This window comes from Theobroma cacao, chromosome 10, assembly GCF_053813885.1.
Source record: "Theobroma cacao isolate CCN51 chromosome 10, ASM5381388v1, whole genome shotgun sequence".
Taxonomy (NCBI): domain Eukaryota; kingdom Viridiplantae; phylum Streptophyta; class Magnoliopsida; order Malvales; family Malvaceae; genus Theobroma; species Theobroma cacao.
The window spans coordinates 5,944,032-6,016,120 of NC_142648.1; the positions used below are offsets into that span (position 1 = coordinate 5,944,032).

The 72,089-nt window shown below is 33.4% G+C and overlaps 4 protein-coding genes across 9 annotated transcripts; all 4 read right to left on the bottom strand.

The window, feature by feature from the left end:
• Positions 1-7,805: 7,805 nt before the first annotated feature.
• SIM (cyclin-dependent protein kinase inhibitor) lies at positions 7,806-8,718 on the bottom strand. The gene has a single exon (XM_088810642.1). It carries the CDS (start codon positions 8,313-8,315, stop codon positions 7,980-7,982), a length of 336 nt encoding a protein of 111 aa, XP_088666768.1. The 5' UTR covers positions 8,316-8,718; the 3' UTR covers positions 7,806-7,979.
• A 19,098-nt stretch (positions 8,719-27,816) lies between these two features.
• Positions 27,817-34,588, bottom strand: LOC18586558 (DNA binding protein). Its single transcript, XM_007010023.3, has 5 exons — positions 34,430-34,588; positions 31,950-32,120; positions 29,832-30,735; positions 28,394-28,560; positions 27,817-28,283 (listed from the first exon to the last, which is right to left on the bottom strand). Exons 2-5 carry the CDS (start codon positions 32,081-32,083, stop codon positions 28,175-28,177), a joined length of 1,314 nt encoding a protein of 437 aa, XP_007010085.3. The 5' UTR covers positions 32,084-32,120; positions 34,430-34,588; the 3' UTR covers positions 27,817-28,174.
• Positions 34,589-37,406: 2,818 nt separating this feature from the next.
• LOC18586559 (DAR GTPase 2, mitochondrial-like) lies at positions 37,407-41,788 on the bottom strand. Of its 4 annotated transcripts, none has more exons than XM_007010026.3 (9): positions 41,595-41,782; positions 40,290-40,501; positions 40,097-40,207; positions 39,918-39,995; positions 39,655-39,808; positions 39,420-39,490; positions 39,196-39,292; positions 38,852-39,057; positions 37,407-37,757 (listed from the first exon to the last, which is right to left on the bottom strand). In XM_007010026.3, exons 2-9 carry the CDS (start codon positions 40,458-40,460, stop codon positions 37,497-37,499), a joined length of 1,149 nt encoding a protein of 382 aa, XP_007010088.3. In that variant the 5' UTR covers positions 40,461-40,501; positions 41,595-41,782; the 3' UTR covers positions 37,407-37,496. The 4 variants fall into 4 exon arrangements, with proteins under 4 accessions (XP_007010088.3, XP_017984029.2, XP_088666717.1 ...); XM_018128540.2 differs by having other exon boundaries at positions 40,290-40,505; XM_018128541.2 differs by lacking the exon at positions 37,407-37,757 and adding an exon at positions 37,847-38,030 and having other exon boundaries at positions 40,290-40,505; positions 41,595-41,788.
• Positions 41,789-42,948: 1,160 nt separating this feature from the next.
• On the bottom strand, positions 42,949-52,385 carry LOC18586561 (UDP-Glycosyltransferase superfamily protein). Of its 3 annotated transcripts, XR_016023189.1 has the most exons (15): positions 51,677-52,385; positions 49,926-50,012; positions 49,594-49,697; positions 49,337-49,387; positions 49,037-49,208; positions 48,615-48,935; positions 47,814-48,017; positions 47,183-47,668; positions 46,813-47,022; positions 46,084-46,272; positions 45,351-45,520; positions 44,314-44,466; positions 44,120-44,201; positions 43,325-44,030; positions 42,949-43,184 (listed from the first exon to the last, which is right to left on the bottom strand). XR_016023189.1 is itself a non-coding variant. In XM_088802697.1 (14 exons), the coding sequence occupies exons 1-14, from the start codon at positions 52,184-52,186 to the stop codon at positions 43,644-43,646; spliced, it is 3,105 nt and encodes a 1,034-aa protein (XP_088658823.1). In that variant the 5' UTR covers positions 52,187-52,385; the 3' UTR covers positions 42,949-43,643. The 3 variants fall into 3 exon arrangements, 2 of the variants coding, with proteins under 2 accessions (XP_088658823.1, XP_017985065.1); XM_088802697.1 differs by having other exon boundaries at positions 42,949-44,009; XM_018129576.2 differs by having other exon boundaries at positions 42,949-44,030.
• Between the last annotated feature and the right edge of the window lie 19,704 nt (positions 52,386-72,089).

Here is a 72,089-nt window from a genome sequence, read left to right on the forward strand (position 1 = left end):
AAAGATTGGAATACGTAATGGCGACGCTGCCGGCATACCTGACTAAAGGAAACAAGCGTATAAGTTTATTTATTTGCTTATTATAATACAATTTTAATATAATATTTTCTCTCAAATTTTAAATTTTTTTAAGTGAATTTGATGTTATCTATGATTTCATTTTTCTCATATGAATATCAATTATCACGTAAATATAATATTTTTATGATAAGATCTAACACATTATTTGTTTCTTCACTTGATTAATATGCATGAATTCAATCCGAATAACTCATATAACATTTTTTTCTTTGAAGTTAAAACAAAATTACTGCCCGTCCACACAATTTCAGCTCAAAATTTTTTAGGCTGTATGGCATAGTACTATCCCTTTAATAAATGTGCAAACAAATGAGGGAATACCTAACATGATATCTGTCTTAAAAAACATGTTCGATGTGGTACTTAAGCTTTCAATCCGTCTGTTAGTATGTCACAACATTTCATATTATGAAAACGATATGATATAACAGATCATTCAGAATGTGTCATGTAATTAAATAAATGTCACGTCATTTCTTGGATTGATGGTTAGGGTAGACAGGAGAAATAATATCATTAGTTAAAAATTTTAAATTTTTTATTTTTTAAAATAAAAAATTAGAATTTGTTTTTGAAAATTTAAAAAAAATCTAAAAATTTTATAGCAAATATTTTTAGTTTTTGGAAATAATAGATAGAAAAATTAAAAAAATTTCCTCTTCTTTTTGTCAAAATTTTAAAATTCATTTTTTGAAAAGTATAAAAAATAAAAAAAATTAGAAAATACTTTTTATTTTTGAAAAAGTAAAACACAATTTATTTATTTTTTTGTTTGAGAAACAAAAACCAAAATTTTTTAAAAGAAAAAATAATTTTTCTTTTGTCTTCTCCTGCCTCTTCTTTCACACTCCTCTCCACGTCGCACCAACTGCTTTGAAGCTAGATCTGAGCAGCTGAGGCCCAAGCCGTCGCCGATTTGGCCGAATGCAACTTGTTAAGCTCAAAAAACGATATGAAAACAGTCGTTTTTGACTTGAAACAAACAAGCCTTATCGATGTTGGATTGGATCTCGACTAGCCACATGCACACAAATATTGGTCCAATTCAGGACTAAATTAAACTATTAAAGCATGAAGGAGAAAAGGGAGGGAAGGGAAGAAAGAAAATGGTTTTAATTTTTTGTTTTCAATTTTTTAAAATTTAAATTTCAAGTTTTTTAACAAATAAGACAATACCACAAGTTCATCCAAATCCTGGATATGGAGAGTGATGTGATTTTGATTTAATCACATGACATGTTTTTTTTGAAATTGAGAGAAAGGGATTTAAATTTTACTTTTTGAATAAAAAAATTATATACCAATCAATAAATTAAATACTCAAATATTATATGACATGTTTTAATTGATCCATGACATGTTTTAATTGATCCATGACATGTTATAAGATTTTCTTAACAATGTTAGATATTTGAAACATACTTAAAATTTGAGAATCACATTGCATATCATTTTAGTACAAATATCACATTAAATTAATGTCGTAAGCTTAAAATGTGAATTATATATTTATGTGGTTTATAATTTATATAAGTGACACCTCAATAATAATTTGTAATGTTTAATCATGAGGTAAAAAACCAAAAAAGAAATTACTTTCTCTCGAGAGAGAGACTCTCTTCCACGCGTGTCTACCAAAACCCATCTCTCCTAGCAGCGTTGTGGCCTAAAATTTGTGTTGGCAGCCTGAGGTTCCGTTAAATTAAATATTATAAAGGTGGTGCTGACATTAATCTTTCCACTTGCGGGCATTGTGTTGTTGCTCCCTGCTTCTTCATTCCCTTGCAGTCCCCTTATCTTCGGCACTCTCATTGTTTCTGCATATGCGTATTATCAATCACATGAGAATACCTACTAGCCAGTAACCCTAACCATATAATCTATTTTGCAACATGGGTACCGCAAGAGTCTTGACTTGCCTAGTAGAGAGACTCAAGATGGGATGGGATACGAACGTCGTTTAAATAAAGAATTATCATCAAGGTTTTATAAGAAATTTTAAAAAAATTTTGAAATACGCACTTGAGCTGAAAATTAATTTTATCAATGTATTTATTATACAATGATCAACGTATAAAATTTTTTATATTTACTTTTATTTATTCAAAAAATAATATTTTATAATAAATTTAATATTGTTAATATATCAAATATATTATAATAAAATATTTTAATTTTTTTAAGTTTTGATCGAAATTATACGAAAGTTTATTAGTTTTCAAGATGGACACTCCATCTCAAGATTACAAACACCTTTAACATAAATAATAAAAAAACTAAAATACTCTTTTTATTAATTTAAAAAATTATTATTATATTTTTTATAAACAAAAACCCAACTCTCTAAGAAAGGGGAGCATCGGTGCTCCCCTTGCGAGCCCAATCGATGCTTCCAATGGGGAGTTTTTTAAAAAAAATTAATAAAAAAATAATATAATTGTATAATTATAATTATAAAAATTAATAAAAAAAATAAAATTATCTTTTTATTTTTATTACGTCAATAAGTTGATAAAAATATTAATAAGTGACTAACGAAACTTACGTATCTAATAAAAATTATTTTTTAAATAAAATATTTATTTTAAAAATTAATATAATTTCATATAATTTCAATCAAAATTTAAAAATTAAAACATTTTACCTAATATATTATAGTACCTTTAGAAGTATTGGGTCTAACATGTGACTTTAGCTCCCTCTTCCACCTCGCATATATAATTACAAGAAAAACCTATATAATGATTGGCTATAAAATGATATTGATGGAAACCCAAAATTACTGTTGTATCACTTATGTCATATCTGACAATTTCAGATCTCGAAAAAGGATATTTCCTTCCGGGGAAGTGGACCCTTAGAATGCTTAAGACTTTGTGTTCATTTTATTCGGCCCTAATCTTGGACTTCCAGCAAAATGGACCTCAATCTTATCATAAACTTTATTTTATTATTATTCTCCAACCTCAACTATATATTTGAAAAATATTATTAAAAATCAAATTGAACATATCATTGCAAATCTAAGCATATATAGATGTATTTATTCTTGTGCTTTAAATAGCCGCATATGTAAAAGTAACAATTCTCTTTCCATCAAATGTTTACCACCTTTATAACTCAAGTAACACTGGGTCTCATCTCTTCTTTATTCAGTCAAAATTAGGATGCTAAGAATCGCTTATGTTATAAGCTCTCTTCCCAACCCACCTTTTCCCTTGTTATTAATTCTTAATTTAAACTTGATTCATGAGATTGATAGACTAATTTTCTTCATTATAGTCTAATTTTACTATGACTTCCCTATTAAGTTATGAAAATTTAAGCTAAGATAGACTAATAAAAAGGAACTAATGAGATCACGTTGACTCCATTAGTGACTGACAATTTATTCATCTTAACAATATGGTATTTAATTTTCAAAGATCTATAATGTTTTTACTCGGAATTTAATGTGAAAAAGAAAGAAGAGGATACCAAAATTATGCACGTAGAGAAGTCATTTTCGTAATTATCAGATCTTCAGATAGTATAATATTATTTCATTATTTTCATACACTGCAAAGGGGCCAGTACATGTACATTCCATGTATTTACTATTATATATACTTTTTATAATAATTATTTCTGCTGCCATTATTACACAGATTGTGTATCTCTTACTCCACCATGGACCCCAGGCTTCATCAATTCAATACCACTGCTTTTTGTCTTCCCTACCTGCACAAAAATTAATTATTTAATGAAAAAAAGAAAAATGAAGTACAAGAAAAGAATATTTCTCATCTTCCATATATATATATATTTGAAAAGTTCTATATATATTGTTTAAATATCAAAATAATTATTTTTAAAAAAGTTAATTAACAATTTTTTTATTTGATTCAAATACTAGGATTCAAATTAAAAACTTCATTTAGAGTATTAATTTTAAAAGATTGAGTGTTTTCTTTTTTTTGCCACGAAAGGAAAACACAATATAGTGGTAGTGGCAATGGTATGAATTCGCTTTGATTAAATCAATATGGGACTAAGAGATGAGCTTGAGAATCTAAGTTGAGGGGAAAAAGGCAACTGAGGACCACATTTTAGTTTCACGTACAATTGCAGAAAAATATATGGTTAATAATATATGTGAAACATTAATTTCACCTTGTTGAAGCTGGTGGTCTTTTCATGGCGGCTTTCAAACTTGCTGATTTCATGGATAACATCTTTTTCTTTTAGTTTGAAATTAAATTTTCAAATTATTTTTTACTTTCAAAGCCATAGTTTTTGTTGCTAACATATCAGTATTTGTTGCTAACATATCACTATTTACAATGTTTAGAGGATTTTCTCTTACAATACTTGAAACAACTCTTAAATTATTTAAGAAAATTTAAATAATTTTTTATTTTTTTATTACATTCAATCAAGTTTATGTATTTTTTTATTTTAAATCAAATAAGTTCTTATAATTAACAGTTGATTAAGTTATTAGACAAAATATCACTTGTCATTTGTTGCCTATATGATGATGACGTGAATGGTGAAAATACCATATGGTTAGTCTTCATGTCACATTATTATCATTATGACATGTCAGTACCATTTGATATAAAATGACAAATGATATTTTGATTAATAACAATTAATCAACCATTAATTATAAGAGCTTATTTGACTTAAAATAAAAGTGTAAAAATTTGATTATACGTAATAAAAGAATAAAAATTTATTTAAATTTTTAAAATAATTTAGAGATTTTTTTAAGTATTATGTTTTTTTTTTTTGAGAAATTAGATATTGTAACCTCATTTAATTAGCATTTTCCACATTGAATCAGCAAAGAGACCAACTATTCATTGATTTCCTTCAATTATATAAAATTTAAAGCATCGATCTTACTCATGCTTGTTTTATCTACATTGAATCATCATATTTATATTTGCATTATTTACATAATGACAAAGTTTACAACCAAGAAGCTAGTATATAATTAAATTGTGGCAATTATTTTAGTAAAAATAAGAAAATAAAGTGTTGGACATAATTTTCTAATTGTACTAGTTGGTCCCATAAATTGCTTGATTGATTTTTCTTTGGACAAAAAAAATATAATTGATTTATTTTTTAATGCAAAATGATTTAAGTGTATTTTTGAGTGAGTTATTTATTCAAAAAATACATAAAATACAAGACCATTTTCTTCTTAAATAGTTTTGGCTCCCTAATTTAAAACTTTTATTTAGAAGTTGATCACAATCCATGTTAATGACTTTTAAATCCAAATTAATATAATAAAACATGGCAATTGATTTATGGTTTATCTTTGTATTTTTATGTTTACATGGAGTCAGATGATGAGGTATAAAGATGCTGATGAAGACCCCTTGTGGGCATGGGCGGACCCATGTTGGAAGGAATGGTGTCACATGACACCACTCACTTCTTAAAATATTTTAATTTTTATACAATTTATTTAAGATTCAAAGTAGTTAATATACTAATGAACTCATTTTTTTTTACAATTTTATAGGAAGTGGGGTCAGAGACTCCCAATAAAGTGATTTATCAAAACATAATTTATGTATTAATATTTAAATATTATAAGGAAAGACAAAATTTTTCTTCTATAATTTAAGATTTTGTTGAAAAAGTTAAAACCTAAACTATTCTCTCTATCTAAAAATTCAATTCCTCCCCCTTCTTGATCCTTGGATTGTGTTTTTCATTCTTTCAAAGCAACTCATCTAGGCTTTCAATTGTAAGTAATTTTCAACCTAACTTAAGTTTTTAAATACTTCATGTCTAAATATTTTTTTGATTAGTTTGATAATTTGGGTTCATAATTATAATCTAGCTAATAGAAAATAATATTACATATCAAATAATATCTTAAAATTGTGAATCTTTCTTTTTTGATTTGTTTTGTAAATATACTATTTGATTATTTGATTTTTGTATTTAACTTTATATGGTTTGTGAATGCTTATATTTAGTTTTGATCAATAAATAGAAAATTATCATATTGCTAGTTACTAAACCTGATAAATATTTTATTTAATTTTAATATTTTAATTTATACTAATAAATAGTAATTTTTAACCAGTTTTATAATTTTAGATAAATAAGTCATGGAAAGATATTTCAAAAGAAAAGAAATTGTACAAAAGACTTAAATCCCAGATAATAACAATAAAATTCTACTAATGATGATACTCAACAATATTTTTCGTGTTAAAATTGATCTGAGTACTCTCCCAACAAATTCTAAATCGAGGAAAACGATTTTTAAATCTGACACCACTTATAAAAATTCCTGAGTCTGCCCCTACTTGTGGGGATATCCAAGTTATTAGAATTTTAGATTTTAGTTTAAATTTTTAAACTTGAATTGATAATGAATTTTTATATACAACAAAGAAAAGATATTAGTAAAGATTTTATTTTTTAAAAAAAAATGTAAAAACTCATTAGATTTATATATATCACATAACATGATATGATCATTTTATCAAAAGTTGAACATTACATCTTCAAATTAAAATTTTCACACTTAACTATTGGAGTATGCTAGACTTACAGCTCATCAAGCTCAACTCAAGTTGGATCAGGATAGGGTTTTTTTTACTCGGACCAACTTAGTTCGAGATATCATTTTACCAATAAAAATTTTTATTTAATTTTAATTTAATATAAGAAATATCTTTTTTTAATATTTTAATAATAAATTTAATTTAAATTGAGCTGAGTTTAAACTCATACTTAATTTTTAGAGACATCAATCAAGCTTGACCTCAACCCTGCCTGATCCGATCTATAGATACCTCTAGAGTATCCTTTTGTAAAATATCATAAAAAATCATTTTAAAGGTCTTTCCCAGAAAAATATGATCTGAATGATGATGCTTTCCCTCCTTGTCTTTGAACAAAAAATGAATTAAAAATTGTGTATATATTAGAAAAATCAAGATTTGAATTTATCTTGGCTAAACAAAATAAACTACTTATAATTAATGAGAAAGGAGAAAAAAACAGATCCATGGTAATTAGAAAATTAATTTGTTGATGTTTAAAAAGATTTGGGAATTGATGGTTGACAAGTGGTGACTCAGCAGTACTTTGTGTATTTGTCAGTAAAATCCTACGAAGGCAGAAATTTTGGTGGTAACAAGAAATCAATGCTTTTTTTTTTTATCACAAGAGACAAAACAATTGCATATGACATTAGCACATTGGACCATTCCACTTTCTCTCTCTTTCTTCTTCACTTTCTCTCACTTTCTCGAGGAAAATCATCTCCGAGAAGTTAAAATCTTACGTCTTAGCAGATCCCAAAGCCGTATCAATCACTCAAAGTTTGTCACATGTCAAACAAACAACACCCAAAACACGAATCAACCATTTTTAACCAACAAGTAATATAATAAGAATAATAGCAATAATTTATTAGAAGCTTAATTTAAATCTTGCTGGGTTGTTTTTCAAACTTGAACAACCAACCCACCTCATCTAACCTACTCAAAAACGTCATACTTTTCAAGAACAAGTTTTGGATCCTATTCCTTTCTCTTTTCAATCTTGAAACCCATGGCGGAAATGTTTCTGGAATTCACAGGTATATATGTTAGCAGAGAATAGAAACAAACCTTGAGAAGTTGGATTCAAATTCAAAAGAAAGGAAAAGAAAAAGACGATGTCGAAAACAATTCATTCAAATAAAAGAAAAGGAATAGACATTTAAGGATCGAGATCCAAAAATATTGTCTGCAAGTTACAGACTTATATAAGCTTTTGAATCATAGTGGCAGATTGGCGTGTAATTTCAATTCAATATACAAAAGAAAAAAATAATAATAATAGTAATGAAACACCGGCACAAATGATAAAAGTTAGAAAAAGCTGGTGTATTTTCATGTACATGGGCACCTTCTCTTTGAGCTATCAAAACCAGCTTTGAGATACGCCTCAACTTCTTCCCTGTTAACGATCTCGAAGAATTGAAGCTGATCAGACAGCTTTCTTTTGCATGAAAAAGTTCTCCTCTTAGGTTTCTTTGGTGCTGGTGGACATTTCAGAGCAGCTGGGATCTTGCTTTCTTCCGAGGTTGGCGTCGTACACTCGTTGCTGCTGTCTTGATTGTTGTTTTCTTGTTGAATTACGGCACCACTCCCATTGGAAGATTGAATCTTGAGTTGGGGTAGTTTTATTTTGGTCAAATCCTGGAACAATTCGAGATCTGTAGACATTGCTAAAGAAGGAAAAAAGAAACCACCCCAGAACCAGAAATGAAGCTAGGAAAAATGGGATTTTCTTGTTCTGTTTGAATAATAATGGGTGGCCAAGGCCAAGGCCAAGGGAAGGAAAAAGAAGACGTGTAAGGGAAGGTAAGAGAAAGGTTGGGGAAGAGGAAGGAGGGGTGTTGGATTCTTTTATATTCTCCTATGAAGAGTTACTGTTTGTTATCTTTGATAGGAAAAATGAGTTGGAAGGCTTTTATTTTTTTTTTGGCAACATCACATGGAATAGTACTATTGCATTTGCATATCTTTTTGTGTGAAAAACTGTCTGTTTAAGCTGGCCTTGTTGATGAGTTGGGTTTGGGGACTTTGGGTGAGACTTGCTTTTTAGGCTTTTACCTTATTTCTTAGAGCTGTGGGGAGGAAGATTTTGCTTTGGCTTTTTATAGAAACATGTTATTAAGACTTTGCTTTATGCAGTGTACTCTTTTCGGATCTGTCTATGGGTTAAGAATCTTACTTTCTCTATTTTATTTATCTATTTATTATTTACTTTTTCTTATCAACACCACTTATTGTAACACCTACTTATTATTAAGATGAACAATTTTATCAATTTGTTGTTGATTAAATGTTGAATTTTGATCTTCCAATAATTTCTTTAGAATATATAAATTAATAAAATAGGTGTACGAATTGAATATGAAAAATATATATATATATATATATATATATATATTTCCATTCCTTTTAACTAGTTTTGGGAGATCAATACACGACCTATTTCAACAACCGTACAAAATTGTCCTTGAATTGCCGCGTGGCAGAGTTTATGAAACCAACATTTTGAGATCAGAGACTCGGAATAAGACCCAACTTGTGTTTTGTTTTTTTTTTTTTTTCCACTTAAGCGGATTTCAACTTGTGGAACGTAAAACTTAAGTTGGAGACAAAAGGTGGAAACTATCTATTGTGTCTTCCGTACTCACCCACGCTCTTTCAAGGAACGTGTAAAACACACTCCTTAACATTCTAGATATCTTATGTTTCTTTTTATTATTTCCCCTTCACGTAATACTAGTCTGACTCTCCTTAAGCCTTTTTTTTTTACATTATTTTATTTTTAAAATTCACAAACCTAATATTTAATTAATAATGTCAAATTTTTATTTAAGACCTACATGCATGTATATATACATATATATTTATATATACACAGAGAGAGAACATGTATATATAAATTTTTTTATATTTATTAATGTTTAAATTACAAAACAATTATTTAAATATTTTAACACAATGATAGATGCATGTATGTGATGCTTATAACAAGACATGTCCATATCTCCTTTCCTTAATAAAAACAAAAGATTCATAATTAACAAAAATTGTTATCAAGAAAATTGGAAGTTTTCATTTGGACAAAAGAAAAAGTAAAAAAAAAATGGATAATGTCCTCAACATTTTTTTTACCTTGTAAACTTTACTACATGGATGAATCTTTCTTGACTATACATATTTTCAACTTATTATTGTATTGATTCCCAAAATTAAATAAAAAAAAAAAGATATCATTACATAGAGGAAGAAAGAAGCATTGGAGTAGCATGCCATTAAAACATACTCCTAGGGGTTAGGAATTCTATATCCCATCATTGGGATCCTACCAATAGTAAAAAATAGACAAAAGGATATCTTGTTATTAACCTTATGCATATATGGTAGAGATTAGACAAATTACAGTATAAAATAATATTGTTATTAATTTAGTACTTTTCTTGAAAAGTCAATGCAAAATTTGCATGCACTATATTCTAAAATAGCATAGACAGTTTTACCTTAGGTCCAAACAAATTTATTTCATGTATATAGTGATTTTCTGCTTTATTTCCTTGCCAAATTGATAATGATGATTAATTTTTTATTAGTAAAAAATTAATATTGTCAAGCACCTCTATTCAAAAAGTTCTATACTTATTTTTTTCTAGTAAATGTGATAAGGAAAGATAAAAACTGTTTTACCATTTTTTTTTATTTCAGATTTAATATTTTGTGTCATTTTAAATATATGTTATGCCAGGTAATTTTTTAGTTATAACAAGTTTATATATGACATGAATATTGGATATCATTAATTTGAGTTTGTAATTACTATTCATCTACCTATTTAATTTTCATAGTAATTGTCTTCCCTGGCATTTTGCAAGGAGTGACATCCAAATGGTACGTTTCAATCTCATTATTGATTAATCCACCCTACTTCTTTAAAAGCCTTAATCATCATGTTAAATATTAGTTAAATCCAATCTTTCACACAAATAGAAAAAAATATAGAAAAAAAGAGCAGATAAACACTCATTTCTCAATATTCACTTGAACTCTATTATTTTCTTTTTTCTTTCTTACCAAAAAATAAAAATAAAAAATATATAAATATTTGATTCAATGATAAGCGTATACATCTTAATTTGAATTATTTTTCATACAGATACTTAATAAAAAAAATGAAGAAAAGAAAACGACTTGTCTTTTAGCTATCTCTCTCTCCCCTATTTATTTGGCATAGGATACCATGTTAGAGCCTTGAATACTCTTATCTAACCAGATCCCTTCCTTCAGTATTTTAATGGAAATTTGTTGGATTTGGTTTCACCAAATACCAACTCATCTTCACAAAAAAAAAAAAAAAATGAATCTTTCCACGTGAAAACTGTCTGTTTCTGCTTACTCAAGTTAGCCTCTCACTTGCATGGTTTTCACTACTTAATCCCCTTTGCTTTTCGTCTCTTTTCCAAAAGGTAAACCATTGGATTATATTCCTTAAAACAAAACATTACTGATATAATGCCTTTGTTAATCCAATCTAAAGCTGCTAAACTACTATCTTTTTTTTTCTTTTGTTGTGATGGGATTGGGGTTTTGCTTGTCATTTTCCCTTACTTTTTTTGAGTCATTTTCGTAAGCTGTGATGAACAATCATTTTTACCCATAGTTCAGTGAAAAAAATAAAATAAAACCTTGATGATATCAAAGTCAATGGATCAAAAACCCTTTTGCAGGTTCTTCATGAGCTAATAAAACCAGACAACAACATTCCAAACCTTACCCTGTTAACCTTCCACTTTATTCTTTGTGTCAAGCTTGTTTAAGAATTTTTAACCTTTTCCCTTCTTTTTTATATTCTTTTCTTCTATGATACTATGATCAGATATCAGATATCAGATATCAGATAAGAAGAGTTCACAACAAGCCTTGTTTTAAGGGTCTTCTTTTATTATTGTTGTTGTTTAGTAAAAGAAATAACAAAACCCAATCAGCTAAGAAAGAGTAGAAAGGAAGGAAGAAAATCATATGGATTTCCAGGACTTGGAAAGGTGTTTTGACTGGAATTTATAGAAGCAACTTAAGTACTGTACGAGCTGTTTTTTTCTTACTCCAACCTAAGAAACTTAAAAGATATTAAAACATAGGAGAAATTTTTTTTTAGCCCTTAAAAATAACGTATTTTTATAAACAAGCCTCTAGATAATTTTAATTGTTTTTAGACACGAGAATAGATTTTGAAACAAAAATGCCCTTAATGAGCCATCTCAATTGACGCGCACTCTCAAACAGATAAAAAATGAGAAAATAAATATACAAAAAATTTACGAACATCTAATTTTGTGCAAAACATCTATTTTTTTTTCGCGAAGCTTGTGCAAAACAAAATAATGTTGCATGAGATGATTTTTCAGAGATTTGGGACATGACATTCAGATAATAAGAAAAGAGTGATATTAAACCGAACGAGGAACCAGTCGTGATGAATCGAAAGCTTGGTGAATGATGTGAAACTAGAAATCCCTGATACAGTGGTGAATCGAAAGGAGAAAGATGTGAATCCAAAGCACAAAATGGTCATGCTACAGCAAGCCATATGTGAGACAGTTGTGGCAGGGCAAGGTTTAGAGTTTGTGAAAAGGTATGTTGGGAATGTGTGACACGACATGGTGGGAATGTGTGACACGGTAGGGTTTAGAGTTTGTGACATGACATGGTTGGAATGTGTGACACGACTGTGACATGGCAAGGTTTAGAGTTTGTAACATGCCATGGTGGGAATGTGTGACATGACTGTGACACGTTAACGTTTAGAGTTTGTGACATGTCATGGAGGGAATCTGTAACACTCCATTTCCCAATAATTTGTGAACGGTTGTGACAAGTAGTGGGTAAACTGCTTTTTGGATTTTTAGTGTGTCACGACATTGGTTATTTTAGGGTAGTTCGTGTAACGAGTTAGTAATTACACTAATTGGCGTGTCACACGCCACAGGTATTTTAGGCCAGTTTGTGTAAGGACACAATAATTATAGTAATTGGCGTGTCAGCGTTGGCGTGATACAACATTTTAAGTTATATGCATGGCGTGTTACCACATTTTACGTTATATGCATGGCGTGTTACCACATTTTACGTTATATGCATGGCGTGTTATAATATTTTACATTATATGCATGGCATGTTCCCACATTTTACGTTATATGCATGGCGTGTTACAACATTTTACGTTACAACATTTTATGGTATATGCATGGTGTGTTACAACATTTTATGTTATATGCATGACGTGGTACCACATATTACGTTATATGCATGGCGTGTTACAACATTTTACGTTATATGCATGGCGTGTTACCACATTTTACGTTATATGCATGGCGTGTTACCACATTATGGGTTAACTCACTCCTGCATGTGTGCCATGTTTTGCAGATGCAATCCAGACAGTATGAAGATCTTGACAGTTTGCTTATTGTGCAAAGAGAGAAGTGGTCGTTCAATGTCACTATTAACACCCACTGTAAGTGGTCGCAATTGCATTACATCAACAAGACCCTTCAAGAGAAAGAGAAGTATGATGCAGTGAAGCGTACCTGCTTCGGAATGCTACTGGATGTATATCCGCAAGGGTACTTCTTCGCTGGTCTTCTGCAGAACATCATGATCCATTAAATCACTGTGATAGATTCAGTGGAGCATGAGCTATGGTTTGTCATTGGGAAAAGCAAGGTGCGCATATCAAAGCAGGAGTTTTGCCTTATCACTGGACTGAAGTTTCATCGAATGCCAGATGTGTTCACACGACTGTACGAGGTTGTTACAGAAAAAATTTATGCGCAATATTGGAACAGGCAGTAGAGCGTTAAGCTATAAGCCTTGCTTGATATGTTCCGTGGAGGCAACTTTGAGCCACAGGGAGATGCGACCAAGATGGCACTCATCTGATCGCGAATAAAATTTTATTTGGTCAAGACTACTGTAGACGGGTGATGCCTTGGCTTTTGTCTTTGGTGGAGGACATCGACGCTTAGAATGTCTTCCCATAGGTCACTACGTTTGGAAGCTGACCTTGGACTACCTTTTGAAGGGGTTCGAAGTGCCTTCCTCGAACGTGCAGAAGGATCATTTACAGTAGAACATTTATGGATTCGCGTGGGTGATACAGGTACTGTCACGTAACATTTTTCATTTTCTTTTTGACATAATAATTTATGGTTGCAATCGTTTATCATTTACGGTCTGATAATAGTTACATTTGACTTGCAGTTCTGGGCAATGGAGGCAATTCTGGCCTTACGAAAGATAGTTGCCCCCTCTGCTCCGAAGGACGTCTACTTATGCATGTGCAGATGGCAATGCAACCAAAAGCTAAAAGACTTTTACAAGGCAGTTGAGATGTTAAAGTCATCTTAGCAGGTGAGTGAACAACTACTAATTTCTACTGTGAATTTGTATAATAATTTTCCTTAAAATATAATCGCAGTCCCTATTTTGCAGTTGTGGGCAGTGGAGACCTTGGAGCCCACCCCAGATGAGGCCAGCCGAGATTATTTTGTGGACATTGATGTCCCGTTATCTGAGGGCCACCAATATGTGCCAATAAGGCACATGGAGGATCTGGTGGACTAGGGCTTAGGTGCGAGGGAAAAAAGGAGAAACTTGAAGCACAAAAGAGCCACTAGTTCCATGAAACGGAGGCACATCGCGACAACTGTCATCGATGAGCTGTCGGTCCCCAAGTTGATAAAGGAAGGCGATGACCGTGGCAATGGCAGTGAAGAGCCGATAAGGACGATTCTAAAGGTTTGTGTTCAACAATTCTATATGTGATTATCGAATAACATATCTGTGTTTGCAATTAGACCATTCAACGACAATTCCACAACCATCAATAGGTTCTCCTTAGACTCACAATGCTAACGAGGAGTCAATAAGGACGGTTATAACGGTTTGTGTTCAACAATTTCATATGTGATTATTGAATAACATATCTGTGTTTACAGTTGGACCATGCAACGACAGCTCCTCAACCACTGAGAGGTCCTCCTTAGACGCATAGTGCTAACGACCCGTTGGTAAGATCGGTTCTAACAGTTTATGTTCAACATTTCCACATTTGTTTATCGAGTAACACATTAATTTTTGTTATTGTAGTTGAGGGAGGCAACCATAGCTCCTTAACCACCAATTGGTCCTGCTCAACCGCAAAGTGGTAACGAGCCACCGGTAGGGATATGAAAGTTCTAACGGGTAATGTTTAACAATTCTATATATGATTATTGAATAATACAGTAATATATGTTATTGTAGTTGACCCATTCGACAAGAGTAAATGACGAAGTAGTCACGAAGCATTAGCTGCGACGGATCATGCATCGGTATAAAAAAAACATGTTGGAGCTGAAGGCTTCAATTCAATCATTGAATTTAGCGATGCAAACATTTGAGGACTGTGTCATTGCTCAGATTTTAAATGGTCTGAAATCACAGGTATGTTATTCTAGCTTCACTCATATATTGGTCATTTACATTTAGTAGGTGTAGTTCTATTTTTTGTTCTCGATTTATGGTTTGTGGTATTATACGAGCTAACGGATTTTCCCATTTGTCTCATTCTGTAGGGCGATCCTTCATCTCACGGTGCTGGTGAGGACCACTTTGATGCTGATGATGGGCACCATGATGAACCTGGTGTGCACATTCACAATTACGTTGCTAGTCCTGACAGAGACCCTATTCTTGAGGTCGATCCGGTTATCGTTGCATCTGCGGGAGGGGAAAGGGACCTTCACTCAGTCGTGGGTGAAGGAGAGTATCTTCCTCAAGCCGATGCATTAGTGGAGGCAGTAGCAGGAAGGGACCATATTCCTCAGAGCACTCTTGAAGCCAGCGGCTCATGGTTGTCGTCACTAGAGTCATCTGATGTCCATCATCGTGCAGCATAAATTTAAGACCCAACTGAGCGGGCATAGGTGAAAATGGCGAGCAAATACAGGGCAAACCCATATGTCGACCCCTTAGTGAGCCGTCAGGATGTAAAGAGCACAACGATTGAAGCGTACAAAGCTTTCAAGAAAGACGAGTGCGCGAGGTAAGCTCATAAATAACATTGCAAATATTGTTTTTTAATGAAACATTAATCCACCATGGCTTTTCAAACTCATTTTGTTACATATGCAGGCGTAACATCGAGATCTTAGGGGATCAAGGGGCTGACTTTTTCATAACATTAGAGGATCCCAACGAAGAAATGACTAGTGAACATATAGATGCATGCCTCAAGGTACTTTGTAAGTGGATGACAGGGCTGAAGCCGAAGCTGTACACTACCCGTGCATGCGTGGTTGACACGATATTCTTCGTAAGTATATTTGAAAATTTTTCAATTTTGAAAATACTAAGTTTTTGATTGCATTAAATGTAAGCTAATGTATACATGCTTCACAGGACACCATCCATATGCTACACACCTTATATCCAATTGAAGATGCTGGGTCGACTATGGAAATTCCAAATGAGTTATGGGCGTACGTGAAGGGTGAGAAGCCGACATACAGCAAAAAATGGGAAGACGTCAATTTCATCTTCACGCCTTGTAATGTGGGTGGGCATTTGGTGGTAGCGAAGATCGACTTGGTGAGGTGGACGATCAAGGTGGTGGAGTCCGCAAGAACTTTGGATGTTAAGGATAACGGAGTGCGAGCGGCTCAGATGACATCCCTTACAATAATTATGCTAATCATCTGCCACTGGCTATTTCAACAAAACATGCCGGAAGACATGAGATTTGATGCCGATGCCATTAGAAATTCATTTTCCAAAAGCTAAAGTGCATCGGCAGAATGATAGTGTCAGCTACGGTATGTTCATGATAGGGTACATTGATGCTATTTTACAATCGAAATCGATCAGAGTTTAACAGAATACGATTGCAAATATGTGTCTCCAATACGCTTTAGAAATTTTTTCCAACAGTTGTGAGAGCGAACCCTGAACATATTGGCCCTTTTCTATACATTTTTTGTATATACAATTAATTTTATTAATTTTAATATTCATACATTTTATACATTACTTTTTCTTTCTTAATTCAAACATAGTGCCCTTAAATTATTTAATACTATAATCACGTGGTGTGTCACCTAATTGGGGCATGGCGTGTCGCCCTTGAAAATTGGAACAAGTCAGCGTGTCACACCAAGTATCTGGTTCCACTTAGGATGTCACCACAAGTGGGGCGTGTCGTGTCACCTCACAATACAGCAAGAAGTCAACGTGTCACCACAGAAATCTGCATGCACTCAGCGTGTCACGCCAACTATCTGCTTCCACTCAGCGTGTCACCATAAGATAGGACGTGCCGTGTCACCCCATAATACTGCAAGAAGTCAGCGTGTCACCACAAAAATCTGCATGCACTCAGCGTGTCACGCCAAGTATCTGCTTCCACTCAACGTGTCACCACAAGATGGGGCGTGCCGTGTCACCCCACAATACTGCAAGAAGTCAGCGTGTAACCACAAAAATCTGCATGCAGTCAGCGTGTCAAGCCAAGTATCTACTTCCACTCAAAGTGTCACCATAAGATGGGGCGTGCCGTGTCACCCCATGATAATGCAAAAAGTCAGCGTATCACCACAGAAATCTGCATGCACTCAGCATGTTAGCTTAGCATAATATATTTTTCAAGAATTTTTGTCCTTATATTTCAATTTTATTTTTAAAATATTTTAATTTAATAAACTTTAATTATGATGATTTGTAGATGAAATTTGATTGGATAATCCATAAATTTTTTAAATTTGTTTGGTCAAGTCATGTGTTTTAATCTTAAATTTCATATCATATGTTTTTTATTAGTCCAAAATTTTCTCTTTCTAGACTTGCATCCTTTGAAGTAAACTCCTTGGAACAATATTATTATTATTATTATTTTGTTAAGTGATTGGCTTAAAATTTTATATAGAGGTATTAATAAGATAAAATAAACGTTGTAATTAAAAAAATTATAAAAACAAATTGAATATGAAGATTTAGAAAGCTACTAAAGTTAGATGAATTAATTTTATATCTCTTAAGAGATTTGATTGTAAGAACATAAAAGGTTAAATCAAATGAAATAGAAAGGAATTAAATTAAATCATTAATTATTTAATACAAGTCATAATAAAATGTGAGAAAGGCGGTAACAGTATAAGGACTTTGTAAGTTTATTCAGTGCTCAAAACGACGGACAAAATGAAATGAATAATCAAATAATATATCTACAAAATTAATAAAAAAAAGAAAGACTCATCTACAAGAGGAAACTAACAAACACAAAATTCAAATATGAATGAATGTAAGATACTGCAAGAGCAAATTGTGACAAAGGTATTGCATATGGGTTACACATTTAGTTAGGCCGACAAGCTGTCTTCATCCACAAGACACCCTACATTTTCAGACATTGTCCTTTGTATTGGACAGTTGTTTCATGTGTGACCGATTTGTCTATAACTTGAACATGCTTTTAGTCGACACACTCGTGGAGGCATCGACTAACTTGGAGATGGTGCCGAATTTGTGGATGGAACTGAAATGGTGATGGGCAATTATGTCTGTTATGGCCGTACCTCTTACATTATGAACATCTCTGTGCTCGACTGCCTTCACTGATCGATGGAATCCTTCTCCTCCTAAGTCTTCCCTCTTGGCCTCGCCAAGGTGGTGGCAAGATGACAATTTGTATCACATGATGGGGATGTCCCACTCACTAGGATGCCCTATCAGGCGAATAGACCCTGTGTAACCCCCCACCAAAACGGTTGTCTTATAGTAGTCAGCGTAGAATTCAATGGCTTCACGTTTGCATTTACTAAAATATACAATGAACTCAATGTTCAAGCACAATGTAAATACTATGTCAATTAGGGTTCAAATAAGAAATAAAGATATTCTGACCTTATTGCTGCAATGGCATGGCTACATGGCAGTAAATCTGTTTAAAACTCACAGCATGAACACGTCTTCGTGGACAGGTTTACAAGTCCGTCCATCTTCCAGTCTTTAACTTCGAACTCCACTTGATTGATGGGTTTAACCACTAAGAGATGTGCATCATTGAACCGTTTGCTCAACTGCTTGGAGACCCAAGGGCTGAGGGGCATGGTCACCTTGACGGCCTCTTCGTACCGATCATGGAACCAACACTGGAACATGTCTTTTATGAACTAGATTAAAATAATGATTGGCATTTGTCTTGCATGCTTCAAGCATAAGTTAACACATTTCGCAATGTTGAATGTCATCATTTGGTATCACCTTGCTGGTGAACAGGCACGTGCCCATCTCTCAAGACCTATTCTCATAAAGTTAGTGTGGGTTCCCGCGTGAATCTGCTTGAGCTGGTTCATATGTCTGTTGAAATCGAAAACCTTCTAGCAATCTCGAGCAAGGGTGAAAATCATAGAAACGTCGTTACGCTTGAACTTGTTTTTAAAGTTTTTCTTCAAGTGGTACCCGCATAAACCGTGGTGCTTCTGGGTATGCATTTTGGATTGCTTTCTTAATGCCGAGATGCTGATCAGAAATGAACATAGTGTTTTCAGAATAACCAACCGTATCACGCAGCTTGCTAAGAAGCCACGTCCACGAGTCTTTGTCCTCAACATGGCCGATGCCAAACGCAGCTGGATATACGCACTCGTTCGCATCTTTGCATACAGTGACAAACAGAACACCCTTGAACCTGCCTTTCAGATGTGTCGCATCAATTACAATCATAGAACGCATTACATCCCTAAACCCTCGAATACAAGCCTCGTATGCCCAGAAACAATATTTGAATCTTTTTGCATCATCAGTAGCTAGTGCGGTGACTGTACCAAGATTTTCTTATTCCAACATATAAAAATACGAGGGTAGTAGCTGAAATGACTCCTCTAGGGGATTGAAAACAAGCCTCTTCGCATACTCTTTCGCTTGCCAAGCCTTACCATATAGGCATTTCTGTCAAACCCTATTATATAAAATAATTACGACGTCATTTACATGCTCAATAGAATATTTGCATATTTAGGAAGTTTGAGAAATCGTTAAAAGACGATATTGCCCCTAATGGTACCATTAAGTCGATTAAGTCTTGAACTAGTTCAAATAGGGATTTTAAGGTGAAATTCAAAATTTTACAATCAAGGAATGACTTAAAATGGTGATTCGGAGTTTGAGGATTAATTTAGAGTCAAATCGGAACTTTCATTATTTATGGGCAAAATGGTAATTTTGCCTCCTGAGGATAAAATTAAAATAATGGAAGAAGTTTTTGATCAAGATTGATCACATTTGACTCATTGGAGTATAATTTGAGGTTGATAAGTGAAAAAGTTATAATTTAGATATTTTTGGAGTATACGGGCAAAACAGTAATTTTACTGCCCCAGGGTCAAATCGGTAAATTTTCACCCCCGACAGTTGTCAAGACCAAGGGATTTTATTCATCATGAAAATGGATAAATATGAGAAATGTGTGGTGGAGAATTAAAGAATTAAAAGTCAAATATTTAAAATTTGAACCAATAAGGAAATGTCATGTGTCATGCTTTTATTATTTTATTATTTCTTTATAAAAAGGTATAAAAATCAGTCCATTTCTCCCATAGTGGTCGGCCAAACCAGAAGAGAAGAGAAACCAAGGAAGAACAAACCTTAGGTGGGAAAAATCAAAGAGAAAGTGTTGGAATTCAAGGATTTGATCAAGCAAAGGTAAAATTTCTTTGATTTTGCTAGTGATTTACCTTACCCATGCATTTTTCCTTAATTTCCATGGTTTAAAAGCATGCTTTCATGGTGAATTCATGGCTGGTCAAAATGGGTATGGAGAGAGAATGATCTTGGATTTGTTTGATTTTTAGGTATGTTAGTGTTTTTAGGTGATTAATGATGTGTAGCATGAAAACAAGTGAAGAAAACCACCAAAGGTTTGGTGTCCATCAATAGCCGAATTCTCTAAGTGAATAATGAGGAAGAATTGGATGTTATTCTAGGTGATTTGATTAAGAAATAATAGTTTTTGGTGTAGGAATTAATGAATTATAGAGAGAAAATTAAGTATGAAAAATCACGGAGTTAGTGTGCCATTGTTGGCCGAAAGTTTCAATAAGAAAAGTGAAGATAAATTTTGCCTAATTGTGTGTTAATTAGTTTGTGTTTGGTGAATTGAGGGATTGGAAAAGAAATGAAGCAAGTTGGAGTGAAATTGGACGCATTGGCCAATTTATCGGATGAAAAATCGACTTAGACCAATACCGGGTCTAGATGGCTACCCGTGCATTTTTCATTTCATATCACACATATATATCGAGCTTGAAATAGCTTATGACTATTAGATACAATTTAATTGGAATATGTGTCATGGATTATGGCTAAGTGGTGAGCCATTGGATACGGGTAAAGGACTGTACTCGCAGACTAAAAATAGGAGTATTTCTACTCCTAATACTGTAAGTGGACAATCTATCATCTTAAATATCTAGAGTAATTATACTTGTTTGATGCTTTTATTGAATGGTGAGTTTAAATTATAAAATATTATATTTTCTAATTAAAATATTTTTTTTTATAAAAATGATATTTATACTGGTTTTGAAATCAAATATTGTTTTGAGAAAATTGAGTATATGGAGACTATGTTGAATTTATGATTTTATATGTTATTGAAATTATGGCTTATGACACTATGGTAGCATGATGGCTAAATTTTTAGGGTTGACATGAAATATATGAACAGTTTTGGATTGGTCCCGGTAGACTAGATTAAATTTTATTCGCCATATTATGCTACTGAAAATTTTATGGGTTTGGTGGTATATTAAACGGTCACTGCAGTGGTGGGGGTTTCCATGGATTGCCTATGAGAGGGGCACGGTAACCCAATTATATATTTACCTCCGGGGGGATGTTGGATGAAGTATCTCCTGAGGTAAGATTTGAGTGCACCTCACGTTCGGGCTACCACGTGAGAGTGAGACTCAGCTAACGCCAAGGAACGGCTGTGTGTCAGATGCAAAAACATGTTTATGTGTATGAGACATTTAACAGCCTTGGCGGTCTCAGTGGGATACCTTGACGAAGGTACCCGCGATAATGATTCTGGCAGTGGCCAAGTTTAAGAAATTCATAAGCCGGGAAATTTTGATGAAAAGAAATTGTTTAGTATAGATTGAAACGAATTTTGCGTTATGAACATTATTGAGATATAACGTTTTTATTTTGTCTCCATCTACTCGGCTTTAGATGCTTTTGATGGTAATTATTTACTCACTGAGATTATGTAATCTCACCCCTCTTCCTATTCATTTTTCAGGCTCAGGACAGTTTGTTGATAAGTGATTAAGACGAGAATTAATCTCGAAGTTGCATCTTAGAAAGTAAGAGTTCGTAGCCCTACACCTTCTTGGACAATTAGGGGCCCACGTATCACTGTAAATGAAATTTCATACTTTAATTATCTTTATTACTATATGAATAAATTTATTTTACTCTTACGCTACAAAAGTTATTTTAGGAAGACTTTGAAAATTTTGTATTTTAAGAAAATAGAATATTTTATTTAATGTTTTTATTATATTCAAATAGCTATAATTTTACTTTAAACGAATGTTTTAGACTTCAAAATTTAATTTAAATCATGAAATATGTGTTTCCACTTACATATTACATTTTTTACGGATTTCAAAATTTTCGAAAAAGAAAAGAAAAAAAAAATAATGACTAAAATACCCTTGTGAGACAGAAATAAATTTTCATTGTTTTTGGATGGGAAAATGGTCCATATCGTTTCAAAACATGATTTTAGTTACTGTCGATCACAAGGGAGGTAAGAAAACTGATACGAAAGCCTTGTGAGGTTTCGATTAGGATTCGGGGTAAAGAATCTTTGACGAGACTTCACGGCGGTTGTCACGAGCTCGATGGGAGTTTCGGGTTGTGACAATTTCAATCCCCACTGAACCCTCATCTCACCAATTATGTTCTTAGGTCTCAATGCTACTCCATTAGCATAAAGCTTGTGTGACATAAGTTCACCAATTATCTTTGCACTCGCGGTTGCAAATCGCCCTTGCAAACCATCGACAGTACACGTGTGTACTTTGTGGAATGTCCGAAATTGCCAATATTCTCCTCTTTCAAGTAACTTTGTTGCACGCACACTGAACTTGCATGCCTTGTCCTTGCAACCAATCTCATAACGAGCTTTACATGACCTTTTTACTCTTATCCCAAACTACTCTTTTAGAGCCAACATATTCAAAGCTCGTTTCAACTCGGCTTTCGACGAAAATATTCTTCCTTTGTATAAGCGATCATCAGCACATGTTGACTCCTCAATTGTAATTGTTTGGAAGGAGAACCTTTCTGCACTTGGAATTACACATGTACGAGATATCTCTGCATTTCCCCTTTCTTGATAACTGTCATAGAGCAATGTACTAGGGGAATGAATCCCGTTCTCATTAACGATAGGGTTATTGTATATGGGATCATCACACTGAATATCTCGTACATCAACACCTCCAACAGGTTCCATTTCGCCTTCAACATTATTGCAAATTGGAATGTCACTGTCGTAAAGCCGGTCCTTGTCTGAACTCTCATCACGCCATTCATCAAGCCCATCATCCAAATTGTCATCAAATCTATCTTCACCAATAGGGAACAAATTCTCATTTCCCTCATCAGATGCAGTATTATCCTCGAGTGTCGCATTGTCACCCTCCAATGTCGCAGTGCTGTCCTCAAGTGTCACATTCTCATTTGAAAATGCCATTACACCTTGTACAGTTTCACCCAATCGTTGCATTTGTTGGACACAAGTAATTAATTGGTTCGATGCACATCTTGATCGAAATTGTGCAGCCAACTGTTTTTTAAATGTCATGCGTCTACCGGACTGTACAAACTCTTGTGCATATCTCAATTGCCATTGTTGTGGGTTACGGACCGAATGCTGTGGTATATGTGAAGCATTGTATATCTCATTTTGATTGAGCTAATTACCATGTTGTTCAGCTTCTTCATGTGACATAACATTTATTTGGCGTCTCTTAATGCTGACATACACAGCCGGAACATTCCTCTGTTCTAGCAGAATTAATGCAACATCCTCATCGTCCTTGATAATTGGCCGTGATAGCTCTCCAAGTGTACTGATCAATACATGTAACTCAATCTCGTCAATTTCTGAGTTTACCCCAACAACATCTTCAACCAGCTTCATCAATCCCACAAACAATAAATCACTCCTAACCCTCGCATTCGTGACTCACCACCCTTGTAAATGCCATCCACCCACCGACCATCGTGTCTTATCACAAGTCGAACAATTGAAACCCCACTAAAATTTTGAAAACAATAATAATTTGTCAATCATCTAATACATTACATGACATGCCGTGTTCTAGAATTTGTCAGTCATGTTGTAACACGCCATGCATATAACATAAAATGTTGTAACACGCCATGCATTTAACGTAAAATATTGTAACACGACATGCATATAACGTTAAATGTTGTAACACATCATGCATATAACGTTAAATGTTGTAACACACCATGCAGATAACGTAAAATGTTGTAACACGCCATGGGTATAACGTAAAATTTTGTAACACGCCATGCATATAACATAAAATGTTACAATACGCCAACGCTAACACGCCAATCACTATTATTACTGTTCTTTACACAAACTGGCCTAAAATACCCATGGCGTGTGACACACCAATCAGTGTAATTATTGACTCATTACACGAACTGCCTTAAAATAACCAATGACGTGACACATTAAAATAACGCTAACACATGTTATAGATGCATGGCGGGTAACAACTTTGGGCAATGTTTCTAATCCATGTTCTAATTTACACCAAATGTTTCAGAAATTTAAGTGTTGCAACAATAAACCCAATAACATACTTTGATGTCATCTCTGTTATAGGGTCTATTAATCTACGACAATATGGCCAAATGCTGAGAGATAGACCACAGCCCGATGACGATGGTGCTCAACATAGAGTTGACAGAGTTGAGACAGTTCAGAGAGTTGAGAGAGAAAGATGAGCGAGCTCAAACAGTTGAGCATTTATTATTTATTTTTATTTTCTCTCTGGTGGGAGGGAGATATCGGGACCCTAATTTAAAATGATGTTTTTAAAGGCATTTTGGTCTACTCATGCTTCTTTTTTGCTAGAAACAGATAACTTTATATTGGTAATTATTTCTGAAATCAACTTATCAAGAGGTCCATTTCTTACAGTTTTCTCTAAAACATATATGGTTTTAATTTCCTTTAAATGAGCCACAAGTCATCATATAAAATGAAATAATGCTTCAAATGAAGGGGAAAAGGGGGGAGACCCACAAAACCAAGTTGATTATCATGGGGTTCTTTCCTTTGCTTAGCTAGTTGGAAAACTAAAGATGGGCTGTTCCCTTTAGCTGTATGATTGAGGTTATATTTGGATTTGCATGTGCTTTTGCCCTTTTTCTCTTTTTTCTCTTAATTGAGCATGGCCATATTTGGTGATAAGTCTATTCAGAATGGGGTTTTCTTCAAGGTGCAATAAGAAGAATAAAACTCAAGGAACAAATGAAATATTAATGTAGCTAAATTATAAGGATAAAAGAAAAATAAGACCAGTGTGGTCCCTATATAGTTATTTATGATGTTTCATTTTGTCTACAGAAATATAATTATATAGATTATAGTTTTCTCTTAGTACCACATCAAATTTAATGCTTTTTTTTTTTTACATATTTGTACTTATTTATCACCAAATATGTGATACATAATAATAATAACATCATGATTAACAGTAAAAATTAAGGAACAAAAAAAACACCCAGTTAAAAAAAGAGAGAAAAAGACAGTGCTATGCCAACGGTTTTCATTGATTGCATAGATAGGATTTTTGTTATGGAAGTTTTAAATAGCTTTGATTATGATTATAAATTCAGCTGTCATCCTCCAATAAGGGTATAGATGGGGTTTGGTATGATTATAAAGTCCAATGCAGTTTATAGCAATGCAAGAATTGCTATTTTTTGTGCTATTCTTTTACCATATATATAAGTTTTATACAATATCACGTATTCAAAAAGTACCACCTCATAAATGTAGGAAGATAAAAATTTAAAAGTATTTAAAAATAAATATTTTTAAAATTATAAATATTTATTTGTAAAGGTTCTTTACTTTTAAAATTTATTTATTAATGAGGTGATGACATTTATTAATGAGTATAGAATATCTATACATTGTCAATGTATTAAATATAAATATAAATATATATATATATATGTGTGTGTGTGTGTGTATGTGAACAAAAATTTACTAAATCTTTAATATATTTCTTCATCTTTAAAATTTGAACATATATATATCATATAAACTAATAAAACCTTAAAATAATATAAACCATAAAAAAGGAATTTGAACAGATATGTTGAACTCAAATTCTATTTATTACAATGTGCTATGTTGAATTTTTATTATGCATAGTTTATGAATATTTTTGGTACAATATTTGTATATAGTTCATTATATTTAATTCACCTACAAATAATGAATAAAAAAACTTAGCATATACTCATATATATATATCACAAACAATTACACATATTCTTTGTTTTGAATTGAAAACCTTTATAGAAGTGAGGTTTATGTTATTATTTGAAGCATGATTAGAAATTCAATCAATTTTGGTGAACATGCTTATAATTTATATAAATTACGGATATGAAATTCAATAGTTGATGTAAATAAAAAAGTTATGAAGTATGTTTTGATCATCACGTTCTGTACCGCCCTTATCGTTTTGTTTCTTAGTTATTTATAAATAGTAAAAGAGAGTTAGTGTGATTCATCAATGGACGTGTTTGTTTCAAGTACGAAATTAAGGCTGCTCTTATATAATCTTTGAAGTTATCCTGACGGATGCTTAATTTATATTTTCCTATCAAAATAGTTCCTTTGGTTAATATAAACTTTTAAGTTTAATGTACAGAAAAAGGAATAGTATTAAAATATTTATTCATTTAGGCACCCCTCTTAGTCTTGCATGCATGCAGTTTTTCTCTTGTAAATTAAATTAATGATGAACGAAGCAACATGTAATCACTCATGAAATCTTTATTTTTTAACATAAAGAGTCATTCGATTATACTATATATATAGCTATAGCTATACAGTAGTATAGGAAGTAGTAATCATTTGCAAAATCCGTAAATCTGATGATTTAAAATTATTCTGAAAATTTTCGTATAAAAATATCATAGAAATACAATGACATGACACGACAAAGTTGGTGAAAGGCATCTAAAAACCTAATCAAAAGATTTAAATGAAATAACGTAAAATGGTTGATCTGATATAACAGCAGCTTTTATGAAGGGTCAGGGTGAGTTGGAACGCTGTAACAATTTATGGAATTGCTTCCTCTCTTGTTATCTGATCTGATTACCTTTATTAGCTCGGTTGGCATAACATATCATGTGCCACAATTTGCCTTAATCACAAGGGATCCACCTTAGCTGAATTGACTTGATGTTTACCTACTCAACTTGAACATTTAAGCAGTGGTTTCAATGCCCATGGCCATGCCCAAACAACGCTTAATAAATTTGAGCTAGAGATTAATCCCTTCCTTTTTGGTACGATTGAAAGGCTGTTATTCAAATGCCAAGCTCTGGCTTATGGCAGAAAGGCCAGAGTACTGCAGCTTGGAGGCTTTGTCAGTAACTTCATTTTGTTCAAACAAACTCCCAACTTGTATCCCCTTAATTGAATGAGCCCACTTCTGCTAAAGGGTAATGAAAAATTACAGTATTGCTTTTGGGCGTCGCCTCCTAACTTCCTAACGTGAACGTCAATAGGCAGTTCAATTCTAAGGCACTTCCAACCAGGCAACAACCAGTTAAGGGAACCATAAAAATGTTGGTTCGACTGGTACAGAACATAGCTGGGGTGCCACATCTGTGAAATATTAAAGAGCCTTGGTACAAAGCAGTATAATGTTTGTTTTATCACCAACAGCATCCTACGATTCCGGATGCATAAATAAGCAGGGATTCAGTTAATCATTTTGCCCTGCATGTCATGCTTGCCATCCTACAGCTCCAGCACATCAAAGAAAACAGATAAACATACCAGACAATGGCATTCCAAGTGCAATCTAATTATGTTCACCAAATAAAATGTATGTCTCCATCCTAACATTCAACTCGACACAATATACCCATGGACCATTGTACCAACTATAACCTTGCAACTAAACCTGTCCATGGCATAATAAAATATCCCATCATATCCTTCACATTGTGCCGTCGATTTACAAACCGGAACTCCTGTAATACCATGATCACTACTTACTACTGCATAAACATTGAGCATGGTAAATTGGGTGAAATTGGAAATATAAGTTAAAACACCCACACACTTCAATGTGAATAAAACCCTAGTAAATTTTGCATTACTCTCAAAATTCAAAGACCAACAAAAACTGTTACTCAGACCAGAATTTCAAAAAGGCTGATATAAAGGATTTGAAAATTGCCCACAGGGGGTTAGTTTCGGACTTGGCAGCACTTTTTGATGTCCCTTCCCATGATTCACTGTCCACAAAAACCAGCTATAATCCTAAGAAACTGTATAACGTTCAAACCTGTGACTAAAAGTGATTTAACTTAAAAGTATCATGAGTGATGACAAAAGAAAAACTTACAGATTAATTCTGTCTAATGTTTTATTGCTTCCTTTCTGGGAGTTGACATGTTGCAAATCAACTTGACCTTCAACCACAACCGCCTCTTGGGTTGTTGACTCCCCAATGCAGCTGCCAGTGTCAGTGCCATCAATTTTTGGGTGCATGCCATTTGAAGCATTTACTGCCTGCAAAACAAATAAACAATGAATCAAGTACAAAAGTTGTTGTGAAATGTTTCCCAGGATAAAAATAGATTCAATTTCATAGATCATCAGGTTTTATTAGGACATTCTTTTGAGTTCGGATACCAGAAAGACCATCAGGTTTCTCATTCGATCTACTATTTAGTGTGTTTCTCAGTAATCAATTTGTTCGAACAAGATGGGTTTAACTATAATATAATAAGAACCTCAATTATATTTAACAAAAACATGCCCATACGCCTTGGTGTGAGATGCCAGGTAGTTTAGGTAGCAAGGCCACTTCCTTGATTTTTTTTTTTTTTTCATTTGAACACAAACAATCATGAGTTTAACCTAAAACAAAGCCATTAACTTTCTCCGACTGACCCATAGTACTTTTTATTAGGGATTCCAATTGCAGAAAGGCAAATAAACTATGTGCCTTGTAACAAAAGTAACCAAAGAAGTTGAACCAAGCACACACTGGACTTTAAGTTTTTATTAGGTTCTCGCCTGTATACCTACAATTATATGGAGTGACCTAAAAAGGTGATTCAAAAATATGCTCCCATAAGACACCAAAAAAAGTGCAGGCATGCATGGATAAAAACACATATGCATGCATCTTGGTCATGTTAAGTTATTAGCAACGTCATTACGTTTTCAATGGTGCATATGCATGCATCTTGGTCATGTTATATTATAAGCAACATTGTTTCATTTTTCAACAAACATTGCATTTGTTGAAGAGCCTAAACTTTGAAGTGTGCATGGATGGAGGGGATTATAGGAGAGTGAAGGGAGTAAAAGCTTTTGCTCCACCTAGTTTGTGTCTTTTGGGCACACACCTGTCTGAGAGGAGAGAGGGTATGGAGTGAATCAAATCGCTCCAAACCCACTAAAACCACACTTTTCGAACTCTCTCAAAGGACAAGATTTGTGGGTATAGTATTGCCTTGGTGAATGATTTCAGCTTGTGACCCCTTTTTCACCCTTCAAAATTTATTCTAACAATTTTGTATCAAGGTACAGTGCTAATAGCACATAGACTTTACTCTTACCACCACTCTACTCTCTGGAACTTTCCCCTCTTTATTCTGCCCACATTTACCTTCCAACTTCTGACTACTGATATAAGCAAAACTTACAATTAGAGCATATAGCAAAGGCAAACAAACACTATTGGGTGAAACCTATTAATCATGCACATTGAGCAATTTTTTTCGCTTGATGTCAGACATAGACATGCACAAAGGTTTCAGACAAAAATTTACCTCTTCAACAATTGCTTGGCTTGGTTCATTTATTTCAGATGTTAAAACATTGCTACAAGAGACCTCTAATGCTGCACCATTGTAATCTTCATCAATGGCACTTTTCCTGGTAGAGCAATCTGAGCTTTCTAATAGTGGATCTGAAATGTTTTCCACCACTTTCTTATCTGCTAAATCAGAGTTCTTCTCCAACAAAAGATCCACAAGGTTTTCCACTTCTTTCTCATCTGTCAAATTAGAAACCTCAGAGGAATTTATATCATCTAACTTAGGACTTACATTTTCTAGACTCTCATTCACCTTCACAGTTTCTGTCTGATCCAAATTTTCATTTAATTCCCCTACTTCACTAGACCTTCCATCAATGCTGTCAATTGGTTTAGCCACAGGCCGTAATGGAAATGTCTCTACTACTACATCTGGTGTTATTTGAGTGACTTTAGATGTGGCTGCTGCCAGTTCTTTACCACTTTTATCACTTTCCAGTGGTTCAGTTACTTGCAAGTCAACAATTGCTACTTTATCAGTTCCATTGGTCACATCTACAAAATTCCCATTAATGATTTGCCCACTGTCAAACGTTTTATAGACAGACCCCATAGAGTGCCCATCAGAAACCGAAACTGATCCATCATTTGCATCCTCATGATGACTAGGAATGAAAGGACTTCCATTTGATTGTATGGGCAAAGAATTTTTGGGTGCTGCGGAAATTGAACCCAGTGGATTTTGTTCCAAGAACAGATCAATGTTCTGCTCCCCTTCAGTAAACTTAGCAGGCCCCAACACTTTATTTTCTTGGATTATCTCTCGCACAATCTCCCGTATGATGTAGAAAGACCCACCAACTTCCTTGTGGGTAAGGTTAAGAGATGGAAAATTTCCATTGTTTGATTTCTGATACCTGCAACAAGTTCACCCAATAAATGGTACAGGAAGGTAGCAACTCAGATCAGCTTTTGGCTACAGAAACTAGAAAGTTTAACAACTTCATTAAAGGGGTAAGAACTTAGAAGTCTAAAAATCCACAATGAAGATAGATAAATTAACTGCACACCACATAATAAGACTAAAAATAATATTAAATTAGGAACACCAAATTGGATGCAACATGGAAACTGAAATAAGACCAATAAGTTTACATAGGTTTTAGAAATCTAATATTTCACACTGAATGGACAACAAATGATGCTCCCACAAGGCATAAAGGCAAAGGATCATGTCAACAAGTTCATGAAATGCCACCATTTCAATTTTTTACTACCAAGTCTGCTGAAAGTTGGTTGATATAGAGATCTCCACATTTTACATATTGTATTTGCAAAAAATTCCGATATAAAACAAAGTATATTCAGTTCCAAATACAGGCCAAAATGTGTCTCGCAACACAGTCTTCAAAGAAATAGAATAAATTTAGGCATTGAAAAATGAAAGTTTGGTAGGCAAACTATCCTTCTAAAAGCTAATAAAAGGCTCATTTGGTTCTATCAAGCTTATAATCACATACGTATAGAACATATAAGTTTACCAATGTGAGTATGGGACATAGACATGTCACATCAATGTTTTTAAAAAACATGACCAAATGCCACTTCTAATTTTTTATGCTCTCATGATATAAGGCCAGTTATCATGCACTGCTCTCTCTTCATAACTTCGATATCTTCTATCAGTTGGTAAGCAGAAAGATATTATGGATCACAAATTTAAATCGGGCAAAGAATACTTATCACAATCTTCTTTTAATACATAGTATTTTGAAATGTTCCATGTATGTACATAAGATTGTAAAACTAGGATTAAAAAAAAAAAAAAAAGAGGAAGACGGGGGGGGGGGGGGGGGGGGGGGGGCGGGGGCGGCAGTTAAGTGTTTTTTTGGAGAGATTTCTATTAACCCACTTAAAGTTAGCAGTGATTGAATCAAAGTCAGTTTATTCAGAAAACTTGTATTGCAAAAATATCCTACTATGTACAGAAGAATAATATTATGAGTACCAAGGCAGAAATATAGAACAGGGATTCAAATCAAAACAGAGGCAACTGTTCCTCGCATATTAAGATGATACCACTAGATTCACCAGCACTAGCAACTAAAAGGAATGGGATATGTTGGGTTACTTTCTTATAAAAGATTCAACCATTGCCTTCCTTTCCTCCTTTGAACGCCGAATCCGAGACTTCTTCCCTCCTTGCTCATTGCACTTAGCTAGGGCAAATGTCTGCCCAACCCATCCACCTTTTATAGCATGCATCAGGATAAGAAGGTTTACCAGCTTACAGCATATACACCTACATGATATAGAATAAAAAAATCAGTCAGAAAAGTCTGTTCCAAACATAATTATTTCATAGTTAAGCTTATGCAGTCCGCAGCCAGCCATAATGCATCAACAGCCACTAGGTCATTAGCAAGACCAGAATGGTCATATCTTACTTTGCATTTTAAATTATAATAAGATTAACAGCAACACATGGATTCAAAAAATGAACACTTAAATATTATGTTACAAAAGGCCAATCACAGATTCCTTACAAAAAGCTACATTGATTTATGCAAACATTCATTCCAGACAATTGATAACAAAAAGAAATAAATAGGGATGATAATTTGCACCAAAATGAGACAACAGAAAGAATAATGATATCTGGTTCCTGTAATATCTCAAAACGAACCCCAGACATCCAAGCCACCAAAACCCCCTCCCCCCACCCCCAAGAAGAAAAAAAATACAAAATATTAAAAAAGGAGAGTAGGGAGAAATTTTTTGACTAGTTATTGGACTGTAATATCTGGTATTGCATTTCATAATTGTTTCTTCACCTTGTTTCCCTCTCCCAAGCCAGCTTGCAAGTGGATTGCTAATCCAGTACTACTCACAAAAGTTACCATTAACCTTCCTCCTGTAAATTGACTGCTTCTAAAAATCTTGCAAAGGTAGACTGTATTGCTGACCAGTCAGCTTAGCTATATGTGGCATCCCAAAATCTCAATAATCAAGTTTTAATATCACAATCTCAAATTATCAAAAGCTCAATAATATGAAGCTACTAGAAACTGAAAAAGAAAAAAACCCATAGGTACTCAAAAGCTAAATCTTAAACCCTAACATCAACTTGAAAGCATAACATACTGCCCTAGTATCCAAATGCTTAGAATATAAGCAAAATACTAATTGATATAAAATAACCTAAATAATCTAAAATATCCTAAAACTATATGGAAATTACTATTAGCACAAAAGACTAGCAAATTAATATCTTCAATAATTTAATCCCTCAACTACCTTCTTTCCATCATGCATCACTTCCTTTCTAGTAACATTTACAGCTGGATAAATATCTTTCCTAGTGTTTCAATTCCTATGGTTACCATAATGCAGAAGCTTATGTTTCTTCTCAGGCAAGTGAAACATAAAAACAATATCTATACTTTTCCATTTATATATTAATTCTAACGAAGCAACTGTTTACCTCAAAACAGTGACATAACAGTAGTACCATCTTTCTAGTAAAATGACAAACAAAAGATAAGCATTAAAAGGCACTATCCATCTATATATTATGGGAGAATTTAACGAGAAAATATTTAGCTAGGAGGCTGTGCACATTTCTCAAACTAGTATGACAAATCCCAATGTTTTCAAAAGTGACAGTTCCAAGTCAATCCAGCTAGAGTATAACAGAATCTGCAGAAGCTTCTGAATCATGACATCTTAACATCAACACTATGTGATTTTCTTATATAGAGTTTATTTCTTTTTCTATTTCCAGAAAATAAAAGTTTAGGCTCCAATGTGACTTTTTTTTTTATATGCCTTTTGCATTTTGTTTCCTAAAAAGTAAAAGTAAATTCATAATTGATTAAAAATGAACAAATGACTAAACTGCAACACAAATTCTAACATGATTACTCTAAATTAAAGTAAAATCATGCATTTTGTTCTCCAATAAATTACAATTTTAGTTTTTAATTCTTCAAATATATTACTTGCTTTTGCATCCAAGGGAATTCTAAGGATTTTTATTCCAAAAGCAAATAATAACAAGCAAATGGAGCCTTACTCATCCTAGCAAAGCTAATAGCTTGAAGCCAGGTTCAATTGGGTTCAAAGTTTTACTTTTGCAGCTAAAGAACTTAAAAAAATTACAAACTTTTAATATTCAACCCAAAAAAAGCAGCAGTTCATTTCCCAATATTTAAACTTAATATAAATAATACCCATTTCATTTCAAGCATTACAGACGTTGCAACACCAACTTCAGAAAGGGGTCAAAACTGAAAGAAAGAAGGGGCAAAAAACACTTCAAGGAACTAACTACCAAAGTCCATTAAAAAGGTCGAATGTCCAAACCAATACAAGACAAACACTCAAAACTAGTTACAAAATGACCCCATATTCCGCAGTGCATAGCAAATTATAACTTGCTGACAAAAAGAAACTGTAAGCTAAGACGAAAAAGAAAACCCAACAATTAAAACTAACAAGATAATCAAAGTTCACAGTCGGAATTGAATATCGAAGATCACCCAGGAAAATAAAATTTAAAAAAGAAATGAAGCTTTAAAGTGGGGAAATGAACAGAGAAAGAGTGCTTACCTGAAGATAGACTGAGAGAGAGATTGGGGTTTTCTTTTCGTTTCTTTTTTTTTTTTTTTTGTCTAATTATCTGGGGGTTTGGAGAAATGTTTTAAAACCCTACTGTGAAGAGAGTAAAAGGATAACTGTAACTGTGTTCCAATTGGTCCTTGTTGGGGGTTGGGTGGGCGGGAGTCTATTGAAAGAAGCGCCATACACCATACTGAAATGTTCTTTGTTTTTTCCCCATTTTAATGAGTCGGTCGGGTTCAACCCGATTCATTTTGTTGGTTTGGCTCGTGTACAACAGTTTTTAATTGGTATAATACTTTAAAATATCTTTAAATTATTTTTAAAAAATTTTAAAAGTTATTATTTTATTGCAGTCAATATAATTTTTATATTTTTATTTTAAACTAAATAATCTTTTATAATTCATAATTGATTATTTATTATTAATAAAAATACTATTTATCAAATAATATTGACCTAATATATTGATATATCATAATAAATAATGATTGACATAATGATATTATTGTCTGTCATTTTCACTTTGAATATCAATATCAATTGAGTATAAAATGATAAACAGTATTTTAACTAATAACAATTAATCAATTATTAATTATAAAATTTATTTGATCTAAAATAAAAATATAAAAATTTATTAAGTGTAATAAATGAATCAAATTTATTTAAAAGTTTTTTAATTTATTAACTGTAATAAACATTGTGTGTCATTTAATAAAATTTATTAAATGTCAGGATCTATCTCCCATTTCTTGTGCTACAAAGTGAATGAGCCAATGAAGTTGGAAGTTCTCAATCTTGGGAATAATCTTTTATGAGAGAAATACTTTATTGTTGGAAGTAGACTTGTCAATATGGGCTTAGCTCATCGGGTTGGTCCATTTTTATGAAATATGAGACAGGTTGGGTCATAAAAATGTAAGCCTATATTAAAATTGAGCTTAAATGGGTTGGCTCGTAGGATTAAGGGGCTAACCCAGGTTTGGGTAGGGCAGCCCGATGGGTCAAAAAAAATTAAATTTAAAAAATAAAAATGGTCCATTTCATAAATTTTTTTAATGAAAAAAAAATTACCCAAGTAACCTAACCCGTTCAGCAATTCGATTTAACTCCCTTCTCCCTTCTGTAGTTCTTTCAGCCTACAGAGAAGTCAAGTTTTGCTTTCTCAACCCATCTCCATCTGGCCATCCCATCCAGCCATCTCCATCGCCGATCAACTTTCAGGCTTCAGTAGTTCGGTTCGGCCCGTCTCCCTTTTGTCGTTCTTTCAATCTTTCTTTCAGCCTACAACAGTAGCTAGCAATCGACTTTTGCTTTCTTAACCCATTCCCATCCGGGCATCCCATTGTTGATTGGCTTTCAGGCTTCAGTAGTTCGATTTGACCCTTCCCCCTTCTGCCGTTCTTTCAGCCTATAAAGCAGTCAAGTTTTGCTTCCTCAACCCATACCCATCCACCCATCCCTTCTGGCCATCCCATAGCCGATCGGCTTTCAGGCTTTAGCAGTTCGGTTCGCCCCTTCCCCCTTCTACAATTCTTTCAGCCTACAGAGCAATCGACTTTTTCTTTCTCAACCCATCCCCATCTGGCCATCCCATCGCCTATCGGCTTTTAGACTTCAGCAATTCAATTCGGTGCCCTTCCCCCTTCTGCTGTTCTTTCAACCTAAAAAGCAGTCAAAAATTCTTTTTTTAAAAATATGAGCTGGCTCAACCATGCTTATGCGCTAGTAAAAGGTGAGTTGAGTTGAGAATTTAACAATCTATATAAAATATGAGCTGGCCCGACCCAACTCATAGTTTTTTACTCCATAAAAGCTTGAATCGAGTTGAATTGGCCCGGTCCATATTGACAGGTCTAATTGGAAGAAGTGACCAAGGTTGATGGGGATAAAATTTTGTGACAACAATTTTTGTGATAAGATTCCCAGTTCCATGGGAAGTTTAACTTCTCTTCAATCATTACACCTACGAAACAATCAGTCTTCTTGGTGAAGTACCCTCCTCTATAAAAAATTGCCGGGAATTGCTTACCGTTGACTTTGGTGCTAATCGGTTGTCTGGACATATACCCCCATGGACGGGAGGAAGGCTCTCAAAATTAATTATCCTCAGCCTTCACACGAACAAGTTTAATGGCAATATACCTAAAGAACTTTGTGTCCTATCATCTCTTCAAATTCTAGACCTTTCCCATAACAATTTTTCAGGTAATATACCAAGCTGTGTCAACAATCTCAGTGCCATGGTCTCAAGAAATAATTCCGATGAGTAGATATTTTACAGAACTTCTAAGGGAAGTTTTTTTGAGGATATATTAGTTGTGATGAAAGGAAGGGTGGTGGAGTATAGCAATACGCTTAAACTAGTTAAAACTGTGGACCTTTCGGACAACAATTTATCAGGTGAGATTCCCAAGGAGGTGACAAGTCTTGCAGGCCTACAATCATTGAATTTCTCACATAATCTTCTAGTTGGAAGAATTCCTGACAACATTGGTGCCATGGTATCATTAGAATGTGTTGATTTATAAATAACCTACTTTCTGGCAAAATCCCTCCAACTATCCCTCACCTAACCTTCTTGAGTCACTTGAACTTGTCCTATAACAAGAGAATTACAGGAAAAATCCCAACTAGTACTCAGTTACAAAACTTAGATGCAACCAGCTTTCTTGGAACTGAGCTCTTTGGACCACCACTAAGTGAGAATTCGAATGCTGTGACGTTCAGCAGCAGTGCAGGAGAAAAAGAGGAAGGTCGACATGATGCGGACTGGTCCTATCTAAGCATTGAATTGGGATTTTGGTTTGGATTACTTGGTGCGTTAGTCCCTGTTCTGTTCTGCAAGTCATGGAGATTTGTATATTTTCAATATCTGGATGACATACTACATAACTTATGTGGCATTATTAGTAAATATTTCTAAAAATTTAATAGAAGGTATGTAGTTGAACGAGGGAAACTATCATCCGCTTTAATGTTACTCTTTTTGTATATATAGTTGCAATGAGGTGTTTGTCCCAAAATGAACACATTAACTTTATTAATGTATAGCTTACAAACAATCACAGTGTGTTACAGGAACTTGGTCCAGAGTATAATGCCCAAGCCTCCCAGTACGACACAAATTCAGCAACTTGACAGCAACTTTATCTTGAACATTTTGATCCATTTCTTCCTGAACATGAAAAGCCTCCCTTAATGCTACAAACTGTGCCTCGATAAGTTTTACCATATCATCCTCACACTCTAGATTACCATCAAAAGATGAAATAACATCAAAAAGAGCCCGACGAACATCATGCACCATGAAGTCCTGCATGAACAGTCATCAACATCTTTTTCCTCAGTGTTTGGGAAGACAAAGAGAGAGGTCACTAATCATACAAAAAAGAATAATTTCCATTTTTCTTGTTTAAATTTTAAATTTCCTAAATTTATATATTTATTAACTACTATATCAGTGCACAGAAAATGCCTCATATCAATCCAAGCACCACTTGATCACTGCACAAGTCTCATGACAAGTAAGACCCAAGCCAAGCTCTGGGTTCTTGTTCGTTATCAGAGCTCTCCATGAGCATGAGTGCTGCATGGTAGACATAAATTTGGACACTTCATAAACCTAAACACAAATTAAATTTCACAACAATACATTTAGTGTCACTAAATTTACTAAGCAAGAAATTTTGTGTCCCTCAAGTAGGCATAAGCATAGGTTTTATCTATTTATAAAATAAATAGCCAAAACATTTTATTTCCAATTAGAAGCTTTTCACAACATACGTGAGGCAATTGTTATAAGGGAAAAACAGCATAGAGGCAGAGAAGAAAATTTTCAAAACAAATATTTGAGAAAGAGCTAAACGACCAACAAATATGAATAAGCCTGAATGCACCTAAAAAATAGATCTAGAGGAAGATTCTACCAGAAATTTTTTCAATGTAGCTTATTCCATTGGTCTTATAGAAAAGTGAAAGAGTTTATCACAATTTTTACTGTTAAAATAGTTTTGTAAGTAATATACGGGCTTAAATAGTAAAAAAATCTCTAAACTAAATTCATTTATGCAAGAAAGCCCCTATTTATTATTGTGCCCAAAAAAGCCCTTATCATTTTATTTGTTTCCACACAAACCCTTAACCATGACGGAAAATTAATAGCAGTCAGACTCAATGTCAGCTGGCATTTCTATCCATGTCAACTGCCATTTGGCAACATGGATGAAAAATGCCAACTGGCATTAAGTCTGATGTCAGTTAATTTTCCATTAGAATTAAAAGCTTCAGCATATACAAAACAAAGGATAAAAACTTCTTAGGTACAATAAAAGAATAACGACTTTCTAGCATAAATGGATATAATTCAAAGGCATTTTTTGTATTTAAGCCTAATATAAGGGCCCGTACCTGCGTGTGATCCATTAGATATTGCCTTCTCTGTCTCATCTCCAGCTTAGAGCTACTTGAATGCTCTCCTTTGTGCTCTAAAATTGACACCTTACCCCAATTGGTTGATAATTTTGCCCAGTTTTTATACTGGTCACTTAAGTTGAGAATAGCCAAAAAATATTGAGCAAGGTCCTTTAGCCCAATCAAACTGTCTCTAATTGCTCCTGCACATGCAAAAAGAAAACCTGAACTAAAGACAACCTGCTGGATTAAGCAGAGAAGATACTTCAGCTTGACATAGTTGAACTATTACAATTAATTCATAACACAGAAAGAGGAACAAAACGTCATTATCACCTCACCTGTTAATGCTAGCTTGGAGCAGCGCTCTGCATCATGAATGGTAGGAGGCAAAATACCAGGAGTATCCAACAAATATATATTGGGATGGCTACCAATCTGGACAAAAGAGTAAAGTATGAACCACAACATGATGCTGCTACAAACACAACTCTGATGGAGTAAAAATAATCTTGGCTAAATAAAAAAAATAAAAAAGACCATTATGACATTGTCACATACATACCTTCAAGCTGCTGATATCTTTTGTCTCTCCAGGCTGAGGACTCACCAAAGCATGCTTCAATTTACCTTTCTCTAAGAGAAGGAACATGGCATAAATTAGATTTCACCTAAAGGTCATTTAAGCAGGAGAGAAACAACAGAGAAAATTAAATAAGTTAATAAAATTAGCACCCGCAATCACTACACTCCAACAATAAAACAATGTTGGGCCAGATGATTTGAGAAGGTTAAAGCACCTGCAGCACTAATCCTCCCAATCTGATGCAAAGAATTAGCGAGTGCTGATTTACCAACATTAGGAATCCCAACTAGCATTACTGTTATGGCGTCACTAAAACGATGATCAGCTTTGTTCAGTTCCCTAACTTGAGCTTGTATAAAGTTAAGCAACTGTAAAAAATGAAGTATTTCAATTGTTAGCATATCTTAACAAGACATAAGGTTACTTTAACACTTCCTAAGAAGAGATCTAAGTAGGTAGATAGGAGAGTTAAAATACCCCTTTGACACTATCCTTGTTATGGGAATTGACTCCATAAGAAATGCACTTTTGTTGCTCAAAATATCTCATCCATTCCTGAAAAATAAAGCAGAACCTCTTAAAACAAATAAAGTCAAATAGGATTGGTAGGCAACACAAGAAACAGAGACCACGGGGATCTTTAATTGAATAAGAACCTTTATTTGGGTTGGGTTTGTGAGGTCCATCTTATTCATGACAACAATTCGCTTCGAAGGAGGACGAGGAGGAACGATTCTCAACAGCTCATACTCAGACGATAAAGGAATCTAAGAGCTTAAAGCAGTCAACAAATTGGTTGAGAAATTTAACTGTACGGAAGAAGCACAAAGACAAATAAAAAAATTATACCCTGGCATCTCTGATCTCAACAATGTGATCGACCAATGGAAGCCGTTGAGCAATGGCACATGAGGCCGCAGCCATGTGGGGGCCGTACCATCCTCTGTTTGAGCTTACTGCTTTCTTCACTATACTCCCAATTTCCCTCGCTAATTTACTTGCTATACTACCCGATGCCATTACAGAACTTCAAAACCCTTTTCATTGTGCTTCAAAACCATCTTTCTAGTAAAATGACAAACAAAAGATAAGCATGAAAAGGCACTATCCATCTATATATTATGGGAGAATTTAACGAGAAAATATTTAGCTAGGAGGCTGTGCACATTTCTCAAACTAGTATTACAAATCCCAATGTTTTCAAAAGTGACAGTTCCCAGTGAATCCAGCTAGAGTATAACAGAATCTGCAAAAGCTTCTGAATCATGACATCTTAACATCAACACTATGTGATTTTTTTATATAGAGTTTATTTCTTTTTCCATTTCCAGACAATAAAAGTTTAGGGTCTGATGTGACTTTTTTTTTATATGCCTTTTGCACTTTGTTTCCTAAAAAGTAAAAGAAAATTCATAATTGATTAAAAATGAACAAATGACTAAACTGCAACACAAATTCTAACGTGATTACTCAAAATTAAAGTAAAATCATGCATTTTGTTCTCTAATAAATTACAATTTTAGTTTTTAATTCTTCAAATATATTACTTGCTTTTGCATCCAAGGGAATTTTAAGGATTTTTATTCCAAAAGCAAATAATAACAAGCAAATGGAGCCTTACTCATCCTAGCAAATAGCTTGAAGCCAGGTTCAATTGGGTTCAAAGTTTTACTTTTCCAGCTAAAGAACTTCAAAAAAAATTACAAACTTTTAAAATTCAACCCAAAAAAAGCAGCAGTTCATTTCCCAATATTTAAACTTAATAAAAATAATACCCATTTCATTTCAAGCATTACAGACGTTGCAACACCAACTTCAGAAAGGGGTCAAAACTGAAAGAAAGAAGGGGCAAAAAACACTTCAAGGAACTAACTACCAAAGTCCCATAAAAAGGTCGAATGTCCAAACCAATACAAGACAAACACTCAAAACTAGTTACAAAATGACCCCATATTCCGCAGTGCATAGCAAATTATAACTTGCTGACAGAAAGAAACTTTAAGCTAAGACGAAAAAGAAAACCCAACAATTAAAACTAACAAGATAATCAAAGTTCATAGTCGGAATTGAATATCGAAGACCACCCAGGAAAATAAAAGTTAAAAAAGAAATGAAGCTTAAAAGTGGGGAAATGAACAGAGAAAGAGTGCTTACCTGAAGATAGAGTGAGAGAGTGATTGGGGTTTTCTTTTCTTTTCTTTTTTTTTTTGTCTAATTATCTGGGGGTTTGGAGAAATGTTTTAAAACCCTACTGTAAAGAGAGTAAAATGATAACTGGAACTGTGTTCCCATTGGCCCTTGTTGGGGGTTGGCTGGGAGGGAGTCCATTGAAAGAAGCCCCATGCACCATACACCATACTGAAATGGTCTTTTTCTTTTTTGTCGTTTTAATGAGTAGGTCGGGTTCAACCCGATTCAATTTGTTGGTTTGGCTCGCTTACAACAGTTTTTAATTGGTATAATACTTTAAAATATCTTTAAATTATTTTAAAAAATTATTATTATTTTATTACAATCAACATAATTTTTATATTTTTATTTTAAATTAAATAATTTTTTATAATTAATAATTTACTATTTATTATTAATAAAAATACCACTTATCAAATAGTATTGACTTTGATATATTGATATGTTATAATAAATAATGATTGATTTTATGATATTATTGTGTATCATTTTCACTTTTAATATCAACCGCGATTGAGTATAAAATGATAAACAGTGTTTTAATTAATAACAATTAATCAATTATTAATTATAAAATTTATTTGATTCAAAATAAAAATATAAAAAATTATTAAATATAATAAATGAATAAAATTTATTTAAATTTTTTTAATAATTTAAGAATTTTTTCGAACGTTATATCTTTTTAATTTTTGTTAGATAAATTAATGTTTTCTTATCTCATTAATCACATCCCTTGTATCCATATCTTATCCAAATTTTCATGTTAAATTTCAAATTTCAATAAAATACTAAATAAATCAAAGATTTTATCTATTTTTATTAACTTTAGAAATACTTGAATTAATAATGTATTGAAATTGTTATCCTTATTTAAGTATTATTTTTTAATACTTAAAGCAAGTATTTTTGTAACTTAAAAGTGTCGAAATTAATTTTAATCTTGTTAAGAAAACCCATGGCCACGCAACAGTTCTATGCTCTCTTTATTGCTACAAATGCCACAAGCTCACGAATTCAATCTAAAAAACATACCTTTTAAGTGAAAAAGAACCTTTATTTACAAAAATTCAAGAGTCATATCGACTCTTCTTAAATTAAGATCTATGACATGCTACTGGCTCTTTCAATCATAGAAAAAGAGACTCATCTTAGTCTAAACTTATCTCCACCTTGATATCTCAAAAGCTCGATTTTCAAAATTTAACACCGCACAATGTTGAATTCAAATCTTGGCACATGACACAAGCAGTATGCTGATGCTCTTTCTTATGAGAGTACCATTATTGAATGACCCTACTCAAAAATAATATCAATGTACTAATAAATAATAACTTCATAAACTATTTATTCGTTTTAGTAGTCAAAAGGAGGGAGAAGAAAACTCAAAGGGCCAGGGTACAAGACCATTCTACATTATCAAGCCAAAAAAAAACCAAGATCCTACGTTTGCCTTATCAGACTGTCAATAGAATAAAACAATCAGAAAAGCAAGCCTCACCAGAAACTGAACTATAATTCTGATCAAAATTGCCTCTTAATTTTCTCTCCCCCCTAAACCAAAATAAAATATACAATGATGAAAGAATATATCTACCAGCACTAATTAAATAGTGAACAAAAAAAAGAAAAGAAAGAATATATCTACTGAATTGAATGTTCTATATGGTGAAAAGAATTTCTATCAGTCTTACCATGTTTACCAAAAACCTGGAATGCTGTATGCCTCATCAGATAACCCTGTCAAATGGCTTTGAATCGCTAGTGAACCGAAATTGCTGGGAAGCTGCTTTGTTCTCCCCTTCCTCCTTGAAAGCAATTTTACTTGACATAAAAAAATGAGAAGAATAAAATGTCTCCAACTGTGCTGTTAGATGTAACTAGGCTTCTCTTGTACGCCGCAGTTTTCCGCTCTTCCCAGTTTAGGAAAAACAAGGGTTCAGTAGCTGTACTAGAAGTCGAGTGTTTCTAAGTTAGTATAAAGTCATCTAGATTTAGCTTCTAAGTATCCTATCATCCAAGTGATCTCTGCTTGTACCCATTCTTCATCCTTTCGAATAGTTTCTCCTTAGTTTTCCTCTTTTTGTCCATCTTCAGCCTGTATCTTTCTTCCCTCTCCCTCTCATAAATTCCTTGCCAATGCACTTCCCCTGTCAATGGCCACAACCACATCTTCCTCGGGTGGTCTTCATCATCTGCAGCCTCTGCTAGATCTTCATCCATGCTCTTTAATAATGTAAAGTTAAAATATCTAGCCCACATAAATTCTTTTCTCTGATCAACTGGATGTTGCTCTTCGAGCAAACCAGAGTGTGGCTCTATGTAGACCATCCTCCGCCCACTATGGTAAGCCCAGACATTGACCAAGAGTTCCAATACCTGACAGTAACAGTGTTTTTTCTGCCAATAATTAAATAAACAAAGAAGAGCACTGTTATGATTATACTCTCACTGAAACCCACAGATGTTATAGGAACCACATAACTTACCTCAAGCTCAGAGGAACCCAACAAACACAAATTGACCTCACCAGAGTTGGTATGCAAGGCATCAAGGGAATCAACAAACATCCTGCAGTCCGATTATATAAGTTTCCCGTCATCATCTACTGTACTTTGCTCGATATTGAAAAGAGAAAAACAGATAAGATGCAAAAAAAAGAAGAGCAGGCTCTGTAGATTACCGTGAAAACATTACAAACTCCAGAAAGGAAGTGGTTGGCATCACCCAGCTATGCAAGGCAGACCAGTGACCATCATCTTTGGGCATGGGAGGAAGAGCTTCCGTATCTGATGGCAATATATACATCTTGCGAAAAGCACTTTCAAAAGCAGTTCTGCAGGCATTTAAAGTAATCTTCTAAGCCACTCCATATATTTTTCATTTAGCAATATAACTAATTTAAGATACCCACCTATCTAGTGCAAGTTACATAACAAAGCAGCAGTTGTATGTCCATATAACTCAACCAATAGCCTATCAAGACCCTATCAGACCCAGGCTTGGTTAAGAAATTTGGTCCAAATTTTTGAAAAGCCCAGCTTCTAGCCCCATAAAAAAATGAATAAGCATCCACACCCAGTTTCAGCACATGGCCACCTCCTAACCTATAAAACCAGATACTCGGGTTCTTGAACAACAAATGTTAAGCTTTAAATAGACCAAGCCCAAATCCCAGCCAATGACCGATTATCATCTCCTCACCTATTGATTTGACCTTGACCCATGTTCATGAACAAGAAATGTTGAACTTTGATCAGACCAGGCTTAAAACCGAAAAAAGGATGCTAAGAATTAGGCCGAAGTCACAGCCAATGATCGCCTCTTCACGACCCTGCCTATCTTGTTTTCAGCTTACTAAAAGGTGTAATGGAACAGGTAAAAGGAGCTTTTACCATGTAAACATATCAATCTTTCCTTGGTCTCCTATTTGTAACAATAATCAAAATGGTACCATGACAACTTCAGGAAAAAAAAACCCTTGACATATTTGATTAGAAAAGCATCTCAACAGGAAGAAGGAACTTAGGGAAGAGCAACTTGATGTAGGAAGAAATTGTCTGCATATCTACAACATGACAAGATGGCAAGCAAAATACGCTCATTCAACTCATAGAAAATTAAAGTGCAAATCTTGGCATCAGCAAGGCATGACAGATGACACCATCACCTAACATGCATGACAAATCATATTTCCAACTGATATTTAGTAAAACAAACCTGCAGTGTCCAGCATTTAACAAATCACACATTGACCAAAATGTGAGTGCATCATTGGTGCCTGCACCTCCACCATCAATGTCAAGGCGCGCCCAAAAGTACATTACATCTCGTTTACTTCCTTGAATAGTTTCTTCCAGAACTTCTTCAGCTCTTGTGGACAATGAAACCTATTTAGAGAAAAAGACTGAGCAGTCAATAATTGCAAACTCCAAAACTTGATACTTGTAGACTTGAATCAAAAAAGAAATGGATTTCTTTTGTTTTAGGAACTATTTTTTTTCTCCTTTATAAACTAACAATAAACAGAGTGAACAGATGGAAAGGTAAGATTATAGTAGAATAAACAACTCTTCCTTGATTTATTTGAGTGCAGAGGAGAGTAAAGTAGTGAGTTTATACACCATTATCATTCCACCCTGATTTAAGATAGTTCTAAAAAAAAATTTTGAGGGGTAAAAGGGAAATCATCCTGAATTGGGGGAATTGAAAAAAAATGATTAACGGGGGATTTCAGGGATTTGGTTCACCTTCAAACCATCCCCCAACACCCCCCTCAAAAAAAAAAAAATTTCCTAACAGGATAAAGTAAACCATTTACTCCCTTTAACTGTACTGTGTTCTACCCTCCTTCCATCACAACACTAAAAAATTTGAACAACCAAAAAATTAGTTCTTAAAACTCCAGCTAATATTCAACAATTAAACGCCATATCATCAATATAAGGAATACCTTCCTACCAGCAGCGCGCCATGATTGAAAACCAATCCAAGGTCTCTTGTGAATGTTATCCACCCTATTTGCAATGGAAAACATCCCTCCAACTTCACATAACAAATCCCTGTAGTGAGTGTCATTCAAAACTGGAAGTCGGCCAACTGCATCCACATCGTCTGATCTCAACCTCCTTGCTTTCCTAGACTGACATATAAAATGAATAGTTACAAATGTGAAAACTACTTATTTTTATACATCATTTGTCAGTAGCCAAACAATATGAAAGGAAAGCTCCTCTACAAGGTGAAAAAAAGACTAAGGAGCACTACAGCAAATACTAGAAATCTATAAATATATAAGCAGACTACATTAAGGAAGAAAAACGGTGGGGCTGGAGGGTGGGGAAGCTATGATCTGTACAAAGTTTCTCCCACTGCAAATTTTCCATGTTAGACTTTTGAGCAAGCATTCTATTCACCGTTTGCAAGAAAACTCAAGCTACCCAAGAATTACTCAAAAAGATTCAAAGCATTTTTGTCAAGAACTATGAGAAGATATTGTTTATACAATACTTTCTGCTACATGATTTCTCTTCAATTGAATCAAAACTCGATCATAGTTAGATGTTCCAGATCATAAAATCGCAAAAACACTTATGAGAAAATGATGAAGAAGACATAAAAAGAAATGTAATGAAGATTGATTAAAAGATAAAATACCAAATATGGATTAGGAGAAACTCACAAGACTTAGCCCTCGGTACAAAGATCCATGGTGCAAGAATGGCCAGGCCCCAGCCCCACTGTAGATCTCATAAATGCATACTGGTTGACCTGTCCTTTCTAGCTCTCCCTCATCTCTTTCATTTGCCTCAAACTTCAGCTTCTCAGATCTCCGAGCATTTCGATATATATCATCCCATACACCAGGATTTCTCTCCATTCTTTCTTCAACCTACAGAATTAAGGAAAAAGAAATAATATTATTTCACATCACTGTGTATTCATGAGAAAGTTAAATATAATAAAAAGAAAATAGTTACAAGAGGACATGAACTAGGGCAGGGTGGGGGGAGATACAAACAAATGACTGTAATTATTAAGAATTATCATACCTCGTCCATTTCAAGTCTTTCATAATCTTCAAAATTCTCAATTTCCGTCACGATATCCCAGTCTTGTTCAGTTGGGATATCCTGATCCTGAATCTCAGCTCCATACTGAGATATGTCTGACGAAATGGTGTGCTTGGTAAATTCCTCCTCAAGGGCATAAACAACACTAAAATATCTGGAAATATCACCAGTTCCGTGCTCGATTTCCATCCCGAAAACATTCCATTCCCATGATCCCAGCCTAAGTTGAGAGACAGGAGCTGGCAGCAAGACATCTGATGGGAAATTGAGTAAATTTTCAAGAAGGCTTGCATAACCAGTTATGCATTCAGATGCCAAAATGTTCTTAGCAAGCAGTCTTCCAGAAGAAGCAACTGTCTGAGCAAATCTGGAGAGTCTGCCATTCGAAATCAAAAGAGAGAAAGCCCTCAACAAAGCATCAGGCTGATGTTTAGGGAAAAAAACACCATGGGTTCCATCCACCACCTGTCATTTCAGAGCCATTTAAAATGTAAGATACAGAATAATAAGTCCACCCTCTCTCTCTCTCTCTCTCGTGCGCGCGTGCACACACACACATACACAAAAAAGAAATTATGAACTAAGAAGAAAATAATTTAAATGGACGTACATATTTTTTCATGATAGGAAAATCAGGTGTGATGACAGGGATTCCAAAGGTCATGGCTCGGATAATTAATGAAGGAAACCCCTGTTCTTCTTGGGAGGTACCATATAGAACAATGTCAGCCATTAATAAAACTCCATTGACATCACCATCCAAGCCATAATGCCTAACAGAGCCTTGAGTAAGTCCTAGCCGCGATGCAACTTGCTGCATAGAAGTACAAGGTATAACATCAATCTTGAATGAAATAACACTAAGCCAGTAAACTAACCTCACTACAGTGTGCTGAACACACTATATAAGACTGAATTGAGGACAAAGGGAAAATTACATGACAGTTTCTTATGCTATCTCTCCAAGGTTTGCAGTCTTATTAATATCTCTAAGCTTCTATCCTTCTACCAGTATGTAACTGATTGAAAAGAAAAAAAAAAGTATGGCCTTACTACAATTTATAAGTTTTTAATTAGAAAAAAAAAAGCAAATAAAAAATTACAACTGAATGACCTAAGTTTCATATCCCCATGAAGTAGCAAATCAGATATAATTCATGAAGAAAATGATCATAAGTTCTTTGAAATGCCTCACTTAATCCATGCAATAATATTTCTTTGTTACCATTTTAATGTATTGTTTTCCCTTTCCATGAAAAGTAAGGAGCTTATGAATGAGCATGAGGATGCATGCAAACATATACCCCATTTTGAATTGAAAAGAAGTTTCACCACTAGAGTCGTGTGATTAATGGCTGCAGGGAATATAGGTATGCATGAATGTATGATGCACCTATCAACAGTTGACTACCTGTAAAGCATCATGATACCCATCAGTGGAGTTACCACTCAAGAAAATAAATTTAAATGACCCTCCTGCATCATTTCTCCTTGTGTATCTCATAAGAAGAGGCCCTATTGTGTGCATTGCAACAGCATAGTCCCATGATAACTCATCATAGAAGAAAGAACTTCCAACAACTAGCACCACCATATCATCCATACTAAACCCATTGTCCTTCCTTAGTTGATGCTTTGCGTGGGTCTTACTGTAACTTTCTGCACCCCACACATCCACTGGTGATCCAGGAATTACAAGGAAGTTTCCAGTGTCTAGCATGCTATATAACATCTGGTAAGAGAAGGAATAGAAATTAAGAAACCACATAAGATGTCTAATACAAGACCGTCTGAAAATTCTGTGTTTAAGTATAGACAGAATGTCAGATTTACCGGTAGAGTAAAATCAGGAAACACAATAACATTGGCCCTGGTAAAAGCACTTTTCCAATGAGAAACAAGATGCTCCAAGCCCATCTCCTCATAAACAGGAAGACGTGTTGCCAGAGTATCTTCTTGAATTATCCATATAAGTGGTACTGTATCAAAAGGCTCCTGCATAAGGCTGCATGGATATAAAATTCACTAATCATAGCATCTCAAACTAAAACAACACCTTGAGGGGTGTTGTAGTGTTCAAAAAGTGTCTATACATGAGAGACAGAGAACTGGCAAGCTAGATATAGAACGTACCTTGAGATGGCCTCTTTTGCTTCGAGAGAATCAGCAATAACACCTTCAAAGCTAGATATGGAAAATGCAAGAAAACATATATAATCAATGCCAGGTGAACAAACAAAAATAATTACCACTAAAAGGATTGTGACCAAAAATTCAAACATAAACCACTGCACAAACTGAAAATATAAATAAAAACCAATATAAACACAAATGAAAAGGGAAAAAAAGGGGAAAGAGAGAATCCATAATACAGGAATTAGATAACATACATTGACCAATCAATATGAACAAACTGCTCTGGACCTAAAAATGAAATCTGACCACTTATGTGCTCCCACATTGCATGTGCTTTGCCATTTGCTACTGCATAAATCTGTCAAATTGACATTGTAAGGATCCATAATACTTTCAGAACTGATCAGTGCATAACATACTTTACTTTCATGCCAAGGCTAATAGAAAGCAAAGCCATTCATACATAAGTATTAACACTTCCAACATGTTTCCAAAGTTATATAAGATGTTTTTATCATAAAATCTGTTGCATGAGCATATCCAAAAGGGGAGCACTAGGGAAATAAATTTAAAAAACTTTATTCACCTTTATTACATAGCCAAGTCTCTGAAGACTCTTTACCACAGTAAGCATCATCAATGACTGAGGGTCTTTCTTCATGTTTCCTAAAATCTGTCAATTATAAAAAAAATGCACAATTTAACTGCAAAAGTCAAACCATTTCAAATACAGAGACACCATAAAAAAGCTGCTTTTAGTGCGAGGTCTGGTCCACAATGATGCTAGTTAACTTAAAACATCTCCATTCTAATCACTGTATTGGTAAGCATTTAATATCACTATAACTTTGAATATCCTGCCATTCAAGCGTTATCCTTTCGATAATTATCTTGCCAAAAATAGTATTTTCCTTGAAATCAAGTTCTAATTTAGAAACCAAAATTTTGCAATAATCTCCTAATGACTTGTTGATAAATTGCTTAAATAAAACCACTTTATCTCCACTGGCATTCCTTTACAGAAAGGAGCAATAAATCAGGCGGATATATACTTATATTTCTTGATTTCTTCTGATTTTTAGTCCTTTGCCCCGCACCATCCTACAATAGGTTTTATATTGTTATACTTGTTTAATTCCTGATTAAGTTACTGCAATCTTAATAAGTCATCAAAACATCTTACAACCAAACCATATACAGTATAAACCACCTATAACTCCAATTAAAGCAACCAAATCTCTTTCAGTCCTCAACACTTATTCTCCCCTTTTTCCCTTTTCTTTATGGTACAAGGTTTTTTTTTTAAGAAGGATAAATAAAAACAATTCTTATTTGATAATTTGTAAATCGCCTCATTACTAATGCCAAAAAAAACTTTGCTTGGCTGACAAGAAAATTCATAAAAACTTGATAAAGCATTGAAAAGTTTAATTTCCAATTACATAAATTTCTCACTGAAATTTGTTAGCTCAATTTTGAAGTGTTTAGTAGTTAAGACCAGCCAAAAAAAAAAATTTTACCATCTAATTTCCCTTGTGTTTTAATTAATTTTTTTCTATTTTATCTTCTTTTTAAATATTATTAGATGTGAAATATCTCTAAAATCACAAACTCCCTCTTTCGCCCAAAAAAAAAATCTATTTAATATTCAACAGCATATATCAAACAGTTTCCAATGCCAAAATTTAGTACTTAAAATTTTCACTGCTAAAATTCAGCATTTAATTTTTCAATATTTCAATTTATCAAACAGCATGCTAGAATAAAGAAGGGAAGTTATATATTATGAATCTTAATCTTAATGATACATACAAAAAGAACTTTTTTGCTTAACTCCAACTAACAATTTAAGAAAAAGGGTAACCTATAACAATGCCTTTGTGCTAGCCTTCAAGTTCTTATTCAGCAACTACCACCTACATTTCTTTTTAAAATAAAAAAGAAAATCATTAGCAATTCATAAGTAAAGTAACCATAACTCCTAAACCAGAACTCCTTAACCAATATATAATAAAAATTCAAAAATTTTAAAAAAAGGACATTCAACTTCAACAAACTAATCCAAAGTCATAAACTACCAACTGAGAAGATTATGAATTTAAGTTATTGCTCAGAAGCACCAAAAGGAGAAGTTTCAGCTGCACTTAACACTCTAATGAAAAATAAATATCTAAAATACTAATTCCTACCAAAAATTCAAAACCTAAAACTTAAAATAAAATTTCAGTCACATTAATTTTTTCCAATACTGCAAACACAGAAAATAAACAAGAAATAAATAAAAATATCATCTTCACATTAATTAATCCAATTAAAAAAAAAAACATAGTCACTCACAAGAGCAAGTCTAGGGCCACGAACGCCGATCCTGGCCGTCGATCTCATTCGATCAAGTCCACCGCCTTCGGCGACCCACCGTGACATCCCTGCCGGCATAAACTTCAACGTGCTCCCGAGCCTGAGCCCTTCTCTAACAGACTTCCTCCAACCCCTCTCTCCTCCTTGCCTAAACACCACCGCCGCAATCGAACTCTGCATCAGCATCGACGCCATAGCGAAAGCGAAAACCGAGAAAAATATCAAAAAATAAAACAAATGAATGCCTCGCAAAGGAAAGAGCAAAAATCCTTTCCGGTTGAACCGGGGACGGTTCCGGACTAAAGGCCGGTCGAGTAAAGAAGACTGCTTGGTTCGATCCCGGGTGTGGATAGGGTTTCTCTTGAAAGGCAATCGATCACGGATCGAGTAGAATCCTTGATCGTCGTCGTTGTTGTTATCACTGTTTTTGTTTTTGCCATTTTCGTTTCCATTGCCGTCGAGTATCGGAGGAGACGAGTTTCGGCCCATAGGAAGTGGCACCTTATTTATATCCCTTCTGTTATTTTCTCGAGAGAGTGACGGAAAATTTTCAGAGAGGAAGTTTTGTGAGAGCTGGCTTTGAAAGAGAAATTGAAGAGTGACGGAGTCGAGTTGTTGTTGGATTTTTTTTTCTTTTAGCGATTTATGAAATCTAGGTGTTCTTTTCTTTGTTTTGTTTGGGAAAACGACGGCAAAAGTCCACACTACCAACAATAAAACGCGTCAAATTATATTTTCTTTTTTTTTTAATTTTTGTAAAAAAGGTCCTGTCACCTCACCAACTCATCCTAAATAATGACAACTGGAAATTTATTACGGCATTATCCAAAAAAGAAAATCAAGAAAATGAAATCATAATTAGAAAATTATTATTATTATTATTATTATTATTATTATTATTATATAGTACTAATTTAACATTTTTTTTGTTGGGATTCCCCCTGCTCCTATTGCCTTTAGTTTGGTTTTTAGTTCACAAAATGATGATTTTGGGATATCTTCAGCATTTTTTATGTGAGTTCTATTTCACAGTTAAATTAATAGGGTGTATGGGAATAATAGCTTTAGCTTTACATGTAAAACTTTTAAATTATAGTTTAATTTCAATCAAGAGCCAAAAAATTAAATTAAAGAAAATAGATATAATATTTAATTTTTTTTTGAATTATTTAAAAATATTAAATAAATTTTGATTGTTTACTATATTTAAATTTTATGTTCACGTGATATTAATATGAATGATAAGAAATGTTTTGTGATCATGTCATCATGTTATGTTATTTTTTACTATAACATGTTATTTTAACATCACGTTATATAAAATGATAAATGATATTTTGATTAATGATAATTTACCGTTTATAAAATAAAAATATAAAAACTTGATTGAATATAATAAAAAAATGAGAATTTATTTGAATTTTTTTAATAGTTTAAGCGATTTTTCAAATATTATGTAAAGAAAATAATAATTTTAAATAAGATAAAAAGGTGGTAAATACCAAAGTAAACAAATAATAAACATTAGAAAAAGCCAAATAAAATCAAATAAATGTTTGCATTTAGAGAAAAATATAGCCAAGAAATTGAACTGCATTGAGAAAAAGATTATTTTATTAAAGCATCAAATGATATCAAGATTACATAAATGAAGAGTCACCTAAGTATTTAGTTCATTAATTGATGCATTATCTCTTGTCTAAAAAGTAAGATTTAAATCTTCCTTCCTCTAATTATATATATAAAAAAAATTACATAAGTGAAAAGGGTGCCTGTCCTTCCGCAATTAATTCTAGGACTAGGCCTAGTTAGAGAATGAGCTAAAAGATTAGCCGTCCTCCTATTATAATGGAAAGAATAACAATCAATTAAAAGAAGCTGAGCCTTAGTATCCTCAACAATCAAAGCTAACTACCAAAGTCTAGTCTGTGCGTGACTGCAATTCACTTTCGAGCATGTCTACTTGAATGAAACCCAACCCGAAATGACATGGCTAATTAATTCTAATTTTTGTGGACCTTAGGAGAAAAAGTGCCCACTTTCCCTCTTCTTCTGCTTCACAAATATATATATATATATATATATATATATATATATATATATAATAAAAGAAGACATAATGCGAAAATATATTCTAAATTATTAAAAAAATTAAATAAAATTTTTATTCTTTTATTATATTCAATCAAATTTTTGTACTTTAATTTTAAGTTAAATATACTCTTATAATTAGCGATTGATTCATTATCATTAGTCAAAATGTTACTTGTCATTTTATATTCATGAAACATTGACGTGGTATTAGTGTGAGGAGTTAAAAATATTATATGATTATATTATCATATCACATAAACATCTATTATGATAAATTATCATGTCATCTCAATCACACATGACATAGAATGATAAATAACATTTCGATTATCAATAATTAATTAATAATTAATGATAAAGGCTCGTTTAGTTCAAAATAAAACTATTAGAACTTAATTAAACGTAATAAAAAAATAAAAATTTATTTGAATTTTTCTTAAATATAGTTCAAGAACTCTTTTAAGTATTATTATGTCAACGAAAAAAATTAAAGTTAGATAACTAAGAATATAAGTTAATTTTTTAAGAAAAAAATTGAATAATTAAAGCAAACATATATAACTTAAAAAAAAAACAATATAATACTAAAATAAAACCATATGGAAGCAAAAGGAAAAGGAAGAGCAAATGAAAAGAACAATAAACCTAAGAAGGGAGAGCAAAAGATATGTTGCATGTAAAAATATCGATCAAAACACATAAAAATTATAAGATGTATTTTGGTATAGTCAATAGCCATATTGTCATGACCCGGAACCTCCCTCGGACCCATGACAACCGCCGCGACGTTCCGATTGATACTCATTACCCGAAATACCAATCGGAACCTCGCAAGGCTTACATATTAGTTTTAAATAATTTTCAGTCGTTTTTGACTCAAGTAAATCAAAGACAAAAATATAACATTTTTATATAAAACAATATTTATAGAAACACGTGCAAGTAATCTTTTATAACTTAGAAGTAAAATAAATTCATACATATAATAATTTACAAAGTTATAATGTACAATAATAATTACAATGACAAGTGGCCCGTAAATACACCAAGCATTGGTGATAGTAACCTACTGTCTGTGAGATAGAGGGATCAACTGGAATCCTCGATAAAATCAGTATCTACAAGCTACCATAGGCCTGAAATATTTGGAAAGGAGGTGGGTGAGATTTCGCAATCCCAATGAGTAAACAAACATTATTATAAATATCTAAAGACGAGTAAAATGAAGGCAAGTTTGAACAACAAATCACAAACCATTTTATAAGGTTTTCAATTTATTTCTTAAACCATAAAATATTTGTAATTTACCAAAACAGTTGTTAAGGCTTATGACTTTTATTAAAAATAGTGCTCAAGCCAAAAACTAGTCCTCGGGGACACCTTGGCCGAGGCATCTAACCTAGTCCGCCAAGGTTGTTAAGATATTTACATATTAAACACATGTTAGTTTTGAAAACAAGCCGTTCCTTGGCGTTGGCTGAGTTACACATTCACGTGGGGGTTCGACGTGAAGTGAACTCTAACACTACCTCGAGAGTTACCCTCATCGCCTCTACTACCAGAGTAACTATATAACCGGGTTTATCGTGCCCTTCTAATAGGCAGTCCACGAAAACCCGCCACTGCAGTGACTAAACCCACCAACTTTAATAAAATTTCGATAGTATAATATGGCTTTTATTTATTTACCCAGCCTACATAGTAAAAAATAATTTACATAAATTTTCAATGCAATTATAATATATAGCCACATATACTCATATATCATAAGTCATTCATAGGAAAATATATATTTCAAAATAATTGGCAGCTTCTAATTACTCAATTTCATAATCAACACAATATATTTTTATTTGTCACATTTATTTCTAAAACATCAAAAATCCCATTTTAATCTCATTTTCATTTCATAAAAACCATGAAGAGCATTTAAAAATAAACTCTAGATAATTTACAATAATAATAGGTTTACTCACCGTTTGTACAAACTAATTGCTTTTTAAGTGCCCCGATCACTGTTCGTCGGGTACGACTTCCTTGCCTTTACCGGAAGGCTCTCCTCCTAAACACATTGCAAAATTTACCCAATTCACCAAATTGATGCTAAATCACTATATAATTGATTTAAATCCTATACTAATGCATGGTATGAAATGCAATAGCCTAAAACGACTTAAACGCGATATTAACCTATTTTTGGCACTTTACTCGTTAAATTGCTAACGCGCTTCATTTTAGCTTTAAATTGTCCCATTTTCTCTCCAACATTTCTAACCATTAAATATCAAGCAATAACTCACTAAAATCACCAAAATCAGCTCACTTTCCTCCTTGGAAAATTTGGCCAAAAATGGGACATTAATTCGGTAAATCTTCCACTTTGTTTTTCTATCACATTTAACCATTTTTCATCATTTTCTCTTCATTTCTCGTAGAATAAAAATCAGTTCATCATCATTGTACATCATTGAACATTCAGCCAAGGGTGGGTATTGTGAAAATTTCATGCTTTCTTGCCCAATTTGATTTCTATACACATTTAACTAACTAAAACTATCAATTTAACTAAAAATCAAAACATAAAAATTTCAAATTCCTCCCCCTTGAATTTCGTCCAGCCCTTGATATCACTTTTTGATCTCTCTCCTCAAGCATGTTAAATGGAAACAAAGGCATAAGAAAGGTAGAAATCAAGCTAAAGTCGAAAAATCTTACCGTTAGACGCGTAAACGGACGAAAAACGCGATTTCCCCTTTGAATTTTCTAGTTTTCCTTTGGTTTTTCTCTTTTCTTCCTTTCCTCTCTATTTTCTCTCTTGTTCTCTTCTTATGGCTGGCCATCACTTAATATGGGGTTTAAATGGGCTAACTTTTCATTAAAATAATATTAAATCATTAAAAAGTGCCATGTGTCATTTTCCCATTGGCCCATTTTTAAAATTTCATCCTTTAAACATAAATTTTTCACCACTTAACATACCATAGTTATTCATACCAAAAATAAGTAAATCCTATGATTTTGACAAGTTTTTGGTGGTGAAAATTACGGTTTTTACCCCGAGACGATAAAATTATCGTTTTGCCCCTATGTTTCGAAAATTGTCAGAATTGAAAATTTTCACTTCCTATCATTAAATTATACTCCAAATAGTTAATCTTGGTAAAAAATTTCACTCCATGATCAAATTATTATCTTAGGTGGCAAAATGATAATTTTGCCCCTAAACATCAAAATTTTTAATTTTTCCCCAAATGAACTTTCGAACTCCGAACAATCATTTTTAGTCATTCCTGGATTGTAAAATATTAAATTTTATCCTACGATTCCTATTTGAACTAGTTCGAGGTTAAATCAACTCAAGTGTACCGTTAGGTATAATACCGGGTTTCGTCTATTCTTAGGACTTTCCTAGCGTAATAACATGCAACTCAGTGCATGTATGTCATGACATGTGTTTATAGAGTCGGGTTTTACACATATAGTTTTTGGCATAATTTAGGCAATCCTTAAACTAGTCTAGTAATATTTTATCATGACAACAAAATAAAGTTGATTTTTGGCATGCAAGAAGTAAACAAATATTATGAATTGAATGCAGAAAATATCAAGAACTAAATCAAAATAAAAAAACACATAATTATATTTCCTATTCTACATCTGAAGAAATTCAAGTAGATCTTTTGGCTTAATTAATTATTTAGTATTTAATCAAATCAAATCAATTCATTATGAATTGAATACTGAACTGTTCCTATTGCCCTTTTTTTTTTGTTAAATGATACAAAAAAGAAAAATATGTAAATGATACAACAAAGAATAATATGGACATGATACAAAATAATGTTATTTACATATTGAAAAAAAAACAAATTAAAAAATTTAACAACTGATACTATTTGCAAAAATCTCAAGTGCAAACTTCTTTTGAAGGCCGTCTATGGCATTTGCCTTCAGGGTATGATCCTCCGAACCGATCAACCACTATAACGAGGCGATAACCCAATCCTCGTAATAGTGAAAATCTTGCTGTATTGGGGTCTTTGCATTTAACTTAAACCTCATCCACGTTGAAGGTCGTTTTTGACGACGCGAGCTGACAAAGTACTCAGCCTTGTGGCATATAATGGGAAATAGTGTTGTTAATGGATTCATCTGCTTATCACACAACTCGAACTTCAATGCATCTGTTCGACTGTATGATGAGTCCATTAACGTCATACTTTAATTCAGCAAGTTGATGTGCACGAGCACCCAGTGGTTGTCGAAATAGCACGGTACAAGAATTGAGTCAACCTCGTGCCATGGCAAACCCCACGGAGGACTCCCACCCCTCGCATACTCAAGCACATGGTCTTACATTACCGCCTGACTCACGTTGAATGTCTTATCGGTCGGGGGAGGCTTCATTTCTTGGCTTAGAGCCAGCAAAATATTTTGTCAATTATGTTACGCACAATAGTTAGATGCAATTAACTAATACACACCCCATACATTTGAATAATTACAACTCATTAAAATATAATATACTTACATAGAAGATGGTGTCAACGATGCATATTTTTTACTTGTAGAGTTGTGGATAGTGCTTGCACACCCGCTTACACAACACGCTGATGCATGCGTCAATGTGTTGGCTGTCCAACAACTTAGTCGGCATCTCTAATTGTCAGAAAAAATCATGGCCCTCTTGTCTTTCAATGCCTAGAATGTTAACCTTGCATATTTATAATACCCATGTCAAAAGGTCTATAGAATAAATACCCTATAACCATTAACCCTAATATCCTGTACAGTTATCATTTTACCTAGCTTCCTCATTTTTCATGAAAGACTAATATCTATCCTTCAAATCATCTTTCGCTTTGCGCTGAACTAATAGCGGGTTAACGTATGGGCTTTGAAGGTATTTGCTAGCTAAGATCACATGTGCATCTTCGACAAGGTGGAGCCTCAAGAGAAGGTATGATCTCACCATGTGCGGGGGGGGGGGGGGGGGGGGGTGGCGGGGGCTCTAGTGGAGTTGGGACAAGAATAGGATGCGGGGAAGTTGTAGTTCTACTACTTGTAAGATGAGGTGCCTCTTCGACCTCAAATTGAGGTGGAGCTTCAAAAGAAGGTGTGCACTAAGAATGCTGAGCCGCCTTTTGTGGAGATGGGATAGAAGCAGGATGATGTTCGATCGGGTTAGTAGGAGGTGAGCTTCGAGCTGAGGCAATTGATTGATTATGCCACTTGTATCGTCAAGATCAACCCCAATACTGTTACCCTTTTTGTTGCACACACCATTCTTTTCGCCCATCAATCGACCCTGAACGGTTGAAAAAATCAAACACATTAGAACAGTGTATACATCGTACATGTTATAACTCACGCAATGAAAAACATTAAGGCTCATACCTCACAACGGTCAATCAATCGACCGACAATCTAATCCTCCAACCCTTGTAGTGACTATATCTGCATATGCATCGCCTGCTGGATATCCAATTGCATTGCTCGTTGGATCTCCAACTGCATTGCATGCATATGCATCTGTATATCTGTCTACAATAACCGTAGGTTTTTCTTCCACTGTTGCATCTGTTACAGCTATCGTTTAATGCTCGTAGTCATTTATAGATGCAGTGGTGGGTTGTGCGCCTGACCATAAAGGGCAGCAGCAGAAGCAGGAGGAAGAGCAGCGTCAAGAGTCACGACAATTGTAGCAGAAGTAGCAGCATGAAGAGTAGTAGGAAAAACACCATGAAAAGTCGTAGGAGGAGAATCAGGTGCCTCAGCAGCACCCGAGACCTCAGTAGCAGTGAATTGGGAATGGACTTCTTCATCCGTGGTGTGTCTCCGCTTAACGACTCTTCTTACCGTACTTTTCCCTTTACAGTCCATTTTTTTCCTTCTTTGTTGGGGACTGAATTCTGATCGACCCTCTAACTTCCATAATGGAACGTATTGCTGTTCCTCGGAGATATTGACCTCAATGTCAGCCTAATATGCGATCAACATCTTTTCCATAGTTGGCTTCAATGTCCTCATTGCGCACAACTGCACCAAAACATACATTGCCATTAGGTATAACCCTCGCTACCCTATGACAATAAAAATAAAATTTAATAACAATAAAAAAATATGGTTTCTTTATTCACCTTGCCTTCTCTCTCCAAACTTGCAATATTGATGTGAAAGCCTATAAGCCTCTCGTCACACTACCATTTGAGCATTCTTGGGCAAACTTGTCCAGACTGGCGCTACTTTCCAAACAAGCTTCGAATTACAAGAATTGCTTCCAACGCCTAAAACTGCACATCAATTGTGAAACATTTTTTACTCAGCTCATAAAATCTTATGCGAAAAGAATTCACCTTATAAAATCTTATGCAAAAAGTATAATGATAAACATTAGGGTATGGCACACAACCTGAAACACCTATATAAATCTGTAGATGTGGTAGCATTTTTTCTCTACTACTCCCACCGCTGGAGGTTTGAAGCCCCTTATCAAGTAATCGATAGTCAAAATCCAAACGTATGTGTCCCATGAGAACACATTCCAGTCGTCAATGTTCTCAACCAGTGACAATAACCATGGAATCACTGATCGTTTGTAGTCTTGACCGAATAAAACATTGCTCGTAATCAATACGAGGGCCATCTTGGTCGCATCTCCCTCCTACTGAAGTGCCCTCCCTTGAACGTCTCTACAACTTCTTGTATCTTCACCTCGTTCCCCTATCCCTAATATCGTAGGTGAATTCCTCCAAGGACAGCCTCATAGGGATTGACAATAAGGGCCAGTAGGGCACCAAACTTCAGTCCTGTCACTAGGCAGAACTCCTTCTTCGAAAATTGAGCCTTTGTTCTACCTATGGCAAACCATAACTCACATTCGATGGCATCGGGTTCATTGATTCCGTGCAGCATTAGGTTGTGCACGAGATTGGCATAGAATAAACTTTTCTCTGATTTGACATCCATTGTATACCCAAAACATGTTCTCTTCGAGCTTTCCAACTCATTTACTTTGGACAACATCTCACGTATCACATAAAGATGCGACCACTTATAGTAGATGTTAATGCCCGCGTTGAACCCCCATCGGTGCCTTAGCACACAAAGCAAAGATTCCACATTATCCTACTTTGTTCTTGTGCTGGCCATCTGCAACATAAAATAGATAACATTCCCATTTTAGTCATGTTAATACCATCATTGTAGATTAACAAAATAAAAGAGAAATTTTTGAGAAATAACCCTCCTCATAAGCTCACTATAAAAAGAACCCTCTCAATAATTTTAACTATTTTTAGACAGCCCTAAAACAAAATAATTAATGTAAGTGTCGAGCATGACTTATTAAGTAAATCAACATATACATATTAAAGCATTACAGTTGACCCAAAATAATACAAAATGAACCCAATGTTGCTCATGCAATGCCATACATATAAATTTCATGCAGTTATGACATGCGTGCAATTTCATACAAAAACAGTCACACAATGCATTTTCAATTAATCACGTAATTACTAACATTAAATCACGCAATGATCTATAAACAAGTCACGTAATGCTAAAAACCTATAAACCAGTCACGCAATGTTAAACCCTAATGCAATCACGCACACCCTAACCCCATGCCAAAATCCAGTAATGTTGTCACGCAATGACCTACCAATATGTCACGCAATCACATATCAAACATTCACACAATGTTAAATCCTAATGCAATCACGCAAACTCTAACCCCATGCCAAAATCCAGTAATGCTGTCATGCAATGACCTACCAATATGTCACGCAATCACATATCAAACACTCACGCAATGTTAAACCCTAATGCAATCACGCACACCCTAATCCCATGCCAAAATCCAGTAATGCTATCACGCAATGACCTACCAATATGTCACGCAATCACATATTAAACACTCACGCAATGTTAAATCCTAATGCGATCACGCACACCCTAACCCCATGCCAAAATCCAGTAATGTTATCACGCAATGACCTACTAATATGTCACGCAATCACATATCAAACACTTACGTAATGTTAAACCCTAATGCAATCACGCACACCCTAAGTGACCTCATGTCAAAATCCAGTCACACACAACACGTAAGCAAGCTCTCAGTCACACAATATCTAAACCCTTAACCCAATTCCTATCAAAGGGTCATAACGCATACATATCAACCAATCACGCATGCCCGGTCACCTTTCGACCCCAATAACACCAACGTTACCACCTTCATGTTTATATTCAACAATTTTAAACAACAATAATATCAATATAAACAAGCAATATGTATAGGTTTATGTTCAAAAACCTAAACCTTAAACATGAAGAATAACCATTTCTCCACATGGTTCAAAATAAAATAAAAAAACTTATACCTTTCTCCACGTAATGTGAACATCCTCTCACTGCTTAATATGTAAACTACTTTTATGAGAATAATAACCACTCTAAAATGCTCCTACCACTGCGAAAATGCTCAAAAGTTGAGCTGGCGAGGAATGCTTTTGACAAAATTACTTTTGAGGAGATGTACGATCTGTCGATGAGAATTGAGGAGTTATGGACCGTATAAACATATTTGACCTGTTAATAGGTTTTGGATTGAGGTGTGGAGCCAAATGAATGGATCGGTTTCATTAAGGACAATTTTGTTCAAATTTTTTTTCTCTTGGCTAAAAACAGTTAAAATTATGGGGAGGCCTATTCTCATAAACACCTTATGCATGGAGCCCATTTAAAAAAAAAAAAAACTCTATATGAAATGTAGTACTTAACTAAGCTATCCACGTAGGATAATTGCCTCTTTTGTGGAAAGTTTTATTGTTTATATACTTATATTAAATTTGATGGTTATACATGAATTGTTGTGCTTTACTTTATTTTTTAAAAGATAAATAACTTGTTAAAAAGTTTTATATTTATATTTAGGATAGAATTTTTTTAAATTCATAAGCAATGTTAAATAGTTATCATATATTAATTAATTATTTTTTAAATATACTTAAAGGGACACGTGTCAATCTTTTAATCTGATTTGTTGAGTTTGTATAAAGTTAATTTTCCTATTTTAAATTGCCAAACTTATATTTTGGATCTGTAAATAAAAGAAATATTATATGTACTATCTATATCAAGCGATTGGTTCATAATCTGTCAAAATAAAGATTACTCAAATGTTTATTTTAGGATTTAATGTTTACCAAATTAACCTATTATTTCATTCAAATTAAGATGTAACATTTACAATCTTATTCATTTTAAAAATTTATAATAAAAGTTATATAAATTGTTATTAATAGAATTAAGGGATTCAAATATATATATATATATATATATATATATATATATTTGTTAATGATTATCTTATGTAGCAACTGTTAATCCTTTTATCTATATTTACAAATTTTTATCATTAATATTATTTTAATGAATAAAATAAAAAATTTATATATTAATCTAAACAAAATAATAAATTGAATCTTGGAATGACAAACATTAAATTCTAAAATGAGCATTTAGCTACCAAGCTGGTGTACAACTCCTTTCATGTGTATGGATTTCCGCTTATTACATGCTGCTTGGTCCATGTTGAAGACAAAGTTAAAAGATATCAAAGAGTACTTGATCATTTGATTTATTGGTTGGTATATAATCTTTTTGTTTAAAAAATAGGGTTTGATTCGTTTGAATCTTTCTTTTTTATTTCCAAATAAAAATTATCAAAGAGATTTCGGTGATATTTTTCAATAATTAAGTCAATTCTTGGAATCAATTTAGTGGAGGAAGGAAACCAAACTTGGACTTTTCAAATTTAGGTATTCATGCATTTATTACAAAATCAAATAATTAAGTATTTTTTTATATTTAATTCTGAGTTGTGACGTATGCTAATGTAAAAAATGTACAAAAAAGAAGGATATGGATATGGTATACTAATATTTAAAGTGACATCTCTGTATGTTTTTTTTTTTGCACTAACATTAACTAATTATATGAAGAAAAACAAAACATAGAGAAATGTTGAATCCAACATTCAATTTCATTTGGTATAATTAATGTAAAGATTGATGGAAAAAGACTTGGTATTAGAAACAACATGGAATTATGGCAGACCACACTTTGAATTTACAGTGGCAGAAGTCATAATCCATCCTTCAGTTGAACAAGATGCCATATATTACCCACTACCTTTTCATTTATTTAATGACACATCTTAAAATTTGAGTTCTCTTAGAGTAAATAAAATTTATTGTGCATGAATATTTATTTTTCACGACATATTATTTATCATTAGATTTCAATAATTGTTAGTCAAGCTTTGTTGTGTATGAATATAGATGTATTTTTTTATTTTCTGAATTTGAGGAAAGGAGATTCGAACTCTACTTTTGGAGATCATGCAATAATCGATGAGTCAAATGTTTAGATGCAAGTATGAATATAGATGTATGTATTTTTTATTTCAAGAATCGACTTTAAAATGAACATTTATTAATCAGATTAGTAACAAATTAATTCTTATCACTATCTTAAATTTTGACTTTCATATATGGATATCTACATATATAGCATTGTAAGTCTTATCACCATCTTAAAAAATTTTCCTTTAAGTTTGAGTGAAATCTAGTGATAACATCAAACTCTTTCTCATTACATCTGTCCAATTTTATCAGATTAAAATTTGAAAGATATAGTTTCTTTCAATTACTAACTATTTATAGCTAAATAGACCCATTGTTAGTAAATGGGATATTTTTTTTCAAAAGAAAAAAAAAATACAAACAGTTGCAACCATTAATTGTTAGATTTATCATCACAATTTTATTGATTAATTGAAAGCAAAAAAACAAAAAAAATCCTAAGAGAAGGCTCTTAAATTTGTCCAAACTAACAAACCAATGCAAGGTGATGTTCCAATTAGCAATCAATGAGTACTCAAACATTGTTTAAATTCAAAGACATTGACAGCATTACCATATGAAAATTAAAAGGATAAGAGATATCAAACATCATATCACTTTTCTCTCAAAACCCATAATTATTGGTGCTTTGTTACTACTTCAACATTTATTACTTGCAAGAATTAGTAGCTAAAATCTTTTTATTCATAATTAATTACTATTGGCCACGTCACTTTCTGGCTTTTGAGCTGCCGGCCTTGAGATCACATTTTTCAATCCTCCTTTTATAATTCATATATAAATTTATATTAAAGCAAAATGTCCTTTATTTTCTCTTTAGGTACATGCCTAGTTGAGTTGGTTTCAAGAGTTAAAGAATAGAGATATCAACAAATAGGGTATTCATTATTTTTTAAGTATTCTAACTTGAACTTTATTATTTGAAAAGGTAAGAAAATTTTATAAATACTCAATTAATTTTTTGAAGTGTTATTCGAACTCGTACCTAAATATCTTAGACTGTCCGTTAAAATCCTATACCAATTAAATAAATTAATGAAAATTAAATTAATAATTATAATTAATTTATAAAAAATAAAGTAAAGTTTAAAATCATATTTAGAGCAATTAAAGAATTTTAGTAACTACTATATTAATTATAAGGAATTTGTAAACAAATATATATATAAAACTAAAATTTAATATTAAAAATTATTATTTATAATCGAATTTAGATTATGGGTACCCTAATATCACTATCTAAAACCTACCTAAATTTGTGACAAGTAATAGTTTTACTATTTGAACCCCGATTATAACATACTCTAACTTACTTAATCAGATTGTATAATAAACGCATTTGCTTATAAAATACCCATTGACATCTCTAATTAAAAGGTACAAATTCAATACATACAAAAAAGGGATATACATGAGTAATTATCCTTCCTACAAATTTAATTTAGGCTCTATTAATTATTAATCCAATTTACCAAACTAAAATTAAAAAACAAACAAACAAAACAAAAACTAACTTTTACGAAACTAAACCTAATGTGTTGTTTAGTATTTTGTAGGAAATGTGATTGTTGAGAAAATAATTTTGCAACGTTTGGTCTAAAATGGTAAAGTGATGGTTGTAAGGAATGTGATTACTGGAAAGATTATATTATAATGTTTGGTTTGAAAACACTTTATTGAAACGTAGTATAAATTTACAACATTACCCTTATATGTAAAAATATAAAATTGAATAAATTTACATTCTTTTTAATGTAAAATTTTAACTTTGCAATTTATTCCTTAAAATAATAAATAATAGCATGACAAAATAATATTAAAATATGTGAAATTACTAAATATTTTATAAAGAATTAAATTAGTTAATTTAAATTATTTTATAAATTAGTTAATTTAATTAACTAATTAATTAGTTAATCAATTAGTTTAAAATTATTATTTTTAAGTGGGAATATCATTATGATTTAATCATTTTGGGGAAGCAAACCCCCAAGGTATGGTTCATCAACAATCTGTTAGTTTCAATTGGAGGACTATCATAAATTAAACAACTCTCTTCCAAAGAAAAACCTTTATTTGCCATGTTGCCTGCTACCATAATTCCTTCTTGATAAATATGAAATACCTTCACCTCTCATTACCATTGCATTAGTTCTTTGATTACTTGAATTAAATCTGAGTTTGCAAACGGATGAGTTGTAGTTGAAGTAAGGGCCTGTACCACCATCTTATTGTCAACTTGCAATCATATTTTTCTAAACCCCAAATCCCATGCTATCCTGAGGCCATGGACCACCCGCAATTCGGCTCGATATGTTGAGCACTTACCCAATTTCATAGCATAGCCTTCTTGCCAATTTCCATCGAAATTTCAAATAACTCCCCCCATAGTCGTTGTATCTAAAGTGTGCCAGTATGCACCATTAGAGTTCACTGTAAACCACCCTATATGCGGAGGCTTCCAACAATGAGGACTTCCTCTCTTCTAGTTATCGAATCACTAATGTTATCCAACAGAAAGAAAGTAGTGTGAATCAAAACTGTCATACTCTTTATCACATTTAGTTGTCTTTCAATGGGAATCTCTTTCTCCTCAAAAGCACTAAGAGTTACGCCATTTCCATAGGTACCAACATGCTGTAATAAAAGTGATAGACCAGTGGCTGCCATGCATTATAATTTTATGATTGTTAAGATTACTCACTAACCATTCTGTTAGAGGAAGCAGGAAAAATTAATTATAGTCATTCTGTGATAGAAGTCTTAACCATACCGAAGTTGCAACTGGACTATCTTTCAATTAATAGAGGATAGACTCATCTTCCATATTGCATCGCAAACATTTAGGATCATCCACCATATGACGACGTTGTCTCACCTTGTTAGTGAGAATTCGACCATGTAGACATTGTAGTAGGAACATTCGAATCTTAAGAGGCCTTTGCTATTTCCATGATATGTTCCACACGCCACTGTTCAATATATAATCCGACAATGATATGTTCCTAAGGGATCATAAGCAGAAGATATAGTGAATTTACCTGAGGAAGAAAGAGCCCAGTATGTCATTTAGGCGAAAAGCTAACGTGGGCAAGATAGAATTTGCAACCCACATTGCCTTTTCCTTTAGGAGACACTTCAATAATTGGTTTCGATTCCACTCACCATTCCGCAGTAGAATATCCCAAACATAATTATTCTCTAATTCTAGATCACCTAACACGTCCAGTTACTGCAAGTGGCGCATCACCTAGCTAAACATCCTTCTAGAACCTCACAATAAGCCCATCACTGATTGCCCATCTTATATTGTTATTAAAAGTTTGCCATAATTGACTCAATGAGGACCATAGAGCCGAAGCACCAGAACTTTGAATATTCTCAAGATGCCAAGATGCACTTAAATTGTATTTGCCATTCAATAACTGCACCCATAATGCATCAGGCTGTGTCACCAATTGCCAAGTCAACTTTAAAAGAAAAGCATCATTCATTAACTTCATATGTCGAACGCACATCCCACCTTTTTCCTTAGGCTTACATAAATCAAGCCACCGAATAAGATGTACATTTTGATTGCTTGAATCACCATCCCAAACAAAATTCCTACACAATATTTCAATCTTTTCACAACATTCCAAAGGGATTGAAATTGTTCGCATGGTGTAGTAAGGTATAGTTGCAAGCACTGATTTGACCAACGTAAGTCTACTTACAAAAGAAAGAGAATATGCTTTCCAAGAGCTCAATCTACTTCGTACTTTATCTATCAAATATCTAAATGTGTTTATCCCTTTTTGACCTTTAAGTGACGGTACTCCAAGATACTGACCCATGTCATTCGAATAGCTAAAACTCAAGCAAGCTTTTAAGCTATTAATACAACCTCTCTTGACATTCTTAGAACAACGAAAAAATGACTACTCCACACTTACTCGTTCCCCTGAACAAGCACAAAAATCAACTAGAACCCCCTTTATAATCTGCGTTTGAGAGACTGAGGCTTCTGCCAAAAGTATAGGATCATTTGTAAAGAATAAGTGGGTTAATGGTGGACACCATAGGCTCAACTTAACTGGTTTCCATAACCCTTGTGACATCACTGCATTGATCCCATGAGCAAGCCTCTTCATATACAAAACAAATAAGTAAGGTGAAAGTGGATCACCTTATCTCACACCTCAAGATGGAATAAAAGCGTCAGAATGGGATCTATTCCATAATACTTTAGTATTGCTGCACTGTCAACTACGAACAATAATATCGATGATCTTATTGGGAATTCTAGCATCCAATAAGGTATCATGGATAAACTCCTATATAAGTGTATCATATGCTTTCTCTAAGTTGATCTTAAGCATTATTTGTCGAGATTTACCTTTTTTTTTTTCAGAAGAAATGCATCACTTCCTGTGCTATAATTATGTTGAAAGTGATTTGCCTTCTTGGAATGAAACTTGCCTGTGTCCTTGCACCCAGTGAACTCATAATTGGCTTTAATCTGTTTGTGACTACTTTCATCAAAAGTTTAAAAACAATAAGAAACAAGCTAATTGGGAAAAATTGAGAGATATACTCGGGAGAAGCCACTTTCAAACTGAAAACAATTAAGGATCTACACATATTATCACCAATCTCACTTCTTTTAAAGGCATTCGAAATATAATTAATCAAGCTTTGTCCTACCATAGACCATTGTGACTATAAAAATAGTGCATGAAACTCGTTTATTCTAAAGGCTTTGAGTGGCTTCATTTTAAACAAAGCATCATGTACTTCCCCTTAATTGGTCTAACCAGGTTTAAAGAGTTAGCGTTGGTAAGCATAGGAAACTTACCTCCAATTGGATATAATAGAACCATATCATTCTCTCTAGAATAAAGTTGTTTATAGAACGCCATAGCTTGAGATTTGAGAGCTGTCTGGTCATCGCTCCAAGTTCTATCTAAATCTTGAAGACACAATATTTCAGCTTATTTTTTTCTACACATCACTCTAAGTTGCAAATATTTAGTATTTCTATCTCCCAATTTAAGCCATTCCGTATGAGCCTTCTGCATCCATAAAGCTTTTTCTTGCTGGAGCACATTCTAATATTCTACCCTTAGACTATGCTTTATTTTTCAAAGATGTCAAGATGGATGGTCGAGATTCCAATAACTTCTCAATTCTACCCAATCACATTAACAATCATTTTTTCCTATAAAAAATATTTCCAAACACCTCCTTATTCCTTTGTCAGGCTCTATCAGTAAAACTCGACATATCCGTTTAAAAATCACTTGATTTCCCCCACAATTGTTGAATAAAATTCCTTAATTCTTTATGAGTTAGCCAAGTGGCTTGGAAGTGAAAACTGGATTGACTATGTTCACATCGACTGTCTCTCAATAAGACTAGTACCGACCAATGATCAAACTAGACTCGAGACAATATGATGGACTATAACTTTCTGAAATAATAAACGCCACTCTTGTTACACAAGCCCTATTTATTCTTTCTGAAACTAAGCCCCTCCTCTATGTGAACTTTGGACCTTTATAACCAAGATCAATCAATTCAAAATCATTTAAAAATTGTTCAGATCTAGACACTACAACATTTTTGAGCTTTTACTACATAATTTTAACTAAATTTATTTTAATGTAACTAAATTTATCATATAACTCTTGAAACATTTTCACTTAATTACGCTATTTAAAGTGTATCGCATAAAAACAAATTAAAACAAATTAAGAAGAAAGAAGCCCACAAAATAAAGGAAGATTAAAAGTATAGAAGCCCAAAAAATAAGGGAAGCTATGACCTTTGAAACAACCTAAAAAAACCTATCTTTTACATTCAATTCTTTTCTTTTTGGAAAATCAATATCAGTTTACACCTCTTTCTCTCAATCTCAAATCCATTATCTTCTTTTATTTCATCTCTTGCCAAAATTTTTTAGGTTTTTTTTACTCTCAAAATTTTCTAAGTTAGGTAAATTCTCTTTTTCTTAATTCATCAATTCTTTTTTTTACCTTTGTGTTCATTTTTTCTGTTTGGCTACTAATAAAATTCTTAGTGGGCATGGGTTGAAAGCAATCTTCAGAGATTTTCTCAACTTTTTTGATTTTATGTTGTTTTTGTTTGTTCTTTTTTCAAATTTATACGAACTTTGAATTTTGAGAGTCTTGAACAAATGCTGAATAAAGTTTTTAATGTGTAAGTTTAAGGTACTTGTCCATATAATCTCTAATTCATGTACTCACTCTCTTTTTCGTCTTATTTTCCTTTTATTTTGAGCGTGCGTGGGAAAGTAAAGAAATAACAAAATGAAGATATCAAGGAAGACATGATTTACATTCAATGTAGTGGAGAAAAGGTCAAAATTTCAAGAAAGTATACAACATCTAAGTAATGAATATTTGAACAATTATGAACAAACTGAATTCGAAAATCCTTCAAAGCAAAACGTTTGTTGATGTCCTTGGTTCCTTTTGAACATTTCCTATTAGCTCTTGCCATTGTCTTGTTTTTGCATCTGCACCTCATCTTGCCCCCTATTATCCATCTTTGTGCTCAAGTAGCCTTTTTAGGTTTTCAACTTCTGCACGTTTTTTGGTTCAAATTACTCTTCCGAGTTTTCACCTTGAACTTTTTTTTTGTTGTTTTGTTTTTTGAATTCAAATTCCCTTTTCAGGTTTTTACCTTGAACTCTTTTTTTTAGGCATAGTATTTCTTGACTAAATTAGCATTTATTAGATATGGCAAATCATCCCCATCCATTTCCGTTAGGATCAATGCTCCTCCTAAAAAAGCCTTTTTTTACCATATATGGGCCTTGCCAATTTGGTGCCCATTTCCTGAATAAGGAGAATATTCTTTAAAATCAATTCTCCTTCTCAAAAGCATCGGGGGTGAACTTTCTTGTCATGTGCTTGTGCCATTTTCTATTGATACAATTGGCTATGACAAAGTGTCGTAATTCTTTTTCCCTTAATCAAATTTAGCTGCTCATAGCAAGTGCGCACCCATTCTACTGTTTCTAATTCAACCTCCTTCAAAACACTCAAAGAAGGAATTTGGACTTCAATAGATACTACTACCTTCATCCCATACATTAAAGAAAATGGGGGTAGCCCCTGTGGACGTGTGTACAGATGTTCAATAAGCATGTAAGGCAAACGAAAATTTCTTATGCCAATCTTTGTACACTTCACTCATTTTTGCTACAATTTCTTGATATTCTTATTGGCATTCTCTACAGCTCCATTCATCTTTGGGTGATATGATGTAGAATTATGATGCTTGATTTTAAATCGAGCACAAATTTTATCCGTCATTGTATTATTGAGACTGCGTGCATTATCTGAAATAATCTTTTCTAGGAGTCCATATCCATAAATCACCTCTTTCTTGATGAACTTGCAGACAGCTGTTTGTGTTACATTAGCATTAGAGGCTGTTTCTACCCATTTTGTAAAATAATCAATAACCACCAAGATGAATTGATGTCCATTCAAAGCTTTGGGAGTGATAAGTCCAATTACATCCATTCCCCATATAAAGAAAGGCCATGGAGGTGGTAAGAAATTTAAAGAAGTTGGAGGAACATGAATCTTATCTGTGTAAATCTACATTTATGACATTTTCTAGCAAAATTGATGCAATCATTTTCCATTGTCAACTGATAGTTATGAACCCTCATGATTTGTCTGGCCATCATATGTCCACTTGCATGTGTTCCACGATCACCTTCATGAACTTCCTTGATGATTTTTTGAAGCTTCAACAGTGCTCACACATCTTAACAATGTTTGATCTCGACTTGTTTAGTACAAGATTTCACCATCGAGGGAAAACTCATAGCTAATCTCCTAATG

Coding starts and splice junctions, on each gene's coding strand:
- SIM (XM_088810642.1), bottom strand. CDS start 8,315: ATGTCTACAGATCTCGAATTGTTCCAGGATTTGACCAAAATAAAACTA.
- LOC18586558 (XM_007010023.3), bottom strand. CDS start 32,083: ATGCATGCTATAAAAGGTGGATGGGTTGGGCAGACATTTGCCCTAGCT. Junction 30,736..31,949: donor GTTGAATCTTTTATAAGAAA/GTAACCCAACAT, acceptor AACTTGTTGCAG/GTATCAGAAATCAAACAATG. Junction 28,561..29,831: donor GCCAAGCAATTGTTGAAGAG/GTAAATTTTTGT, acceptor TTTGTTTTGCAG/GCAGTAAATGCTTCAAATGG.
- LOC18586559 (XM_007010026.3), bottom strand. CDS start 40,460: ATGGCATCGGGTAGTATAGCAAGTAAATTAGCGAGGGAAATTGGGAGT. Junction 39,996..40,096: donor CAAACCCAACCCAAATAAAG/GTTCTTATTCAA, acceptor TTTATTTTTCAG/GAATGGATGAGATATTTTGA. Junction 39,293..39,419: donor AAGATATCAGCAGCTTGAAG/GTATGTATGTGA, acceptor TCTTTTGTCCAG/ATTGGTAGCCATCCCAATAT.
- LOC18586561 (XM_018129576.2), bottom strand. CDS start 52,186: ATGGGCCGAAACTCGTCTCCTCCGATACTCGACGGCAATGGAAACGAA. Junction 48,018..48,614: donor GGTATCATGATGCTTTACAG/GTAGTCAACTGT, acceptor ACTTCTATGCAG/CAAGTTGCATCGCGGCTAGG. Junction 44,467..45,350: donor TTAAATGCTGGACACTGCAG/GTTTGTTTTACT, acceptor AAATGCCTGCAG/AACTGCTTTTGAAAGTGCTT.